The 72089-nt window shown below is 39.7% G+C and overlaps 1 protein-coding gene, 1 long non-coding RNA gene, 1 other non-coding gene and 1 pseudogene across 4 annotated transcripts in view; all 4 read right to left on the minus strand.

Annotated features, from left to right (window-relative positions):
* Nucleotides 1–7917: 7917 nt before the first annotated feature.
* LOC117701933 (small nucleolar RNA U3) lies at nucleotides 7918–8123 on the minus strand. The gene has a single exon (XR_004605900.1). It is a non-coding gene; the product is annotated as a small nucleolar RNA U3 (small nucleolar RNA).
* Nucleotides 8124–27308: 19185 nt separating this feature from the next.
* Nucleotides 27309–27458, minus strand: LOC117701931 (U1 spliceosomal RNA; annotated as a pseudogene).
* A 4431-nt stretch (nucleotides 27459–31889) lies between these two features.
* On the minus strand, nucleotides 31890–33846 carry LOC117701930 (uncharacterized). Its single transcript, XR_004605899.2, has 3 exons — nucleotides 33412–33846; nucleotides 33150–33210; nucleotides 31890–32015 (listed from the first exon to the last, which is right to left on the minus strand). It is a non-coding gene; the product is annotated as an uncharacterized LOC117701930 (long non-coding RNA).
* Nucleotides 33847–56683: 22837 nt separating this feature from the next.
* LOC143433954 (uncharacterized) overlaps nucleotides 56684–72089 on the minus strand; it is an 18380-nt gene continuing 2974 nt past the window's right edge. Inside the window, exons 1-4 of one of the 2 annotated variants that reach the window (XM_076928181.1) lie at nucleotides 66023–68008; nucleotides 61735–61861; nucleotides 61474–61534; nucleotides 56684–60333 (exon numbers count right to left, since the gene is read on the minus strand). In XM_076928181.1, coding sequence (XP_076784296.1) covers nucleotides 59670–60333; nucleotides 61474–61534; nucleotides 61735–61861; nucleotides 66023–66037 — 867 coding nt within the window. In that variant the 5' untranslated portion in view covers nucleotides 66038–68008 and the 3' untranslated portion in view covers nucleotides 56684–59669. Of the gene's footprint in view, nucleotides 60334–61473; nucleotides 61535–61734; nucleotides 61862–66022; nucleotides 68009–72089 lie in introns of those variants that run through there. The other variant, XM_076706333.1, reaches the window with a different exon arrangement.

A 72089-nucleotide genomic window follows, 5' to 3' on the forward strand; every position in this document is an offset into this window, starting at 1 on the left:
TGGGCAGACCTGCTCAAACCTCTGAGGTCCATGAACTCCTTCTGGAGGCAGCGAAGACACAGCATCAGAGGATTGTCAATTTGCTCTCCCCCCCACTCCTCTTCTAATATCTCAATGCCCATAATCAGCTTGAAGAAGCTAATGATGAGTCAGCGCCCCTATTCCCTGGGCATGGGGACTAAGGTGGTAAATGTCGGGCTGTCTCTCTAGGGAAAAGTAGTGGTTTTGTCGGAATAGAGAGGATTAGCTAGGGTTTATTGCATAGCCATAACCTATTAGTAGAAATCTGTATAATTAATATCAAGATGAAGATATAAATTCTTAAATGGCACCAATTTACTTTGTTTACAAATTTTAAGGTTTTCATTGGCATGAGCTTCTTAGTGATATAAGAGTGAGATGAATATTGTTACTCTCATAGGCATTGTACCAGTATAACACACTTAGGAATACAAAGCTTAGACCCAGTCCTTCTTCAACTTTTTTAACTGATTTGAGATGGTCAGCCTGTGAGTTAAGGGACTATAGCAATTCATGACTTGGAGTTTATTATAAGGGTGTTCTCTATGTTTTATTTAGAAATAGCTGAGTGGAGTTACAGGCAACAGTCCAGATTACCTTACATGGATAGCTGGTTTTCAAAACATCAGAAATCCTTAGAATTGACATGACAAACATTTCAGTATTAATGTTCATTTTGATTAGAGACCTGTCTGCTCCGGACAGCTTCCTATGTTAAATTCTAAGAAGAAATTGAGCATCCTTGGAGTTACTCCAGTTGTGGTGAGACAGCCACTAGGCAAGAATTGCCACTTTCCTTCTACAGACAAATTACTGTCCAGAAAAGGACACACTTGCAGAATAGTCGACTGATTATATCTGCCTAGACAGAGTAATCAGCCCTTAATAATTCTGCAGCACTAAGGTCTGTCAGATGATCCTGGGCCAGAAGGCAGAAGAACAGATGCTCCAACGTTTGAAGTAGAGCGAGTGTCCAGGTGTTCAGAGGTCTCTATAAATTGGCTAAGTTTTAGAAGCTATGCTTTGTGCTTCCCACAATTATAGTCAACTCAGTCATTCTGGATTTCTGATGGGGTTGAAAACTTATAGCTATTTACTTTGAGAGAAAAGATCTGAGTGTATGGTCATCAGCTGACATTCATCCTAAAGCCAAGGAAAAAGCCAGGTTCAGAACTAAGTGTTTTAGTTAGGATAGATGACAGAGGTGCTGGTTAGTCAACAAAAGGATGGACTGGGTATTAGGACTATCTTGTACCTCACTGGTACAAATAGGCATAATTACGCTCTAATTGTATTTTGAGAGAAAAGTTTCCTTTTAACAGGAAGGGTGATGTGTAGGAGGAGCTAAGGTGGAAGGAGTACTGAGAGGAAGAAAAGGAGTAAGAAGAGGAGAAGAAGAAGGAGAGGAGAAGCTAGGTGATGAAAGAGAGATAGAGGGGGGAGACAGGGAAGCAGATGTTCATGTATCTCCACCAGTCAAAGATAGTTGATATATCTAGGTTGGGTAGTGCGTTACACCTCTGATTGAACAATACCAAACTTATAAAGCCTATGATTAACATTTCTTTAAAAAATGTATAAATGCAAAAAGGAAAAGGGGGAATGGGATAGGGGTTTTCTAAGGGGGGGGGAATGGGGAAACGGGATGGTATCTGAAGTGTAAATGAAAGATCTAATAAAAAAAATCATTAAAAAAATAAATAAAAATAGAAAGCTTGAAATGGAAAAAAAAATCCTGGAAAAGCAAAGGTGTTTGAGGAAAGTTTAGTCTTGGAAGGTATCTTTGAGTCTGTTTTTGGATGGCTGAGGGAGAAAAACAATATTAATTTTGTATCTGGGATTGGCAGCAACAGTTTGCCTGTAAAAGAAATTAGTTGTTAATTAAGACTTAAGAAATGGTGATCAGCACGTTCAGTTAAACTGTGGAAGGAAATTAGATGGCTTTTAAACCTTAAAGAAATTATAAAGGTTGAAAAAAAATAATGTTGGACATATATCACGAATATTAGAGAGAAAAGGCAGCATTAAAATAGAAAAAATAACAAGCACAAGCATTGTTGTTTCTAGGTGTTCCTGTTAGGAAGAAAAAGGAAGGTTTAAAAATTTTTGTTTGAAAACCAGGAACGTTTGTTGCAGGTCCTCCTGTTGGGGAGAAGCAGTAATGGCGGGTTTAGAAGCAGTGGGGGGAGGGGCCTAGCTCTGCCATGTGGCGTCTGGGTGCTCTGGCAGAGAGGTTCTGCATTTCTGCTTTTCTTTTTCTTAGCTGGTAAATTTTAAATGTAGATAAAAGTAAAGGCCAACTTTGAAGAAAAGTTTAAGGCAAGCAAGAAGTAAGGAGGAGGGCTAAGAGTCAGAAAGAGTGAGGAGTCTGTGTCTATGGGAAAGACACGTGGAAGCTAGATTGGATTATCCAGACAAAGTCAGGCAGAGAAATGGAAGCCCTGCTGATAAAGGGAGTCCTGCATTTTGAACTGAGTTCCACTGAGACTTGTGGCCTGAGACCTTCACACAGGTTTTCCAAAACCTTAATTCCTGAAATTATGGATCTTGGCTGTGAGAGAAACTGGATCAAATACTGAAATCTGATTCAAAACACATACAGCCTAGGACCCTGCCCAGCTCTCCAGGTGGCTGTCCCATAATTGGCTTGTAAAAGTATCTTCTATAGGTCATTCTATTTTACTATCAGGTCAGCACTTTTATGGTAACAAGGAATATGGTATTAATGGTAAATAATGTCATTAGAATCCATGACAATTGGCCCACTGTCTCACTTCTCTGCTGTGAAATGAGTTCCTTGGTCAGAAGCAATACTGTGTGGAATGCCATTGTGGTGAATGAGGCACTCAGTGTGTCCATGGATCATGGATTTGGCAAAAGCAATATGTGCATGAAAGTCAAAATCATAAGCAGAATATGTATCTATTCCAGGAAGGAGAAAGCTTTGTCCTTTGCCCAAGAGAAATGATCCGATGTAGTCAACCTGCCACCAAGTCACTGGCTGGTCAGCCCAGGATATAGTTCCATATCTAGGGCTCAGTGTTGGTCTCTACTGCTGGTAGATCTGGAACTCACCAGCAGATGTGGCCATGTCAGGCTTGGTGAGAGGACGACTCTACTGTTGTATCCATGAATAAACCCCACTGTGTCCACCATGGCCACTATGTTCATGGTCACATTGGAAAATGACAGATACAGCTGAGGACACGGCTGACTTCCCACAGAATAGATCACCCTAACTACTTGGTTACTGAATGTTTGCTCAGCTGAATTTACATTTTAATCAGTATTTATATGGGACATAAGTATCTTTACATCCTTAGACCATTTTGAGAGGTCTATCCACATACTTCTTCCTTTTATATCTTTCTCAACAGTATTCTTTTTTTTTCATTTTTTGAGACAGGGTTTCTCTGAGTAGCCCTGGCTGTCCTGGAACTCACTCTGTAGACCAGGCTGACCTCAAACTCAGAAATCCACCTGCCTCTGCCTCCCAAGTGCTGGGATTAAAGGTGTGGGACCACTGCCTGGCTGTTTTTTTTATTTTTTCTCAACAATATTCTAATTGTTCTGTTTCCAAGTCTCTAACAGTTAAGCCATCCCACTGTTTATAGCTGATGATTCAATGAATAATCACACATTTCCAAACAAATGCATAAAGCTCTGAACTGTGGTGATTTCCTTTTACTGGTGTCTTTCAGGATTGTCCCAGAAACATGTTTTCATGCTGCAGTTGTTCACTTCTTGATGGGGCTTGCATAACAGGCAGAACCCTTAGTAAAGCATGGCCTAGTTATTTCTTCCTTAGTCACTTGATAATAGGGCCTGCACCAGGAAGTCCTAGGTGCATATATAATACCAGGGGCATTGTACAGGAATAGAAACTAAGCTTCTAGGCAAGTCAGGTACTTAGCATTATTTTCCAAGTTGGCCTCTCCCTAGCAAAACCCAAGCCTATCTCCACTCTCAAGGCTAATACCAAACAAGACTAGAATTTTCAAGTTGCACCCTCAACAATAACAGGGTCTCCAGGTTATTCCCCCAACAAACCTGCACCTCGGGTTACAAGTCCATGCCTAACAAACACTAATGCAGAGGGGAGGTTAAGTTAACTTTATGATGTGACTCCCAGCACCAGCCAATTATGTTCAAGGTCACAGCAACTTTCCAATTAGATGCTTGCACACATCCTCCCTATTGTAAGAGACATTTAAAATGACAGCATTCAATCTTGTTTTTCTTAATCAGCCACCATGTTCATGACTAGCCTAGGCCTGCAGTCAGGAGCTACTGTATCTATGATGCTCAGCTCGAGCCATCTGCTCAGATAGTGAGATACACCAAACGTGCCACCCACAAGTCCCCAGCGTGGGAGATGGCTCTGCCAACCTCCCATGCAGTCTTCACAATGCTTGGCTAAACCCAGACCATCCCACAATCCACATGGGCTTGGTACAATTGAGCCTCTAATGCTTAGGTTATCCAAAGGCTTTATATGTTTGGTAATCATCAAAACAAGATGTCCATACAATCACCAATATAGATACCCAATACTCAATCTAGATATACCAACTACCTTTGACTGCTAGAGACACACCCACATCAACACCCATGTTCTCCTCTTTCTCATCCCTCCCCCAGCTCCTCTTTCTTCTCTTTCTCTCCTTACTCCTCTCACCTTAGCTCCTCCTACAGCTCCCCACTTGCTGCTTACAATAAAGCCTTTCCCCAATAAACATTTGGGGCTCCACCATCACCAAAACATTCTTGGCTGATGCTGGTGCATTGGGGATGGGGACAAGCTAGCTCAAATAGAATAAAGATCCTGCTGGGAGTTGCATCATATCAGCTCCTGTGTGTGTCTTTTTGGGGATCACTAACATTTCCCTGGAACGACATGTTCAATTTCTACTAAAATTTAATAGCAGGCCAAAATATTTCTTTTCAAGGGAAGATAGATGGATAGAGTTGATGGTAGAGCCTTGCTCCAATATTCAAAATTTATGATTCTCATTAAACACCTGCCAAAGGCTCCAAACAACATTCTTTGCAGCAATGAGCAGCAGAGATAGGATTGGGTGCTCAAAGCGATTTTAAATCACATACAGAGGCAAGCCTCAGCTACAGGCAACATTCCTATGAACAGAAATAAATAATAATCAGGAATTTAAAAAATTAAAAAATTCTTTTAAACAAAGGTTTATTTAGTTTATGTATAAGTACACTTGTGCTGTCTTCTGACACACCAGAAGAGGGCATTGGATCCCATCACAGATGGTTGTGAGCCACCATGTGGTTGCTGGGAATTGAACTCAGGACCTATGGAAGAGCAGTCAGTTCTCTCTTTTTTGAAATATTTTTTAAACTAAATTTCAAATGTTATTCCCTTTCCCAGTCCCCCCCCCCCAATATTCATTATCCCATCCCTCCTGCCCCTGCTTCTATGAGGGTGTTCCCCCACCCACCCAATCACTCATCCACTCACTCCCGGAGTTGGAATCTTGATGTAATTTTAATTTCTCCTGATGACTAAGCATAACACATTGCTCATGTGTTATGTATGGTACACACGTGAAAATCAGAAGACAACTTGTAGAAGTCAATTCTCCTTCCACCCTGTGGGACCCATGTGCTATAAGTTCAGGTCTTCAGACATGTTGGCAAATACTTTTATCCACTGAGACATCTCATCTTTTTCACATATTTATTGGCCATATGAATTTCATTTTTTAAAACTTGTATGTGTATGTGTATTTTTCCTGCATGTATGAATGTGTGCCATGTGTGTGCCTGGTACCAGTGTAGGTCAGAAGACAGCTTCATTCAGACCTCCCTGCCATGTTGGTGCTGGAAACTGATCCAGAGTTCTCCAAAAGAGTAGTAAGCAATAAGCACTCTTTACTGCTGAGCCAGCACCCCAGTACCCATATTTCGTCTTTTGAGATCTGTTTATTTTTTTTTTTCAATTCATTTGGTTATTCAATGACTGGGACATTTGGGTACTTTTGGAGTTCTTTAAAGATTAATCTTCTCAAAGATAATATAACTAACAAAAGCCCTTTTCTTCCAGACTCTTTCTTCACTCTGCAGATTATTGCCCTTGCTATACAAAGCCTTTTAATTGCTTTCTGTCCAGCTTGCCAATTTCCCTCCTTCCTCCTCCAGCATTATTGGAATGATTTTAAATTACATTTTTCTATTTCTAGGATTTCTGTTGCTTTTTACAGTTGACTTTTAAAAATTTATCACCACAGCCAGGCAGTGGTGACACATGCCGTTAATCCTATCACCTAGGAGGCAAAGGCAAGTGGATGCCTGTGGGATCCAGGACAACCTGGACTACAGATAGGGTTCCAGGGCAGCTGAGGATAAACAAAATCTGTATCAAGAAAAAGAAAGGAAGGAAGGAAGGAAGAAAGAAAGAAAGAACAAACTTATCTCCACAAATAACACATAGTTGTCAAAGTGATATAGTATACAAAAAAAATGATTTCTGTGAAAATACATTTCTCTGCAATTCCTGGCTAGCTCCAAACTGTGCTGACCTTGAGCATCAGTGTTTATTTTGTGTTTTAGATTTAATCTTTGAAAAGAATGTGCTGTGTGTACATCTTTGTTACTGCTGTCTGTATGTCCAGCATCAGCACTGGGATGAAGCTGCTCCTGTTAGGCATTTATCCCTACTTCCCTGGCACAGCCAGCATCGTTTGTCTTCTCAGCTTTATGTTATAGGAGAGCCTGGTGCAGATGTCACAGTTGCTATTTAACAGCTACCACAAGATCATCATTATGCTAAAAATTGAAGTTATACATTGTTGGGCCTTGGACGAGGTAACTCCATTTAACCTGTTACCTTCAGTCATGTAGGACACAGGTAGAGGGCATGATTAACAAGTCTCTACCTCCAGAGATTTAAATATTAATTAATTATCAAAAGGCCAGGGGCATAGCTAATTAAGTTATTCCTTCCCCTTTTTCCTTCCCTGTAAAATGAGACTCCCCTGGCCTTTGGTGGGGGAATCACGTGCCACCTACATCCATTTACCATGCCATGAACAATTAAGCTTTGGAAAACCGGACTCCACGTGTCGCATGGTCTCTCCACCAGACTCCCAGCTTTTGGAACCCTGGAACTTGGCCGATGCAGCTGCTGGCCCGCCCACCGACAGCTGCGTGAATGTGGGACCTTCTGGACAGGGTGGGAAGCCCACTGCCAAGACCCCGTTGCTGGACTCCCTCCCCCCACCCACGAGATTTTTCCCCCACAATACATGGAAGAAGCTCAGACACTTCCAGAATTGGGTGTGTCTCCTACATGGGAACACACTCATACCCTGAAGGGCACACTGGTCTTATCTGTATCAATAGATCTGTCCCATCTACTGATCTCTAATTCACCAGTGGCACAGAAACACCTCTGTCAAACTAAACAAACGTTTTGGGTTGTTTACTTGTTTTGGTAGCTAAATGCACCATCACTCCTCATGCCTTCCCTCTTTCCACATTACAAGGAAAGCTCACAACTTTCCTCTACCAACCTCTGCCCAGTGAAGGATTCAGAGAAAACAACTGGGCTGTACTGTGCTTTTGTGGGCAAGACGCCCTGACTGACTCACCGCCCTGACTGACTCACCGAAGCAGCAATGATTGACTTCACTTATAGTCAATAAGCTATGCAATAATGGATATGCTAAGGTCAGTTTGCCCAGCCTACAGCAGCACTTCACTTTGGTACAGCCAGTTTGGATGTGTCCAAGTTTACCTAAAAAAGAACTGTCCATCTGACTGGTCACAATCACAGCCCAATGGTCAGCCTTTACCACATAGAGACACCTTTCCAAAAAAGACTAAAAACATACACCAACTATCTTTTTCACCACTAAAATTAAACTGAGATCCACTCAGACTGTGTTCCCTCCCTCTTGTCCTCCCGAAGGACAGAAGAAAGATCATCAATGGGTGAAGGCAGCTGCACTGAAGCAACACATAGAGCTGGCTTCACGCCCAGGAGGGGACATTACAGATCTACATTACAGCTCTACACAGTCAGAGAAACTTCTCTAGTAAAGAACTATAGAAATGATTCCTGAGAGTATAGTCTTAAACACACATTCCCACCATCACCCAACGGTACCAAGTGCCCTCACATCTTACACATGGCGATTTCCGCCGAGATGCCCCACGCTATCCCTGTTGGCACCCCCATTGCACAACACATCTGCCCACGCGGGGACACGCACTCTGGCCTCTCCATACCCAGTCCACCAGACATTTGGAGTCGCTACAGTTTCCCTGCACTGCCACTGCGATTAGCATACGGTTGCCGAGCAGCCAATCGCCTCACAGTTCTCTCCTGCCTCGTCCCACCTCCGCCTGCGGTGGGTCACGAGTCACTGACGGCCACACACCGGTCCGCCCCTGTTCCCCAGGACCACGCTTCCTCTCTGCCACAGCGCCCGCCTTCAGCCCCCACGCTGCCCTAAGCGGGAAGTGCTGCAGAGCCACACAGGAGTTCGCAGGAGCGTGCCGGTTTGGATCTGGCTCAAGCCTGAGGCCTTGCATGAGAAACAAAATGAAAAACAACGTCGGGACAAATGGCAATTCAAGGACTACGTGCACTATTTAATAAATTCTGTGGGTAAAGGGCATGGTAGTTTACTGCTGGAATCCTAGCACTTGGGAGATGAAGGCAAGGGGTCAGTAATTTGAAGCCGGTTTTAAGATTTTGAAGCCAGCCACACCTACATGAAATCCAGTCTAAAATGATCAAAAAACAAATCTGTGTTTAGAGAAAAGTGAAAATAGACAAAGCGAACTGGCCACATTGTTAATTACTGGCTCAATTACTGGATATGTGTAGGAAGCCACGGTTAGCGCCATTCTAAGATGGCGCGGACATCGTGTCCTCTCCACTAGTAAACAACTAAGTGCGGCAGGTTCAAAAAGGCAAAAGCGCGCCAAAGTCACTGCCCATCCCGGGGCGTATTATGGGTAATGAGTGAACAGCCAATCAGAAGTGAATACGTCACTCTAGGGTGTATTTAAGCTGTGCCTCTTCCTGACTTTTCATCTTTCCACTTCTGTTGTTACAAGTAAAGCCTCGTCTGTGGTACCCACCCGAATACTGCCTCATGTGTCTCTCTTCCATGGGTGAAAGGGGACACGGGAGGCGCACGGAACATCTGTTGTCGAAAACCTGGGAATTTCAAGGTGCTGTGGAAGGCCCCCCGAGACTTGGGGTGGGTTAAAAGACTACAGGATCGAGGTACATCTTTGGAAGGTATGTTTGGGGTGGAGGCCTTCATTGCGAGTGGATATTCACCCATTGCCTCCGCTGCAGTAGTTGGCCTCTTGCTTGTGCTTTTGCTGTTAGCTTATTTGTGTTGTGAGGATTCAGCCGGCAGCACAGCTATTAGGGCAAGTCAAGAGGTTTCAAGACTGGTCCACTCCAGGCTATCAGAACCAGAGTGTGTTAGATGGCATCAGGCCAAAGGGCCTGGGGATCAGGCCAAAGTGCCTGGAGAAACAGATAAGGCCAAAGAGCCTGGGGAGACAGAGTACTCAAAAGGAACAAGGGCTACTGCAGAGCTAGTTAAGCTTAAGGGCCCTTCACCAGCTGGTGAAGAGAGAGTGGAGTTCGAGAGGACCCCCCTGTACCCCATTAAGGAGCATGCGCCCACAGATCTTAGCAGCTTCAAAGAAGATTTGACGCAAGGAGAGGAAAAAGGGCCAGGAGATTGGAGACAGCTACAGCTGGCATTTCTGGTCTTTGAAGTGGCAGAAGGCGCCCGTGTTCATGCCCCAGTAGACTATAGGCAGGTCAAAAAATTAGCTGAGGCTGTATGTGCATATGGAGTTGGGGCTGATTTTGCTGTATCCCAGGTGGAGAGATTGAGTGCCACTGTTGTGGCGCCGGGGGACTGGCGGGACACAGTGAAGGCGGTGCTTGGCAGTGTGGGCCAATGCCTAGAGTGGAAGGCCTTGTGGTGCGGGGCACTGAAGGCACAGGCCAAGATTGATACAGGCACTGAGGGACAGCAATTGTGGACTCTTGACATGCTGGTTGGATTTGGTGTGCACGCGAACGACCAGACTGCTCGTCCCTGGCAGGTCTATGCACAGGTGGCGACAGCTGCTGTTGAGGCCTGGGGGTCTCTCCCCAGGCAAGAAAGGAGTGATCTTTGTTTGTCCAGGGTGACTCAGGGGACCAGTGGGTCCTTCTCTGAGTTTGTGGCCCGCTTGACTGAGGCCACTGACAGAATCTTTGGGGAACCAGAGCAAGCAATGCCAGTGATAGAACAGATGATCTTTGAAAATGCCACAGCTGAATGCCATGCAGCCATTGTCCCTCGAAGGAACAGGAGGCTACAAGATTGGCTGAGGGCCTGTTGTGGCCCAGTAAGGGGAGCTGTTTGTGCTTATTCCACAGGTGAAAACAATTCAATTTGGGCCCCTACGCGGCTGGTTTTGATCGTGAAGAAGGAAGCCAGATTGTAAGATGACGACCCTGATTCTTCTGATACTGATGTTCGATTTGGAGATAAGTATACCACTGTGGGCCATAGTTAGATCTTGGCCTGTTCCCTTGCCAGTACATTCAAATGCTGCAGCGCTGCCTTTGTTTACAGCTATTGAGTGTTACTTGGTTGCCCTGGCCTCAGGCGCATCCGCCAACAGCCTGAGTCATAAATGCTACAAATTTTTCATTAAATTTTACACTTTGTTTTGTGGCAGCAAAACTTTACAGCATAAAGGTAATCTACTTGGTGTTGATTTTAGATAGAGAAAAGATATAACACGTGTCTTTTAAGGTTTACAGTTTAAATTTAAGGTTCAAAGTTAAAGTTAAAGCCAAAATGCACAATTCGGCCTAGCCAAGCCTCAGAGAACAGGCTGGAGGGAGGTTACATTTACATTTGAATTAAGACAATACAGACTGAGCTACAGAAGCCCAGGTGCTAAAAGCTCCTTTTGTTCTGGGTCTTCAGACCAGGTCCTAGAAATGTGCTTACTGGAATTTGTCTCTTGTCTTCATTGTTTCTTGTGAGAAGAGGGATAAATCTAAAATCCAAAGACTTTACAACAGTCTGTGGGCTAAAAGTTATGATTATGCTGGAGAAATTAAAATTATGTCTACTTCCCTCCATGAGTATAACTGTACCTGCTGATAAAATACTGTTCAAATTATTTTAATTCCTTTTTATTCAAAGTTGTTAAAAATGAGATGCCTTGGATTCCTCTAATGTATGTAACAATTATTAGAGAATAAGGTTGGCTTTTATCCGATATTCTCTTTTAATATATATTATTCATTGTGTGATACTTTATTAGTGGATTTCTCTAAAGAAGTTTTTTCTGCAAGCCATTGCTCCAATACAACAAGCTTTAAAATATTTTTTGGACTACTTGTTGCTCCAAAAAGGATTCAAAGACAGTGTCTTTTTAATATTTGAGACAAGTTGGGCTAGAGAGAAGGCTAGATTTACAATTTAAAATATAAAGGCTGAACTCCTAGCAACCACATGGTGGCTCACAACCATTTGTGGTGGGGATCTAACGCCATCTTCTGGCTTGTGAGTGTACATGCAAAAAGAAAATGGTTTACTTTTAATCTTGATTTATTCTTAGTGATTTTTAAAAGTTGTTAAGAGATATTATTTGGCTAAAACCTCATCTTAAGCTTACCATAGGAGGATTTAAACCTCTGTTTGATGTTTTCAAAGGGATGCAAGTCCTAAATTAAAGCATATGTGTATTTTCCTGAGTTTATCCTGCTTCAACACAATTAAATTATGTGTTGTAGCCACTGTTTAGAATGTTAAAAAGAATGTATCTGCCTTTGTCTTGTTGAATGGTATATTTCATGAAGTACAAAATGTTTCAGCTACATGATCTAATATCTCTAGCCATTTGGATAACATTAAAATTAGTAAGGTGTTTAGGAATGCATCTGCACAACCGGTGTCGGTGTGTGTGGACCCCCCCCCATTTTTCTTTAAATACCAACTTTCAGAATAATTCTGATATCTTGGATTGTAAGAATGTTACATGCTTTTTGGCACAATGCTGGAATGGATCACTAGACCTAGACATGGTTAATCAAGTTACAGCAGCTACTGTTGAATCAAATTTCAGAAAAGACCTCTAAGGCTTTGACCATTTTACAGAAAGTGGATGCATATCAGGCATCCTGTTGGTCAATCAGAGTTGATTTGCTCCAGGTCCATATGGAGCAGCTCACAGATGTGGTTCAAATGAGCTGCGTGTCAGCAACCCCACATCTAGGTATTACACCTCTGAGATTTGTGAATGATACATTTATTCAAAGCCATAATCTTTCTGCTTATTTAAAAGAGAATTGGACTGGGGAGTTAGACCAGGTGCAGTAGCAAATGCAGATCTGGATCTTGAGCCTTGATGGAGTGTAGATGGACCCTGTTTCCCCTGGTGATTTTACTTCTTGAATTTCTTCTGCTTTTTCTTTCTTTCTTAAAGGGTGGGGATAGGCCTGTTTGATGCAGCCCTATGTTGTGGATTGGTGTTCATGATGGTTGGTCTGTAAGCTCAGAGCCCAGCAAAAACGTGACAAGGCCGCTAGCGCCCAAGCACTCGCAGCCTTGGAGCAAGGATCTCCCCCTGAAATTTGACTATCTAGGCTAAGAAAGTAGCCGATGACTGAGACCCTCAGTCGATGCACCCCAAGGGTTCAGCCCATTGTACTGGGTCAATGAGAGGTCTAAGTCCAGCCAGCCCTTGCCTAAATAGCTGTGGTACCTGAATAGTAGGTTGACAGCCCTTGCACTCCTGGGAACTATATTCCATTGCACAGGGACAGGTGTCAATTCCTCTTTACATCCCCTTAGCCCTTGCACCCAGAGGACTTGTTTCCATTGCACCTGGTAGGGTAAGGGAGAATCTTCGGGCTGTAAGCTCTTGATCGCTTATTCCCCCAAGATGGAGTTTGCTTGATCGGGCTTGAGTTTGAATCTTGATTAGTGATGCGCTTCATAGGCAAAAGGCTGTTCCATATTAATAATTTAAACAGTGGGAGATGTAGGAAGCCGCGGTTAGCGCCATTCCAAGATGGCGCGGACATCATGTCCTCTCCACTAGTAAACAACTAACTGCGCAGGTGCAAAAGGGCAAAAGCGCGCCAAAGTCACTGCCCATCCCGGGGCGTATTATGGGTAATGAGTGAATAGCCAATCAGAAGTGAATACGTCACTCTAGGGTGTATTTAAGCTGTGCCTCTTCCTGTCTTTTCGTCTTTCCACTTCTGTTGTTACAAGTAAAGCCTCGTCTGTGGTACCCACCCGAATACTGCCTCATGTGTCTCTCTTCCATGGGCGAAAGGGGACACGGGAGGCACGTGGAACAGATATGTACTTGATGATCACTATTTTAATCTCTCATCCCATTTTAGCATTTTACCTGTAGGAGAAGCGTTATTTCCTTTTCTTATAGATGTTTCATTGCCTGATATCTGTTTAACGAGAGATGGAAAAAAAAGTTGGGTCTCTTTTCTCTCTGGTACAAAGAGCAGTGTCTGACTTATGGGAGTGAGGAAAGCTCTGAGTGAAATCAGTCCTGAATGAATGTGTGTTATTAACATGAGCACATCCCTATCAAGAACCACTCAAACTCCTATGAAAAGAGATGGCAATACCTTCCTCTGGTTTGTGTGCATGTGTTGACAGTATGTGGAGAAAATATCCACCATACCTTTGCTTCTTCCCATATATTTTACACCTGAAGATGGCTCCCATACAAACTCTGGTCTCTCTGGTCATGGCCTTTCAATATTTAAGACTTCTCCATTCTTCATTCCCCCTTTTGTTTTCTTTGCTTTTGGGATAGGGTCTCACTCTAGCAGGACTAACCTCCCTTTGTATAGCAGGCTGGCCTTGAACTCACAGAGATCCCTCTAGCTGTGGCTCCCAACTGTTGGATTAAAGGCTGTACCATCATACCCCACTTACTTTCCACCTTCGGAGACATCTCTGTCCCTTCACTACGCATGCTATACCTTGGGCTTTGAGTAGATGCTCCAACAGCACATGAGTCTGAACATTTCTCTAACATGTTCTAAGATTTAACTTGCTAGACATGTTGGGTCATGCTATAATCCTGACACTAAGGAGGCTGAAAACAGGGTTTACCACAAGTTTGAGGCCAGACTAGGCTACACACTAAGTTCCATATCAACTGGGTAAAAAAGAGGACCATCTCCCAAAATAAAGATCGGAAGAGCTAGTTCAGTAGGTAGAGTATTTGCTTTCTATCAGAGGGCTGGATCCTAGCACCTAGAACAGGCAGGTCACAAATGCCTTTACCTAAACTATAAAGGATCCGATATCCCTTTCTGACTTCCATGGATACTTACACACATACATGTGCATACATATACACACATAAATCCTCTTAAGAGATAATTATAGGGCTGCATTCCTCCCTTGGAGCCCTTCCCACTCTTCGGAATTTTTCTCCCCTTTCCTTAATAAATCGGGGCCTATGGGTGGTACTTTCTACCAATACTGAAAACCTGAGTTTGATTCCCAGAAAACACTTTGCTAGCATTTCTTCTAGGCTCCACCCCAGTTACCTGGCAACAGCCAGGAATGCCAGACTCCCTATAAAAGGGGTTACTTGCCCTCCTCTCTCTCTCTTACTCTCTTACCCTCTTCCCTCTGTCCCTTTTCTCCCCATTCCCCTCCCCGCCTCTCTCTCTCTCTCTCTCTCTCTCTCTCTCTCTCTCTCTCTCTCCCCCTTCCTCCCTCTCCCTTTCTCCTCTCTCCTCTCTCCCCCCCAACTTCCCCTCCCCATGCCCTAATAATAAACTCTATTCCATACTCTACCCATTGTGTGGCTGGTATCCCAGAGGGAAGGGATGCCTCAGCAACACACTGCACCTCTACCAACCATATCCCTGACTTCTCTTTCTTTTTTTTTTATAAAACACAACACACATGGTGGAAGGTAAGAACGAATTCCCACAAGTTGACCTCTGTGTAACAACACACACACACAATAAATAAATGTAAAAATTTTAAAAATAAATGTACATTCATTCTGCAATGATAATTAAGCAAGTCAATAAAACAATACTATTTAAGATACTACTTCTCTGTAAGCCTTCCTTGACCTTTTCAGATAATAATGACCACATTGTATTTTTTGTTTGTTTTTCAGACAGATCTCAATAAGGAGCCATGACTGTCTTGGAATTCACTATGTAGACCAAGTTGAACTTGAACTCACAGAAATCTACATGCCTCTGCCTCTGAGTACTGCAATTAAAGGCATGCACCACTCTGGCAACCCACAATGTATTTTGAGACCCCAATTCTCTTTCTATGTGCATGCGCACAGATCAATTAATTGCAAATATATTTACTTACTTTACTAAAGTAAGTGTATTTAAATTTTGGTTTTGGCTTTTTGTGTGTGGTAGTTTGAATCAGAATGGCCCCCAATAGGCTCACGTTTCAATTCTTGGTTCCTTGTGAGTGGGAAAGATTAAGAAGTGTGGCCTTGTTGGAGATACTGTGTCACTTGTGGTGGGTAGCCATTCCCAGTAAGCTCTCTCTTTGTAAATGTAAACACCCAGCTACTGTCCCCATGGTCATGCATGCCTGGCATCCTACTCCCCTCCATGATGGTCACGACTCTGAAACTGCATGCTCTAATTAGACTTTTTTTTTTAATAAATTACTTTGGGCCTGACATCTCTTCCAAACAGAAACTAAGAGTGTACAAGCAAATGTCCCACTTGGGTGTAGCCCTCCCTCACAATCTACCTTGTTTGAAACTGGTTCTTGTCTTGCTACCAACCGAAGTCAGCTAGCCAGTGTAAACTTATCAGCCTTGAGCAGGCCAAGCAGACCTTGAACATTTGTCAAGACAGGTCTTAATAACCTGTACAGAGACATCTGCCTTGCCTGTAGTTACAGGTTTCCATCGAGACTTAGCTCTTTTGGCTGATGTGCTGACCTTGCTCTACAACATACTCAAGCTGAATCAGAAGATGGATTTTGTAGTTTTTCCCTTTATAAACACAGTGCTTATTATTAATCTTTGAGCCTTGATCAAAACCTTCTTGTCTTGGCTTCATTCTTCTCTCGCCCCCTGCCCTTTTCATTTCCAGCCCTCCATTCAGGTGAACCCTATTTGTCCTTTAGCCACCGGATGGCTACAAGCCAGTCTGCAAGCCTCCAGGGATTCTTTTCTCCCTAGTACACCTCTCATGGTAGGAGCACTGACAGTACCTATTCGTGATACTGGAAGCAAACTGGGTTCTGAGGATTCCAACTTCAATCCTCACATAATCAGGCTAAATGTGCTACCCACTGACCTACCCTCACTGCCCACTGTAGAGGTCTGGTTCTTCATGTGTGAAGAGAATGAGCTGTGCAGCTCATCTCCTCACAGGCACAAGTGATTATCTCATTTCAGTTCCTACTTAGTCGCTAGGACAGGAATGTGACAGTGAGTATGTTTTTCAAGACAGGGTTTCTCTATGTAGCCCTGGAAATCCTTCTCTAGACCAGGCAGAAACACACCTGTCTCTGCCTCTCCAGTGCTGGAATTAAAGGAGTGTGGCACCATGGTCTGACTATGACACTGACTATGACTATGACACTGTATTATGATTGGAAGACATTACTGGTTTTTGGCGTTAGGGTGTAGCTGAGGCTGGGTCTCACTCTTTACCTAGACAGTCCTTGAATTTATGGTGATCTGTCTGCCTAACCCTCTCACATGCTGGGATTACAGACATGAGGCATCACACTAGGTTTAGGTCTTTCTGTTTTCCTTTTTCCTTTGTTTGGACACAGGCGTCTTTTATGTAGCCCAGGGTGATCTACAACTCAAGGCCCTCATCCTCTAATACCCCAGTGCTGTGACTGGAGACATGCAGTATTTCAAAAACCAGAGGCAGAATAAACATAAAGAGAACTATCAAGAAACACAACTCAGGATTGTCACGCTCAACAGGAGAGCTCTGTATGGACCCATAAATACTCATGTGTGTGTATCTTTGTCATAATGTGAATATTGCTACTGTATTATGCTTTAATCTCATAAATATGAATGTTGTTATTGTATTGTGTTTTAATTGTTAATTGATTTGAGTGTCACTCCAGTAAATACTGAATTACTTGATGGTTTAAAAAAAAGAAAAAGATATAGGGGACTGGGAGGGAGTCAGTCAGTCAGTCACTGCATGTGATGTAGGCCAGGTACTAGGTACTCAGGAGGAAAAAAAAGAAAAATCCAAAGTTCAAGAGCAAGAGAGCTGGAACATGTCCACAATCCTCGTACTCAGGACGTTATAGCAAGAGGAATGCACTAAGTTTGAGGGCAACCCGGACTAAAAGTAAGAACAGACCACCCTGGGCTGCACAATGAAAAACTCTCAAGAGGGAAAATACAGATAGTGACATACCTGAGCAATTAAGAGCACTGGCTGCTCTTCCAGAGGACCTAGGTTTGATTCCCAGCACCCACATAACAGCCACAACCATCAGTAATTCCACTTTCAGGGTATCTTCTATTCCTCTAGCACCAGTCATACAGACAAACACCCATACACTATGAAGCACAGCTTAGAAGAAACATTGGAGAAACCAGAATTGTCAATTACACATGCCTATTTTCTTCAAAGCAAGGGAATGAATGGTGACTCATCACCTGGAGTGCTGAAGTGACTAACAACCTTATGACCCTCTGTTTGTCAGTTAGGAGGCAGCCTCCACCTGACTCCCCAATGTCCTGAGCTCTGCCTCTCAGTGAATAAAATACACCCCTATGAAAAAGGCCCCATGTACTGTGCATTCTCCACCAACAGAATCTATCCTTATGCTTCCCACAGACCCTTCCTCACAGCCAGCAGTTCTCAAACTGTAGGTCATATAATCAGATATCCTTCCTATCAGATATTTACATTTCAATTCATAACAGTAGCAAAAATACAGTTATGAAGTAGCAACAAAATTTCATGCCAGGGTTACCACATGAAAAACTGTAGTTAAAGGGTTGCACCATCTGGAAGGTTGAGGACACTGGAGTAACCCTAGTCTTGAGCACTGTTATCAGCCAAAAGAATCTCTCTTATTGTACAAGGTCACAGGTGCTTGGATACTTTGCAAAGAAATTTCAGTGTAGCCATCCCTGAAGCTTTGTTATAAGAACTGTCACATGGAGACTTTTCCCTCAAAGCTTTACTATGTTTAAATGTGTAAGGAAAGCAAATCAGTCCCTGAAGGGTATAATCCAGTCCTGCAAAGATGGTACTGTCTCCAGTCTCATTCTTCACCAATTGAGGACTGTGTTAACACCTCCCAGGAGGCTTGTAAGAAAGATATTCATGGCATTAAAATATGTATCTTTGAAAGAGGGATGTCTGGCCTGGCATTGGTGGTGCATACCTTTAATCCCAGCACTTGGGAGGCAGAGGCAGGTGGATTTCTGAGTTCTGAGTTCTGAGGTCTAACGAGTGAGTTCCAGGACAGCCAGGGCTACACAGAGAAACACTGTCTCGAAAAACCAAAAAAGAAAGAAAGAAAGAAAGAAAGAAAGAAAGAAAGAAAGAAAGAAAAAAAGAAAAAAAAGAAAGAAAGAGGGATGTCTATATTGATGGTTCAGCATTTAAAAGAGCTTGCTGTAAAACAAGAGGACCAAATGTAGCAGAATTTTAGCAAAGCATAAATGAATTATGGCATGATAGCACCCAGGCTTTGAAGTAGTCAGTGATTGTTATCTGAGGTTTTATGGATTGTTCCTAAGGAGTCTCAGAGCCTTTGCCTAGTTGAGTCCAGAGACACACCAGGCAAACTAGGAAGTCTCATCAGGCTGAGAACTCCTTAGATAATGATTCCTTAGATAAGAGGTTTTAGTATTTAGACCAACTTGCTAAAGCTCCTTTTGTGAAACAATAAAAAGGCATCTGCTAAGCTGCCAGTGTTCAGGTGTCAGAGCTGGCCCCCTGCTGCCAGCAAGGCCCTAATGCACCCTGCAGTATCCCTCTTTCCTGGAACACTGACAGCCAGAGGGTTTTGGTTTCTTTTTCTGCCACTGTTGTTCCTCAATCCTTCTGAAACCAATGACCTCTTTTTTTTTGTATTATCATTGCAAAGATCAGAGACTGCAGCACTCAGCACAAGGCAGGCACTATCCCACAAACACCCGTGACCCCTGCAGGAGTGCTGGCATCCTGCCTAGACAAAAGCAAGGCATACTCCAAGTTCAGGGAGAGAGCCTGTCTCAAAGGAGGAAAACAGATAGAGAACACCTGCTGCCTCTGCCGGTGCCTGTGCACCCTCACACACTACACACAAATATACCTCCCCATACATTTGAAAAAGAAAACTGAAGGACTTGAATGTTGGTACAGAGGCTTGGGTCGGTACAGAGAAGAAGACATGGGAAAGAAGAAAATTAGGAAAACCACTAGGGGTGGGACGGAACTCTGAAGAAATCTAAAGAAAAGCAAAATATTAGAGGTTGGAGAGATGATTTTCTGAAAGACCAGCATTTGTTACCCAGCACCCACATCAGGAGGCTCAAATCCACTTGTAATTCCAACTCCACAGAGTCTGTCATCTCTTGCGTCTGATGTGCATGTATAATTTAAAATACACGTACAAAATGAAAAACTTAGTATTACATGGAGGGGAACACTGATTCAACTATTGGGAACTACAGATGCCAACAGTCAGGCATAGTGGCACACACAGCACCCAATTTTATTTTTTATTTTCTTTTTAGCTTGGCTTGGCTCTGGTTTTATTTTTATTACTTTGTTTTGTTTTGTTTTGTTTCAAGACAGGATTTCTCTGCATGGCCCTCGCTGTCCTCAACATTTGACGTGTAGATCAGGTTGGCTTCAAGCTTACAGAGATCCGCTTACCTGTGCTTCCCAAGTGCTGGAATTAAAGGTGTGAGCCAAGGAGCCCAGATACCCATGTCAGAGCCCCGGGAGTTACTGTTACAAGCTATCATAAGCTTTCTAATGTGGGTCTTCTGAAATAGTATGTACTCTTAACTACAGGAACTGGGTTTTTGAGACAAGGCTAGCCTCAATTCACTAGATAACTGGGGATGAGATGGATTCCTGATTCTGGTTATTCTACCTCCTCAGTGCCAGGATCAGAGGAAGGTGCTGACACATCTGGTTTTCTATGTGGTGCTGAGGATGGAACTGAGGGCTCCATTGATGCTAAGCAAACACTGTTCCTGCTAAGCTGAACCCCAACCCCATTTGTTTGTTCTGAAAAAGAACTTTGTTGGGAGCTGGAGAAATGGCTCAGTGGTTACGAGCACTGACTGCTCTTCCAGAGGTCCTGAGTTCAATTCCAAGCAACCACATGGTGGCTCACAACCATCTATAATAGAATCTAACACCCTCTTCTGGTGTGTCTGGAGACAGTGTACTTCTATACATAAAATAAACCAATAGTTCTTTAAGAAGAAAAAGGAGAAAAGAAAAAAGAAAAAAACTTTGTTGGCATTTGTTTGTTTTTGTTTTTTAGATAGGATTTCATTGTATAGATTGGCTAGTCTCCAACTCCACTTTTTGAAGAAGCTGGCCTTGAACTCACAGAGGGATATGTCTGACTCTGCCTCCTGAGTGCCAATTTTAAAAGTGTGGGCCATCAAATCTAGCCTTGGCATTGTTTTAACCAAACACTATTCAGAAATACGTTGCCTCTGCCACCTTAACACTGTATTTACCTTTCTTAAGAATTTTCTTGACTTTCACATAGTTCCCTTGCTTGGCATATTCATGAAGCTGCACTTCCAAGGAGTCATCTGTTAAGGTGCCAAGCAGCACTGGACAAGGGACTGGAAAATGAACAGCCCGAGACATTCTGTTGAAAAGAGAACAAACACATTATTCTTACACCTCACAAATGCAAAGAAGCAAGTGCTTTCTTTCTCCTCTCTCCTTTCCAGATACAGACAAGCCTGCTCTCACCATGGAGATCAAACTGAATTTCCATTCTTTTATTTCCCTCTGCCAGTTTAATTCTTGCATTTTTTCTTACACTCCTGGAGTTGTTTGAATAAAAATGCCCACCATAAGCATCCCAGCAATTGAGAGGCAGAGCCAGACATATCTTTATTAAGTTTGAGGCCAGCATGGTCTACAGAGTAAGTTCCAGGACAGCCAGGGATACACAGAGAAACCCTCTCTTGAAAAACAAAAACAAAACAAAACAAAAAGGCAAGACCTGATCCCCCATAGACTCATATATTTGAATACTTAATCACAAGACAATGGAACTGTTCAAAAAAATAAGATGGATTGGAACATGTAGCCTTATTGGAAGAAGTCTGTGTGTCACTGGGTGTGGGGTGTCACTGGGTGGACCACTTCCTTCTTGATGGTGCAGGGAACTGAGCCCAACCCCTTACACATGCTTAGCAGTGCTCTACAACTGAGCTAGATTCTAGTCCCACACTTTTCTTTTGCTATTTGATGTTTTAAGACAGATCTTAAAAGTTGCTTAGGCTAGGTCTGACCTCTGTAACTCAGGTAAGCCTTCAACATTCAATTCTTCTGCTTCAGTCTCCAGAAAGAGCTAGGATTATAGATATGTACCATCAGACCCAGTTTTAGATTCTTTCGTACTTAGAAAACTGTCTTGGGGCTGGAGAGATGGCTCAGTGGTTAAGAGCACTGACTGCTCTTCCAGAGGTCCTGAGTTCAATTCCCAGCAAACACATGGTGGCTCACAACCATCTGTAATGGGATCTGATGCCCCCTTCTGGTGTGTCTGAAGTCAGATAAATCATACTCACAAATAAACATATATTTACAAAGAAAAAAGAAAACTGTCTTCATTAACATAGTTGACACTTGCCGGGCAGTGGTGGCACATGCCTTTAATCTCAGCACTTGGGAGGCAGAGGCAGGTGGATTTCTGAGTTCATAGGCCAGCCTGGTCTACAGAGTGAGTTTCAGGACAGCCAGGGCTACACAGAGAAACCCTGTCTCGAAAAACCAAAAAAAGAAAAAAAGCAAAAAACAAACAAACAAAAAAAAGTTGACCCTCAATATCTGAGGAGGAATGGCTCCAGGACTTCTCACAGATGGCAACTTAAAGTCATGGATGCTCAAGTCTCTTATAGAAAATGGAATAGTATTTGCATGCAGCCTACACATACATTCCCAATGAACTTACAATGCTGCCAGAATTACTTGCAATACTGAGGATGAGTCCTATACAAACAGTTGCTAGGCTGCACTGTTTACAGAATAAGGCCTAGAAAAAAAAGCTTGTCCATTTTTACTACAGGTGAAGCAGTGTGATAAATAGTGTAACTATATTAACTGTTGACCTAACAGAAACTAGAATGACCTCAGAGATGCACACCTGTGGCAGATCATTTTGATTAGGTTAATTGAGATTGGAAGACCCACCCATGGCAGAGAGTGCTGTTTCCCTGGACTGGGATGCTGGGCTGAATAAAAAGGAGAAAGTGAGGCAAGCACAGGCATTTGCTGCTCCGTTTATTGACTGTAGCATCAAGAAATCCTCCTCCTCAAGCACCTCCCAGGGATTTCTCTGCACTGACAGGTCAGAACCCCAAACTAGAAGCCACAGTAAACCCCCGCTCTTTAAGTTACTTTTGACAAGGTATTTTAATCATCGCAACAGAAAAAACAAAACTAAAAACCAAGACAGGTAAGTTGAGCCAGGATCCCACTTTCTAACACAGGGTATCCTAAAAGATGCTAGACAACTCAGACATGGCTTCAAACTTCAATCCTTCTGCCTCAGCCCTTTAAGTGCTTGGATAACAGGTGTGACTTACATAGGTAATTTTTTTGTTGCTGTTGTTTTGAGGGTTTTATTTAGAAAAGGTTCAATGTAGCTCAAGTTGGCCTACAACTCACTATGAAGCCGCAGATACTCTGAACTCCAGATCCTCTTGCTTTTACCTCCCAAAATCTGGAATTACAAGGCAAGCACAACCATGCCAGGCTTATTGTTTATTTGACAAGGCAGGGAAGGGATCTCATACTGTAGCCCAGGCTGGCCACAAACACAAAGCAATCTGTCTGCTTTAGCCTCTTAATACTGGGATTTTGGGCATTAGCCATGTAGGAAATCAGATGCAATTAAAAACTATTTTTTCCAGTTCTAGCAATTAAGAACATTTACTATTCTCACAGAGGACCCACATGGTAACACACAAACCAGTCACAATTCCAGTTCCAGGAGGTTCACTGCCTCTTTCTGACCTCCTATGACAATAAACACACACACTACACAGACACATATGCAAGCAAAACAGCCATATACATAAAATAACAGTATTTTTAGACTCAGAAAATTCTAAAGTAAGTCTCCTGAGACTCAGAAAGTAAACAACTCATAAATCTCAGGAAACTTGGCAGATGCATAAAGCCCCTCCTTCCTCAAGGTTATATAAGCAGCAAGGTCTGCTAATACAGAGAAGACTCTTATAACTGTCCAACTGCATTTAAGGTATATAGAGAACTCCAGGGTTCCAGCTTTTGGGAGGATCACATACAATGGGGTAGACTTTTGGTGATGAAGCCGGCTTTGAGTCTTCTATGCTCCTGTACATAACCCCTCACCCATAGTTCTATAAGTAACCCAATAAACTCATTGGTTCACCAAGTTAAACTTCGGTGATATCATTATTCTAGTGTTTCATCAGTTCTCTAGTTAGTGTGAGTAGACATTTTCTCATGTCTCCCAGAAACATTATCACACTACAGATGGAAATAGTGGTATGTGCCTATAATCCCAGCATTTGGGAAATGGAGGCAGAAGAATCAGAAATTCAGCAAATTTGAGGCCAATCTGGGCTACAATGAGATTCTCTCTCTCTCTCTCTCTCTCTCTCTCTCTCTCTCTCTCTCTCTAAAATAATTAGAAGAATATAAGCTCTGACACATTAAGATACAAAAGGAACTGTTCCATTGCTGGGTAAATAAATGACAGCCTATGTTCCCAGTTTATTCTAAGATCTTGGCCTAACTTTGTTACCTTCCCATGGAACTGGTAAGAACAGGATAGGAAGCAGCCAGGTGGTTTTAGAGCAGAGGGCTACTAAAGTTTCCCTTGACTAAAAGCACTGGCCTTGTGAGAAATTCTGTCCTTGCCTAATTCTAGAAATATTTAAGCCAAGATGTCTTTGGTTCTGCTCTGGCCAGAAGTAAAGATATCACAAGGGAAGTCTGTTCTCTGTTCATCTCTCTCTTTCACATGAGCATCTTTCTTAGAACTGTATATGAAGACATGACAAAAACTGTGAGTGACACCTGGACATTTCATGGTTGAGCCATCTCCCTTCCCATTTTTCACCCCAGTTTCTGTTCTGGACAAAACCGCTCTATTGGAAGGTCAGTGGTATTCCACTTCTGAGATCCATTCTGCTACACAGCAGCTCTGCCCACTTCCTCTCAAGCTCCTACCTATCAGTCTATACCAAAACATTTTTTCTAAATCCATTCTTCTATTATCCATGAACTTCAACATAAGAGTCTGGGGGCTGTTGGGAGCTGACTCCTAGCAGAAAGCAGCTACTACCTTTGCAGCCATCTCAGGCCATATATTTCCAGGTTGATACTTTCTTCCCCTGATAAGAGACTTGTTTTTTCTAGCATAGTATTTCTACAAACAGCCCACAAAAGTTGAGCACACTCTGATAATCATCTTGTTTTTCTCAGACATACCCGGGACTTGTTGTTTAGTGTCCCAAGCTGCACTCCCCTGCTTGTGCTTATATATCTATAATTGCCTTTCAATAAACAAGACTTGATCAGACACCCTGTCTTGTCTCCATTCTTCGCATCTCTTGTCCCTCCATCCCCACTCTCCTTGCAGACCCTGTTGACTGACCTGCAGGCTAGGTCAGGGGACCACTGACTATGTTTCTGTGTGACTATGAGCTTCTGGAACCCTAACTCCCCACCTGCAGAAGAGGAAAAGTCTCTATCAAACTAAAACCACTTTCTCCATGTTACAACCTGAGAGCAATGATTCAGCACAGATGAAAATGCTCAACTTCTCCATCCACTAAGGATGATAACAATAACCAGAGAGTTGTTGAGAGGTTTAAATGAGCTAATAGGTGCTAAATACCTAGAACTGTCCCTGGTACCCAGTAAGTTCTCTATAGCTGTTAATGTGCCTGAAAGCATGTGGTGGTTTGAATACGAATGGACCTATAAGGATTACTCATGTTTGCATGCACAGTCCCCAGTAGATAAAATGAAATCTCAGTTTTTGGAAACTAGATCTCCAAGGTAGAGGTGTTGGGAGATAACTTTTAGAGATGTTTGGGTCAAGGGGCACCACACCTATGAATAAATTAAGGCCTTTTTTTCACAAAGAGGTTTTTTAGCAAGAGAGTGGGATGTACAGTTATAAACAATAGCATCCAATTTCTCTCTTTCTCCCTTCCTCCTCTTTTCTGTATGCCTTTTTTCATGGAATAAGGCAAGAAAACCCTCAACTAGATGCAGCTGCTCTAGACTTTTAACTTCCTGACCTGTGAGAAATAAATCTCCTCTGGGTATGGCCATTCACACCTGTAATAACTCCCGCACTTGGGAGGCAGAAGTATGAAGAGCACTGTGAATGTTGATGCCAGCCTGGGATACATACACAGTTCCAGACCAATTTGGGTTATATGAGAGCTTGTGCCAAAAACAAATGGTGGGGCATGGTGTTGCACTCCTGCATTTCATCACTTGGAAAGTAGAGGCAGGACCAGGAGCTCAAGGTCACAAGCCTGGTGGCAGGAGACTCATCTGCTACACATGTCCAAGACCAGCCTAGGCTGTAAGAAACTCTATCCTCCTCTGACCCCCAAATAGCAGAGTGTTGCTGTTTATGTTGTAATTATAATACTCAAGAGACTGAGGCAGAAGAATCAGCAGGTATGTGAGGTTACATTGTCTTAGTTACTTGTTTTGTTTGTTTGTAGACATGTTCTCATTACGTAGCTCTAGCTGTCATGGAATTTACCATGGCCTCGAACACAGACCTGCCTGTCTCTGCCTCGCAAGTGCTGGGATTAAAGGTGTGCACCACTATGCCCAGCTGTCTTATTTTTATATTGTTGTGACAAAACACTGTGACCAAGACAGTTTATAAAAGAAAGCATTAACTGGGCTTCTGGTTTCAGAGGGTTAGAGTTTATGGTGGCAGCACAAAGGCATGGCAGCAGAACTACCTAACAACTCACATCTCGATTTCATGTAGGAGGCAGACAGAATACTGGGAACGGCACTAGTCTCTTGGAATATCAAAACCCACCCCAGTCACAAATGGTCCTCCAACCAGAACACCTTTTAATCTTTTCCAAACAGTTCCACCAGTGGAGAACAAACAGTCAAACATAATGAGTCTAAGGAGGCCATTCTCACTTAAATCACCACACACAAAGAATTTTCTTTTTAATATGTTATATATTTATTATAAATTATAAAGCTATACAAAAAACATAAGTTGCTCAATGTTGTCTTAACTGACAGCATGAGACTGTTAAAACTACACCATTCTCATTTACAATGCTCAGTTTAAGGAGGACAAGTGGCAACCCGTCTTCAAAAACAAAACAAAACCCATGAATTAACAAGCACAAACATCAAGGGCAAGACAACTATGGACTACTATTTGATGAGGAATTAATAACAATTTAAATATAATAATCCTTCAGTCAGGAGGCTTGAGATTGTAGGTCACTTCTGAGAACTATCATACATCCTTTGACTAAATGTGAAAAGTGATTTTTAAAAAATCCTAGTGCATCAAATGTCTCTATATATGTAAGCTTTTTTTTTTTTTAAACAAAGTGTCACTCCCCTCTCTACTTTCTTATATTCCAAGATACTAGGAGGAAAAAAGAGTTATTTTCAGTATAATTTGAATGTGTAAATACAGATAGATGCTTCCACCCTTTTGGGTGTTAAAATATTACCTCTGGTATTTCAAAATGTGCACAGTAGCCATATGTATTTAGAGATTAAAACCATCAAGGTGGAAGAAAGGGAGAGAGGCTGCTAAAAAAGATGCTTAGTCACCCAATAAGTAGGGCATCTACTAAGCAGTATGCCACAAACTAGGATACTTCAGCCAAACACAAACATAAGGCTGACTCACAAGAGACTACAGGGAGATGAATATGAAGGAAGGCATACAAAAAAAAGTTCTAGAACACCAAAGACCATAGAGGAACTTTTATGCATCTGTTCATCAAAAATAAGCAAACATTACAAGAAGCTACTATGCTGAATGGCACACAAACACTAATTCTTTTATTTAATCAAAGATCAGGGGAGAGTGCACTTCGGGATACCACAGGGGTAGCACATCTGGAGTGCAATGGACGAGCCTCGCCCTGGGAAAACAACCTTTGTGATCATGGTATCTCCCCTGCCAGGTAAGTATGAGTTGGGCAGGCCACAGTATTACCTCACCCTGATCATCGACACACTGTACAGTTACGGTCAATTATACTACACAGTCTTTTGGCCTTGTTTTCGAGACTACACAGGTTTTATCTTACACAGATGAGAGTAGAAACTTCTAAATACTTGATGAAAATACTCCGTCCAACCCCCTCCCCCCCAAAAAAAAATTAAAAAGAAAAAAAACCAGGGACCTGATTTTTGTCTCTTTGCATATCCCCACCACTTTTAGTGATGTCTCAAAGGTTTTTTTTTTCTCTTTTCCCTTTTTCTTCCAGATGTATTAACTCTTAAACCACTCCTTGCTGCTATTACAATGCTAAGGCGATTTTACGTTTTTCGTTGAATCTTTTGCTAGTAACAGAAGTTTTAGCTTGGATCTGTCATGAGCCGTCTGAATAAGGCAGCACAATAGGCTGTTTCAAGGCAATTGCTACTGCATTTAAGAGAATCGATTAAATTCCTCGCTTCTACTTCTCAAAATTGCAAAGAGAATTCGGTCAACAAAATTCTGGGAGGACTACGTATTTATTTGTAAAACGCTGTCTGGGTTTAAGTTAGCAGTCAGTGCTCTTAAACACTGAGCCATCTCTCCAGCCCAGAAAGAAATTCTAAATGACTTGGGATTGAAGGGGAATGAGAACCGACAAGAGAGTATAGCACTGTTGCATTTGAAATCAATAATTGACTTTTAAAACAAATATACATAGAATGGATTTGTGTCCTGAGTCACAGAGGGTGTGTTTAAGTCTCAGGAGGTGTGTCCTGAGACAAAAGGGGATGTGCTTAAAACTCAGTGGGCATGTCCTGAGACACAGGGTGCATGTTTAGCATTCATGGGGCATATCCAGAGTCACAGGCAGCATGCTTAAGACTAAGCAGGCATGTCCTAAGACACAGAAAGCCTGTTTAGGACTCTGGGGGCAAATTTAAGACTCAGGGGGTGTGTCCTGAGTCACAGGAAGTGTGCTTAGACTGTAGCATTATTCTTTCATGATAATGAAGAGTAGACAATTGTTCAAAGGCTTGACTGTATTAAATACACTCACAGGGTTTCTGTCTTCATGTTTCCATTGTTATGAAGAGAAATCATGAACAAGACAACTCATATAAAACCAACAGTTTAATTGGGACTGGCTTACAGTTTCAGAGATTTAGTCCTTTTTCATCATACAGGAAGCATGGCAGGCATGAAAGAAAACATGATGCTATCGAAGAAGCTTCTTGATCCAAAGGCAGCCAGGAACAGACTATCTTCCAGGGAGCTAATAGGAGGGCCCATTCTGCACTGGGTGGAACTTCAAAGGCCACCCCCACAGTGATTCACTTCTTCCAAAAAAGCCACATCTCATAATAACTTCCTCCCACTCCCTGAGCCAAGCATATTTCTACTACCACATTCCACTGCCTGGCCCCCATATGATTGTGCAAACACATGAGTGTATGGGGACCATATTTAAAAATAGCATAATACAAAATATGTGAGGTTCAAATTAAAAAGTCCTCATCATCTACAGAAGTCTAATAAATGTTAAAAGTCGAAAGATCAAAGTCTCTTCTGAGATCATTCCAATCATGTAACTATAATCCGCTATGCTTTCAAAAATATAGCACATAATATCCATCCAAATTCACAGGATATAGGTCACCATTCCTAATCACCATTGTGAGGAAATACTGGGCAAAAAGAAGACCAAAGCCAGCAAGGAAATCTCCAAACTCTGCATCTCCATTTCTGATGTCAAAGTGTTCTTCAGATCTCCAACTGTTTCTACCCTGCTCACTGCAACACAATTCTTTCTCTTTGGCTGATTATATTTCCTGAAAGTAGTTTGCCTGAGAAGGTATCCCACAGCTCAGGAATCTAAAACTCTTGGGGTCTCCAAAGTAATTTCAAAATTACAGCTTCTTGTTCCAGTATTTGGGATCCACAGATGATCTTCTGTGCTCCTCAAAAGAAGCTGGGTCTCTCTCCAGCTCTGCCCTCTACAGTACACTAGGTTCTGCTTGACTCCACTCAACTGCTGCTGCTGTTCTTTCTGCTCATTCCATGGGACTGACATCTTCAACAAGCTGGGTTCTTCTGTGACAAACAGTCTTCACTGCATTCCTCTCATGCTCCCTTCATGGTGCCAAGCCTCAGCTGCGCTACATGAAACATTCATGCCTTAAAACTAGTGCCACCTGGGTGAGTCTTACCCAGAACTGAGTCAAGCTTCATCACAAGCGACAACCTTGGCTACCTCTGGAATACAACTTCTTTCTCCTCTCAGAAAACACCAGAAGATGTCACCTCAGTGGTGCTGGTTTCTTCTTCATCACCACTAATTTTTTAACTACAGCTAACCAGCATCAATTGTCTCAGTCGTTCCTTCTATTCTTTCCTTGAAAAACAGAGCCACATGGACAAAGCTCCCGAGTTCCTCTGCTTTCTGGAGCTGGAACTTGGCCCCTTCTGCTACTTCATCACCAGTTTTCTAGTTTTCAACAACTTCACTGCCTAAGCTCGGCTGTCCTTGTACTTGCTCTGTAGATAAACCTTGAACTCAGATCTGCATGGCTCTGTATTCTGAATCTTGGGTAATACATGTGTAACACTTTGCCCATACCTAAGCTTTTCCTTACTTTAAACATGTTCTGGGCCAGGAAGACTTGATTCAGAGATGTGCTTGATGTTTATCTGGGATTTACGGAATATACCTCCATGTCTGTACTTAAGTATTTTATTTTAGATCTTAAAATGATAACCCAGGATAGTAATCACAATTCATTAATTGTCAACTTCACACATAGTGGTAACTCTTGTGTCCACATGAAAACAACAACTAGGTAATAATAATGCCTAACATGATACAGTTTTCCTTCATACAACTTCAAATCCATAAGATTAGGTGGAAGGAATCTTGCCCTAATGTCACCATTCCTTTAATTCCATTTAATATCATTGATCACAGAATTTAGCTTCATTCAACTTCCTGGTTAGATTTTCTCTTTTGACCTAAAATTTTATATTTATTTTCTTTCTAAGATTACTATCTTGCTCAAATCATCATGAGAATAAACATAGGTCAAAGGATTTGCTGGCTTCACTGAGACTTCCTTTGTCAATGCAATGAACATCAACCTCTTTACCTTATCTTCAAGGACACTCTACAGACAAAGGCAAAAGGCAGCAACATTCTTCTGCAAAACATCATAAAAACTATATACAAAGTTCAAATCACACTCAGTACATATGTGTTTCATATTCCTACTAGGTTGGCACAGTAAGTTCCACTTAATGTATATACAGATCCAAAGTCTAAACATCCACATTGCTCCATAAAACAAAACAAAAAACCACGGTCAGGTCTATCATAGCAATGCTTAAATCTGGGGTAGTAACTTCTGTCTTAGATAGAATTTCCATTGCTAAGAAGAGACATTGAAACTAAGGCAACTGTGTTAAAGGAAAATATTTAATTGTGCCTGGCTTACAGTTTCAAATGTTTAGTCCATTGCCATCATAGCAGGAATGTCAGCATGCAGGCAGCCATGATGCAGGAGAAGGAACTGAGAGTTCTGCATCCTCATGTGAAGGAAGTCAGGAAGAGACTGTCTTCCAGCCAAGTCATAGGAGGGTCTGTTTTGTACTGGCCTGAGTTGGAAAGATCACCACCATAGTGATGCAATCCCTTCAAAAAGGTAACATCTCCCACAAGGCACATCTCTTAATATTGCCACTTTGTAGTGTCAAACATATTTAGATCACCACAGTTTATACCTACTATAAATTCTTTCATGCTTTTAAGAATGATTAGGACATGCAGAGTCTTTAATATTTTGATTACTTTCAGATGGCTTCTCTCTCATATGTGTTCATTTCTGTATTCAGAAACCACTGTGGCACGTAAATGATTTCCCAACTTTAGTACAATCAAAAGATTTCTGCTCAGTTTGTGTTCTTTTATGTCTTTGGAGAGTACAGAGATATGTACAGGCTTTACCACATTCATTACATCTGTAAGGTTTCTCTGAAGTGTGTGTTCTTTTATGATACTGGAGACCACTCTGACATGAAAAGGCTTTACCACATTGATTACATTCATAAGGTTTCTCTCCAGTATTTGTTCTTTTATGTCTTTGGAGATGGCTGTGACATGAAAATGCTTTACAACATTGATTACATTCATAAGGTTTTTCTCCAGTATGTGTTCTTTTATGATATCGGAGACCACTGTTAGATGGAAAGGCTTTACCACATTGATTACATTCATAAGGTTTCTCTCCAGTATGTGTTCTGTTATGATATTGGAGACTACTGTGACATGAAAAGGCTTTATCACATTGATTACATTCATGTTTTTCTCCAGTATGTGTTCCTTTATGTCTTTGGAGACGACTGTGACACAAAAAGGCTTTACCACATTGATTAAATTCATAAGGTTTCTCTCCAGTATGTGTTCCTTTATTATATTGGAGACCACAGTGACATGAAAAGGCTTTACCACATTGGTTACTTTCGTACAGTTTCTATCCAGTATAACTTCTTTCATGCCTGCAACAGTAATGGGCACATGTGAAAGCTTTAACATATTCATTAGCCTGATCAATCATTTTACCAATATGAATCAATTTTACAGTTGGTCTAATAGTAAAGAACACTCAGATCATAAGGTTTTATCCCTTTGATGTTCATGGTTGTACTTGCTCACTGTGGATTGCTTTACCTCAGTGAAAATGCCTGTGATGGTAAGGGCATTTACTACATGGCTCACATTTATAGCTTCCTTTTCTATATGAGATTTCTATATGATGTATTTCACATGTCTGAAGAAATACAAAACAATTCAGAGCATTAAAATGCTGATAACATTCTTAGTTTTCCTGTAGTGTGAATCAAACCACAGGAGCACTGTGAACCAGGATGAACAGAAGAATTTCCAAACTTCTAGTACCTATAGAGATTTTCTGCAATGTGACATTGGGGCTGTTCCCAGTAAAGTCAGAAAATGAATTAACTGAAAACACTATCAAATTCAGAAAGTCTACCAAAGGCAGAATACTACATATCTTCTCATTGTTCTGAAATAGATAAAGGTACATTCTTTTTAAATATCCCTATGCTCCCACGGTTGCATACATTCTGACAATTGAAACACCCATTAAAACAGCAGAACAAATGAAAGGTTTCTACATTGAATGCACACACATTGACTTTTTGTTCATTGTAGACATTATTAATGTTTCTCCATGACAACATTCTTGACTCTCATAAAATGACCTCACAATAAACTTAAAAATTTCACCACAAGAATATGAGTATCACCAACTTTATCATGGAGTAATTGCTTATTAGGTTATGGATACATGTTTATCAATATTCAATGTGCAACATCTAAATATTATGAGACTATACAAATTGGTAGTTACACAATATGGTTTTAATGGAGATACATATCAAATAAAGGAATCACTGAAGGCATTGTTTCCTTCTCTTCTTTCTTACAGAAATGCCTTGCAAACACCAATCAGATAACTGACATTGAGGTACACAGTTTTGGAAGAATATTATAATTATAGCTACAATAAAATGACTGATATTTTACACACTTGCTTTCTTTTAGAACTTCCAGATCATATTAAAATTTTCTCACAGGCATATTTGTATCAGTTTAGACAATAAAATTACCTTTCATGACTTCTAGAAGTTTGATGTTGTTCTTCAATATAATGGTCTTCCAAATAATAGCCTAAAACATGGTACCAGAAAATGAATGATATGGTATTGGAATTAAGCAAAATTCAACTTACTCTGAATTTTCACAGCAATGAACCTGATTTATTCAACTCAATATTACTTGTTCTCTATTGAAATAAGAGATGATCATCAGTAACACAGAAACATTTTTTTTCTTTTATATTGAAAAGCAAAAGGAAATTCACAGACTTACCTATAGCAGTGAGGTTCCAGTAGGTCTCAAGCATCGCATCTTTGTAGAGATTCTTCTGGGAAGGATCCAGCAAATTCCACTCTTCTTCAGTGAAGTTCACATGCACATCATCGAAACTCACTGCTTCCTAAAATATTCCATACATGTGTACAACACAAAGCCAGATACTGACATCACTACAAAGTAAAGTTATGCTTCCTAGACAATATATTCTTATAATTCACATGATTCCTCCACTTATTTTCTGACACACGAATTATAAGATAATCACCATGTCAGTTTAGAAGAAACTTGAAATACTGACATTTGGACCCTTGACACAGGGTTCACCTGTGTCACCCCTGAACCCTTAGAATAGGATATAGCCTTGCAACAAAAATGGCAATTGAGAGAGATATGCAGGAGGAAACAGATCAACTGTACTGAGCACACATCTGAAAAGCTGTATGAACAATTACTAACTACAAAGGTGACAGGCAAGCTGCCTGTATTTGCTCATGTCTTTAATCAGACAGGCAGGTGTATGTCATTGAGCTGGATGCCAGCAAAGTCTATGCAATGAGTTTCAGGACAGCAAAAGTTACATGTTAAGAACCTCACTCTGCTACAAAAATAAACCAGGAAACAAAAATGATAGGATGAACTAACAGTTCTTTACTGAAATTCCTGCAAAGAATTATACATTCACTGCAGTTTTGTATTCATCTTGCATAAACATAAAGTGAACCAGTTTAAACAGCAACATTAATTAAATTTTACTAAAAAGGAATGCATGTTTAAACAGTTAAAATTTGACAGATGAAAATATTAGTAATATATATGTTTTTGCTTTTTGTTTTTTCTTTCTTTCTTTCTTTCTTTCTTTCTTTTTTTTTTTTTTTTTTTTTTGAGGTAGGGTTTCTGTGTATATCCCTGGCTGTCCTGGAACTCACTCTGTAGACCAGGCTGGCCTTGAACTCAGAAATCCTGTCTCTGCCTCCCAAGTGCTGGGATTAAAGGCATATACCACCACCACCAGCAATAATGTATATGTTGATCAGAAATAAAGAATGCAGTTCAGGAGATATAGCTCAGGAGTTGAAAGATCTTGCTAGTCTTCCACATAATGGTGGTCAATGTCTAGCATACACATGTGGACCAACACCTGTTATTTCTTCAAGATCAGGAGGTCTGAGGCCATCTTCTGACAACAGTAAATGTGAGGCACACATTCATATTCATGCACACACGTATAATACACGTATTTATTCAAAATTTCAGAACAAACACAAGAGTCAGCCAGAACATCATACACCTACAATTCAATGACTCTGAAGCATCAGATAATATTGACGACATGAGCATAAGCCATCCAGAGAAATAGAATATAATCTATATATTTTGCCGAATTCCAAAATCAAAGATGTGGACAAAGAGCAGCACAAAACCATGTGCTTATTGAACAAAAACATGTCAGGTGGCTTATGTGGTTTCTGTATCTACAATCAGAACAGGAAGTGCTTAACAGAGAATTTTGTTCTAGAAAACCAAAAACAGAATGAATAAAGTTAAAATATAAAACCACCATGTTTGCAAAATAGCATAGCATTGAACAGCAAATGTGTGCACAGTATCTTATGTGATTGAGGGACAGAGTCCAAATGGGGAATGTATGGGAGCATGAGAAGACAGATAAAGGATCAGGTTCAACCACAACACTGGAGACACTCAGAACAAAATTTATCCTGTCTAAAAGAAATAACACAGTAACACATCTGTTACTTTTTTCATTTTTGTTTTTTTTTCTTTTTGAGACTGGGTTTCTCTTTGTAGCCCTGGCTATCCCAAAACTCACTCTGTAGACCAGGCTGGTGTCAAACTCAGAAATGCACCTGCCTCTGCCTCCCAAGTGCTGGGATTAAAGGTGTGCGCCACCACCACCTGGCAACAATGACACATCTTAACAGGCAGCCTTTCAATCCTTCAGCTGGTATTTTTGAGTGTTTTGGGGTTCCAGTCCATGCACCAAGATGTTGTGCCCAAGTCACTGGGACCCCAGAGACCACCAAGAACCTACTGCAATGCAAATACACAAAGTTGTATTCCAGAAGTTGCCAAGGTTGTTCCTTGTTGTGCACCTGGAGTCAATCATGTGTGAGAATCAACCAGGTGGTATTGGTTTCAAAGGCATAAATGAACCTGTCATGCAGAGCAGCTAAGGCATGGCACGGTGAAGGGAGTGCATGACAGAAACGCAGTTAATCCTAGTCGCAGGGGAAGAACCCAGCATATGGACGATGTAACAACACTTCAGAGAATATGTCACCTCAGTGGTGCTGGTTTCTACTTCATCCCCACTAATTTTTTAACTACAGCCAACCAGCATCAATTGTCTCAGTCGTCTCTTCTAGTCTTTCCTCCCAGAGCCACATGGACAAAGCTGCTGAGTTCCTCTGCTTGCTGGGGCTGGAACACGGCCCCTTCTAATAACATCGTTTCCAATCACTAACCCTGGAGTCACCATTACAAAAAAAGACCGTGACCTGATGGTGACAGGGTAATAATTTTTTAAGCTGACTCTATCATGGAGCCTATGGTTGGTCCCACAATAAATTTCATTATTATGTGGACACAAATTATAGTATATCAAGTACATTGACATAAAATAGACCTTTTTACTTCCAGTTATAGCCACATTAGATTCCATGACGTTGGTACTTGATTCTGTAATAAGGACTAACATGGCCTTGGATGGCAGCATCCGCCGGGGCCTCAGGGCCTCACCCTGGTTCCTTGTGGATTTGTCTCCGCGTTGTGTCGGCTGGGAAATAAATCATCGGAAAATCGATAGAGATGATGAAGCTGCGTCTTCTAATTCATCAATCAGATGCATCAACTATAAAACATAAAACATGAAATATAAAAATTACGTACAAAATACATCGAATATAACTTCTAAAATATAAAATTAAAAATTAAGTTAAAATAGAATGGAAAAAACATTAAATATAAAACATCAATATAAATTATAAGATAAATGTAAATATAAATATAAAATAAAACAAAATGACACATTAAATACGGTAATATAAAATTTTTAAAAATTAAAATGGAAAATAATATAAAATATAAAATAAAATGTACAATATGATATAAATATTTTACTATGAAATAAAGAATATAAAATATAAAATTTAAAATTAAAATATGTAATAAATACAAAATGTAATGTACAAAACATAAATATAAAATATAATATATAATATAAATATAATAAAATAAATTAAAAAGTAAATAAAATATAAAATATATAAAATATAAAATTAAAAAGTAAAATAGAAAATAATACAAAATATGAACATAAAAATAAAATATAAAACACAATATATAAAATATAAAATAAAATTTAAATATATAATAAAATGTAAAATATAAAATATAAATATGTAAATGTAAATAAAAATAAAATAAAATATAAAACATAAAGAATAGAAAATAGAAAATAAAAAACTAACAGTAAAGTAAAATATAAAATAATATAAAATATAACATTAAATATTAAAAACAATATATAATAATATATAGGATATAACATGAAAATAAGTACAAATAATAAAATTAAATAAAACATAAAATATACTAAAATTTAAAATATACAATAAACTATAAAATGTAAAATATAAAACATATGTATAAAATATCAAATAAAACTAAAATAATATACATCAAATATAAAATATAAATTATAAAATTAAAAAATAAAAGTAAAGTAAAATATAAAATTAAATATAATATAAAATATAATGAAAACATAAAACATAAAATAAAAATAAATATAAAATAAAATATAAAATATAAAATAAAATGAAATAAATTTAAACTTCAAAATATATATAAAATATAAAATATAAAATGTAAAATATAAAACATAAGTATAAAGCATACTGTGAATATGAATTATAATATTAAAATAAAACATAAAATACATTAAATATAAATTATAAAACAGAAAAATAAGAGTAAATCAAATTGTAAAATAACATAAAATATGAAATCAAATATGAATAAAAACTGAAATAAATTATAAATATAAAGCATGATGTAAATATCAGTAAAAATACATAAAATTTAAAAAAATAGTTTAAGAAATGAATTTTAAAGACTTGAAAATAAAAATCTGCTAGGACTTTCAATTTTACACCTGGCTGTGTGAGGGAAATAAAATTGTTAAATATCACACTGCACGTGTTACTTCCTCTCGGACGCTGTTTGACCAATTGTGCTTCAACATATGGCGAAATATGGAAAACAGTAATAATCATGATTTGTCTATAGCATGTTTCATATTTTATATTTTATTTTATTTATTTTATGTTACATTTATATTTTATTTTATATTATTCTATATTTTTATTTTATATTTTTATTTCCTTAATTTTATATTATAATAATAATGATTTGTCTATAGCATGTTTCATATTTTCATGTTTTATATTTCCTTTTTATATTTTATTTTATTCATTTTACGTTACATTTATATCTTATTTTCTATTTTTATATACTTAATTTTATATTTGTGCCTTATTTTATCCTATTTTTTATTTACTATATTTTATTATATTTTATATTTTTATCTTATTTAGGTTTTTTCGTATTTTACATTTTATTTTAAATTTTTATTCGTTTTATTTTGTTTTATATTTTATCTTTTATTTCATTAGAATTTTATTTTCATATTTCGTTGCACATTTTATATTTGTATTTTTATTTATATTTATTAGGATCCTCGCAAGATGATTATTGATTTGCACTTTGCACTGACTGCTGTCACCAACTATGGATGAGTATTGCTTGATTATCGGTTATTGATTATCGATTATTGATCGGTATTGGTTACTGATCGGCAAAAACTGCTGATTATCGATCGTTGATTATCATCGTTATTGATTATTTTTAGTTACTGACCGGCATCGATTATTCGTCATTGACTAGCATTGATTATCGGTTACCATGAGTATTGATCTTCATCGGCATCCCATCACCATCATGCCCCTGCCGCTGACTCCCGAGTGCTGGGAACAAAGGCCTGCGCCACGATTTACTGATTAGCTCGATTATTGATAATTGATTAGTATCGATTAGTATCGACGGGTTCGGGGCCGCAGCGGGGAATCACGGGATCGCCGCCACCCCCGAAGAAAACCCAGGAGACGCCACCGTGCGCCTGCGCGAGTTCCCATCGCCGGCTGTGACGTAACAGGGAGCGCGACGGTGTCGGCGGGAAGCATGGAGAATCACGGGATCGATCGCGGCCGCCGCCGCCGAGGAAACCCAGGATCGTCACCGTGCGCCTACACGAGTCCCCGTCGCCGGCTGTGACGTCACGCAGAGCGCGACGGGTCCCGGGCCCGCGGCGACGGCGGCGATCCCGGTAGGGCCGCTGGCGGGACGCGATCGGGCTCGCGGTGCTCAGTCGCGCTCCCTGTGACGTCAGAAGCCCGCGACGGGGACGGCGGGCGCCGCGGGGTTTCATGGGATCGCGCACAGCCGCAGGCCACTGACCTGGGGAATCGCGCGGCCGCCGCCGTGCGCCTACGCGGGTCCCCGTCGCCGGCTGTGACGTCACGGACAGCGCGACGGGGTAGGCGGGAGCCGCGGCGGGCGCGGGGATTCCGGTGCGGCCGCCGAGCGGTCGCGGTGTCGTCACACGCCAGCGCCGGGGTCGCGGGGTGACGGCCGCGGGTCTCCGACGCCCCCAGTCACCGGGAACCGCTTCCGGTGGGAACCGCGTCTGCTTCTGCCCCGCAGGGTCAGAGGTGAGCTTGACCGGAAGTGCCCTCGCGACCGCCCGGGAACCGGAAGCGGCAACGCGTCTCCAGGCGGAAAGGCCTTCGCCGCTTTTTTTGGAGACAAAGCCCGGCCCTCTCGGGAAGCGGAAGTGCGTCACAGAAACCCTCGGTGGCGGCGGCGGCGTTGGAGACACAGCGATGGTTAGTGACTGGAAGTGATGTCATTAAAACCATCATCTCAACAAAGTAACTTATTTAAAAAGTGCATCAGTTGCCTCCCTGTCCAATTTAATGAGAAAAAAACATGTTGTTAATCAAACATTGGGTTAAATGTAAGCTGAGTACTTCACGGAATCTATCATAGAGCCTATGGTGTGTCCCACCATAAATTTCATTGTGTGGACACAAACTATTGTATATCAAGTACATTGACATAAAATAGACCGTTTCAGTTCCAGAAGTTATAGCCACATTCCATTCCATGATGTTGGTACTTGATTCTGTACTAAGGAGTAACATTTATCACCCTCTGGTTAATGAGTGTGAGCTCATTTATATTGCCAAAGAGGGTCTTAAATATTCCAACATAGCTGAAGTACAAGAAAAAGGCTTTGAAACCAACTGTATGAAGATAATAGAAGTCCTTAAAGTGGAAATGACTAAATCTCTTAAAGAAATCGAGGAAGGCACAAACAATTGGAGGAAACCAATAAACACCTCAAAGACAGCCAGGAAAACACAAACAAAAACATGGAGGAAACCAACAAATCTTATAAATAAAGCCAAGAGCTGGGCAGTGGTGGTGCACACCTTTAATCCCAGCACTTGGGAGGCAGTGGCAGTGGATTTCTGAGTTTCAGGCCAGTCTGGTCTAAAGAGTGAGCTCCAGGACTACCAGGCCTACACAGAGAAACCCTGTCTAAAAAAAATAAAGCCAAGAAAAACAAATGAAGATTACAAGGAAAATAGAAACAATAACAAAATCACAAACTGAGGGAATAATGGAAACAAAACTTCAAGACTGCAAAGAGGAACTACGGAGGCAAGATTCACAAACAGAACACAGAGATGAATGACAAATCTCAAGCACTGAAGATACAATGGAAGGAATGGATATATTAAGCAAAGAAAATGTTAAATCTAAAACTTCCTGACATAAAATATACAGAATATCTAGGACACTGTGAAAGGATAAAATGTAAGGATACTAGGACTAGAGGAAAAACAATATTAGATCAAATTCTCAGAAAATATTGATAACAAAATCTTAGAAGAAAATCTTCCAAAATAAGGATGGTGGTGCCTATCAAAGTAAAAGAATCATGAAAACACCTAACAGAATGGACCGTAAAATGAAGTCTCTTTCCTGTATAATAATCAAAACATCCAGTACAAAGAAAGAATACCAAAAGCTACAAAGATCAAAAGCCAATAAACATATAAATGAAGATTTTATACAATTGCAGATGACCTTCAAGGAAGTTACCAATACAAATGAAAATTCAGGTTGTAAATAATCTTGTATTATCTGCAAAAGAAAGGAAAGCACACAAATACCCCAACACCAGCACCAGCAGCACCACCAGCAGCAGCAATAACAAAATACAAGGAGTTAACAATCACTGTTTATTGACTCTCCCAGTATCAATGACCACAGTTCACCAGTAAAAAGACAAAGGGTAACAGAATAGATGCTAATAAAATTTATCCTTCAATTGCATACAAAAAATGTAGCTCCACATCGAGAATAGGCAGTAATTCCAGGTAAAGGAATGTAAAAATATTTTCCAAGCAGATGGACCAATGGAGCAAGCTGATGTAGTCATTTAAAAATGTAGCAAAACAGATATTTAACAAAATTAATCAAAAGAATTGGAGAAAGACACAACAAATTCCTCAAGTTCAAAGTCTCTTTTGAGTTTTATACAATCATGTAACTGTAATCCCCTATATCTTCAAAAACAAACAGGATATCATATCCATCCAAATTTGCAGAATGTACTTCGCCAGTTCTAAATGCCATTGTGAGGAAATACTGGGCCAAAAGAAGACCAAAAGCCAGCAAGGCAATCTCCAAACTCTGTATCTCCATGTCTGATGTCAAAGTGTTCTTCATATCTCCAACTCCTTCCTGCTTTGCTCACTGCAGCAGAATTCTTTCGCCTTGGCTGGTTTTATTCCCTGCAACAGTTTTCCAGAGCAGGTATCCCACAGCTCTGGAGTCTCAAAATATTAGGGTTTCAAAGGTAACTTCAATATTACAGCTTCTTGTTCCAGTATCTGGGATCCACACATGATCAGCTGCGCTCCTCAAAAGAGATTTGGTCTCTTCTCCAGCTCTTCCCTCTGTAGCACTCTAGGTTCTGCTTGACTCCACTCAACTGCAGCTGCTGTTCTCTCTGCTCATCCCATGGGACTGACATCTTCAATATGCTGGGTTCTTCTGCTGTTAGTAAGATTCACTGTGTTCCTCTCATACATTCCCTTCACAGAGCTAAGCCTTAGCTGCTCTGCATGACAGATTCATTTATGCCTAAATACCAATACCACCTCGGTGATTCTCACATATGATCAACTCCAGGTGCACAGGAAGGTACAACCTTGGCTATCTCTGGAGCACAGCTTCTTTGTCCTCTCAGAAAACACTCACCACAAGATTTTACCTCACTGATGCTAGTTTCTTCTTCATTCCCACTAACTTTCTAACTACAGCCAACCAGCATCAATTGTCTCAGTCGTCCCTTCCATTCTTTCCCCTAAAAGCAGAGCCACATAAATTTCCAGAGTTCCTCTGCCTGCTGGGGCCCAAACATCACTTCTTATATTACATCATCACCAGCTTTCTATTTTTGAACAACTTCACTGCCTAAGTTCAGCTGTGCTTAAACTTGCTCTGTAGATGAACCTTGAACTCAGAGATCTGCATGGCTCTGTCTTCTGAATGTTGAGTAATACGTGTGTAACACTTTGCCCATACCTAAGCTTTTCATTTCCAAAAACTTGTTCTGTACCAAGATGACTTGAATCAGAGATCTGCTTGATGTTCATCTCCTGGGATTTAAGGTATGCATCACCATGTCTGGACCTAAGTATATCCTATATCCTTTTAGATTTTAAATTGAAAACCCAGTATAGTAATGACAATCCATCAATTTACACTTTGACACATACTTGTATCTTCTTATGTCCACATAAAAACAATAACCAGTTAATAATAATGCCTAACATTATACAGTTCTCATCCATACAATTTCACATCCATATGTTTAAGTAGGTGGAATTTTGTCATAATACCACCATTTCTTTAATACCATTGTGTACCTTTGATCACAGGATTTAGCTTCATTCAACTTCCTGGTGAGATTTTCTCTTTGAAGCTAACATTTTATATTTTTCCTTTCTAAGACTACTAAGCATGATCAAAACAATCACCGTGAGAGTAAACACAGGACAAAGGCTATGCTTGGCTTTCCTGAGACTTCCTTTGTCAATGCAATTAACAAAATAAACCTCTTTACCTTCAGATGAGAGCAAAACAGAGCAACATTCTTCAGCAAAACATTATAAAAACTATATAAAAAGTTCAAACCACCCTTAGTACATATGTGTTCTACCAGGATGGCACATGAAGTTCCACTTAATACATGTACAAATCCAAAGTCTAAAAACCCATATTGCTTCCAACAAAAGCATGGTCAGGCCTACCAATAAGAATACTTAAGTCTGGGGTACCAACTTCTGTCTCAGATAGAATTTCCATTGCTAAGAAGAGACACTGTCACCAAACCAACTGTTTTAAAGGCAAATAGTTAATTGGGTTTGTCTTACACTTTCAAGTGTTTAGTTCATGACCAACATAACAGGAAGAATGTCAGCATGAGGCAGCCATGATGCTGGAGAAGGAGCTGAGAGTTTTGCATCCTCATTAGAAGGCATTCAGGAAGAGACTGTCTTCCAGCTGAGTGTTAGCAGAGTCTGTTTTTTACTGGCCAGAGCTCCAAAGACCACCACAATAGGCGTTCACTTCCTTCAAAACAGTAAAATCTATTCCCACAAGGCCAAACATACTAACATTGTCACTTCTTAGGGACAAACATATTCAAATCACCACAGTTTATTCCTACTATAAATTCTTTCATGCATTTAAATAGGATTAGGACATACAGAGGCTTTACCACATTGATTACTCTCAGGTTTCTCTCGAGTATGTGTTGATGTTTGTATTCAGAGAATATTGTGGCATGTAAAGGATTTTCCAACTTGAGGACATTCACAAGATTTCTGTCCAATTTGTGGTCTTTTATGTCTTTGGAGACGACAGTGATAGGCACAGTCTTCTCCACATTTGTTACATTCGTAAGGTTTCTCTAAAATGTGTGTCACTTGATGTATTTGGAGAGTACATTGTCATGCAAAGACTTTACCTCATTCATGAAATTCATGCAGTTTCTCTACAGTATGCGTTCTTTTATGGATCTGGCGATGCCTGTGACATGCAAGACCTTAGCACCTTGATGACACTGAGTCACTCTCTTGAATGTGTTCTATGATGTAGTCTCAGATAAAACTGAATTGTCAGTTTTTCCACAGAGATTACATTAATGAGGCTTCTCTCCAGTGTGATTTCTTTGTGTGTGTGTAAAGAACTCTGACATGCAAAGGCTTTATTACCACATTGTTAATATTCAAGCAGGTTTCTCTCTGGTATGTGATCTCTCCTGTCACTGCAGATGACTGTGACTTGCAAATGCTTTATAACACTGATTATATTCATAAGGTTTCTCTCTTGTACTTGTTCTTTTATAATAATGGAGATGCTAAAGTTGTGAAAACTCTTTACCACATTGATCACATTCATGAGGTTTCTTCCAATATGGTATCTTTTATGTTTTCGAGACTAGTGGGGCATACAAAGGCTTTAGCACAATGATTACATTCATAGTTCTGTCCAATATGGGTTCTTTTATGTTTTTAGGAAAAATCCTTATGGAAAGGCTTTCACCACAATGATCACATTCATTGGTTTCTTTCCAATATAGGTTCTCTTATGCTTTTGGAAACAAAAACTTTGTGAAAAGGCTTTTACTATCTGAATTACATTCAATCAGTTTCCCTCCAGTATGTGATCATTTATGTCTTTGGAACCTTTTCACTTATAAAATGGTTTTTTTCCACATTGACTGCATAACTAAGGTTTCTCTCTGGTATGTTTTCTTTTATGTCTTTGGAGATGAACTTGTTGTGTAAAGCCTTTACCACATTGATTACATTGATAATGTTTCTCTCCAGCATGTGTTCTTAAATGTATTTTGAGAAGACTATGACTTGAAAGGGCTTTAGCACATTGATTACATTCACAATGTTTCTCTCTGGTATGTGTTCTTTTATGACTTTGGAGATGACTATGACGTGAAAAGACTTTACCACATTGATTACATTCATAAGGTTTCTCTCCAGTATGTGTCCTTTTATGCATTTGGAGATGACTTTGTTGTTTAAAGCCTTTACCACATTGATTACATTCGTAAGGTTTCTCTCCAGTATGTGTTCTTTCATGTTTTTGGAGACTTCTGTTACATGAAAAGGCTTTACCACATTGATTACATTCATAAGGTTTCTCTCCAGTATGTGTCCTTTTATGCATTTGGAGATGACTTTGTTGTGTAAAGGCTTTACCACATTGATTACATTCATAAGTTTTCTCTCAGTATGTGTTCTTTTATGACTTTGGAGATTACTGTGACGTGAAAAGGCTTTACCACATTGATTACATTCATGAGGTTTCTCTCCAGTATGTGTCCTTGTCGGGAGCCATAATGGGACAAGCTAATAATGAGCAGATGATCATCCTGAAATGCTTGCCTCGGATTATTATATAATCTGCGACGAGTGTGCCCCATTAGCAAGGCTGTGGTGGACGTGATTTTAGGAAAGATTCCTGCTATTAATATGCTTTTCCCATTATTACTATTATTAAACATATGTAACAATCACTAAGCAATAACACACCCCTTTGTAGCAGATCTCTGCAGATCCACGAAGATGTACTGTCTTGTAGTGATACTATATAGACAAATAGATGACTTCTTAAGTCTTAATGATGATCCTATAAGAATTCCTAAAATTATATCAGTGATTATTAAGTTCTTTTATATCGGGACTGCTATTAAGTCCCTTAGGCATAGTCAAACTGCAATGAGAACTCTGCCAGTCTCCTGAGTGTTATCAGTTAATTGCCCCAAGAGTGATAGTAACTGGACCTTCTCCTGCTCAGAGCACATTCCAAGAGGTCATAAAACCATTAGCCTAGGTTACTAGAGGGAATCCACAATTTATTATAGGTACCAGGACAGAAGAGAAAATATTGCCTGGGTTTATCTATACAAAACTTCACTAATTTCTTAAGTTATAGTTTCAAACTTTCTGCGAACCTGTAGAGCTAGACAGGTGATGAATGTCTAGTTAGATAATTACTCCTAATGGGTATTCATGTAAACATTCTGTGTTGTAAACTTCTATTTCAATTTATGACTTGAATTTTGGTGTGAACTTGTGATGAACTTTGTAACATGTGATCATGTACTCTGAATGGCATATAAATACTGAAGACAAAGAGTTGGGCGAGGCGCGCGAATTAGGAATTAGTTAGTTAGACCCCATCGCCCTTTCCTTTCCCCCTGCCTAGAATTTTTCTCCCTTAGAATTTTACTTTGTTAGAATCTTTTCTTCTTCCCCACTCAGGACCTTTCCACGTTTCCCCTCAGATAGCTTTCATAGGATACTTTTTACACTTAATAAACTCTATAGTAACTTTTCTAAAGTGTCTTTTCTTCCTGCAAGTTAGAGCCCAGCAGTTCCTGCTGAGATAGAACAAAGGCCACGTTGCCTAATCCTCTGCTGTTAGGCTACAGGTGTTAATCACCCTAGCCTGCAGTCCCATTATCCTCAGAAGAAGTTTTTAGGATAGCACAAGGCTATTTACTTAACACCTTACTGGTCTTAGGGCCAGGATGCTGACTGCAGGTCAGCTACAGTAGCATAGGGGCTGCCTCGGAGAAGAACCGGACGGTGGGAGGAGGAGAAGAAAGAAGAAGCAGCTGCATCTCTCCCTCCCCTTCTCTCACCCCCAAGCCGGGGGCGAGGGGGTCGGCTCCCGGCTCCCGGCATGTCCTTTTATGCATTTGGAGATGACTTTGTTGTGTAAAGCCTTTACCACATTGACTACATTCATAAGGTTTTTCTCTAGTATGTGTTCTTTCATGTCTTTGGAGATGTCTGTGACTTGAAAAGGCTTTACCACATTGATTACATTCATGAGGTTTTTCTCCAGTATGTGTTCTTTTATGTCTTTGGAGATTACTGTGACTTGAAAAGGCTTTACTACTTTGGTTACATTCATAAGGTTTCTCTCCAGCATAACTTTTTTCATGCCTGCAACAGTAATGGGCACATGTGAAAGCTTTACCACATTCTTTAGCCTGATCAATCATTTTACCAATATGAATAAATTTTACAGTTGGTCTAATAATAAAGAACACTCAAATCTTAAGGTTTTATCACTTCAATGTTCATGGTTGTACTTGCTCATTGTGGGTTGCTTTACCTCTTTGAAAATACCTGTGATGGTAAGAATATTTATTACCTGGCTCACATTTACAGAATCCTTTTTCTATATGAGATTTCTATATGATGTTTTTTACATGTCATAAGAAATATGGGATAACTCAGAGCATTAAAACACTGATTGCATTCTTAGTTTTTGCTGTAGTGTGCATCACACCACAACAGCACTGTGAACCAAGGTTTAACAAAAGAATTTACATATTTCCAGTACCAACAGAGATTTTCTGCAATGTGACTTTGGGGATATCCCCAGTAAAGTCAGAAAACCAATTAATTACAAACATTTATCAATTCAAAAATTCTACCAAAGGCAGAATACTACATATCTTTTCATTGTTCTGAAGTAGATAGATGTATGTTGTTTCTTTTAGTATCTCTATGCTCACATGGTTTCATCCATTCTGACAATTGATATACCCATTAAAAAAGAAGAACAAATGAAAAGTTTTCACATTGAATTCACACACATTGACTTTTTGTTCATTGTAGACATAATTAATGTTTTTCCAGGACAGCATTCTTGACTCTGATAAAATGACCTCACCATAAACTTAGAAATTTCACTACAAGTATATGAGTATCACGAACTTTATTATGGACTGTTTGCTTATTAGAAGGTTATGGATACATGTTTATCATTATTCAATGTGCAACATTTAAATATTATGAGACTATACAAATTGGTATTTCCACAATATAGTTCTAATGGAGATACATATAAAATAAAGGAATCTCTTAAGGCATTGTTTCCTTCTTTTCTTTCTTATGCAATTGTCTTGCAAACACCAATCACATAACTGACATTGAGGTACACAGTTTTGAGAGAATATTATAATCATAGCCACAATAAAAGGACTGATATTTTACACACTTGCTTTCCTTTAGAGCCTCCTGATAATATTAAAATTTTCTCAGAGGCATATTTGTATTAGCTTAAACATTAATATTACCTTTCATGACTTCTAGAAGTTTGATGTTGTTCTTCAGTATGACGGACTTCCAAATTATAGTCTGAAACCAAGGTACCAAAAAATGAATGATATGGTATTGGAATTAGGCAAAATTCAAGTTACTCTGAATTTTCACAGCAATGAACCTGATTTATTCAACTCAATATTTCTTGTTCTCTATTGAAATAAGAGACGATCATCAGTAACCAAGAAACAATTTTCCCTTATTTGGAGACGCAAAAAAAAAAAAAAAAAATCATAGTCTTACCTAAAGCAGTGAGGTTCCAGTAGGTCTCAAGCATCACATCTTTGTAGAGATTCTTCTGGGAAGGATCCAGCAAATTCCACTCTTCTGTAGTGAAGTTCACATGCACATCATCATAAGTCACTGTGTCCTAAAACATCCGATATATATGTACAACAGAAAGCCTGATACTGACATCACTACAAAGTAAAGTTATGCTTCCTAGACAATATATTCTTATAATTCAGGTGATTCCTCCACTTATTTTCTGACACACGAATTATAATATAATCACCATGTCAGTTTCGAAGAAACTTGAAATATTGACACTTGAACCCTTGACACAGGGTTCAGCTGTTTCACTTCTGAGCCCTTTGAATAGGATATAGCCTTGCAACACAAATGGCAATTGAGAGGGATATGCAGAGGAAACAGATCAACTGTACTGAGCACACATCTGAAAAACTGTGTGAACAATTACTAACTACAAACGTGATGGGCAAGCTGCATATATTTGCTCATGTCTTTAATCACAGAGGTACAGGCAGATGTATGTCATTGAGCTGGATGCCAGCTCAGTCTATGTAATGAGTTTCAGGACAGCAAAAGTTACATGTTAAGAACCTCACTCTGCTAAAAAAACAAACCAGGAAACAAAAATGATACAATATATATATATATATATATATATATATATATATATATATATATATATCCTGTCAAGCAGGATATTAAACAGGGGTCTGAGGCGATCACCTGAAAGAGAGCAGCGGGTAGCAGGCAAAGACACAAAGAATGGTGACCTGTTTATAGCCTGATCAGAATGCAAATTTTACTTTTTCACACAGGCGATATATACACAAAAAGGCAGGATGTAGTGAAGGGGATGACACAGGAGCTCAGGTGTTCAGGGGGAGAACGGATATCTTCCAGAACAGTGTGTCAGCTGTGTGAAGGTTCAGGGGACAGGACCATATGATTCTGCCTGACTCACTTGTCCTTATCTAAGTTGGTACTATCCACCAAGGCTGCCCAAGGTCTATGACTACTCAGGCTTCAACCAAAGATGCTTGTTTACAATAGCTTCTAGTCATCTGTTTCAGTGCTTTTCCACAGAGAACGAAGGCTTTGTGCTATCAGGCATGCATGTTAGGCCTACCACTGCCTTCAGGCCTATGGCTTATTTCAGGCCTTTAGTGTATAGACAGAGATTCCCCTGACATATATGTATGTATACATTGTATGTCTCCCTTTTGATTTCTGATTTTGGTAATTAGCATATTGCCTCTGTTCTTTCATTAGTTTTTCTAAAATTTTCTATATTGTTGATTCTCTCTCTTATATATATTATATATTATATATTATATATTATATATTATATATTATATATTATATATTATATATTATATATTATATATTATATATTATATATTATATATTATATATTATATTATATATTATATTATATATTATATATTATTATATAATTATATATATTATATATTATTATATAATTATATATATTATATATTAGTATATATAATTATATTATATATATTATATATACATATATATATATTTATTTGTAGGGTGAAATGTTCCATATGGAAGAGTCTGAAGAAGGATTTAAGGAGGTGAAGCAGATGGCAACCCCTTGGGAAGAACAACAGGGTCAACTAACCTGGACACTTTAAGGCATCCAGAGTCTAAGCCAAAAACCAAGGAGCATACAGGGGATAATTCATGGTCCTGGGCATGTGTGCAGCAGAGGACTGCCTTGTCTGGCCAAAATGGGAGAGGATGCACTTAATCCTGTAGAAACTTGATGCCCCAGGTAAAAGGGAAGCTGGTGGAGGTGAGGTCCTGGTGGGTGGGCAGGTGGGAGAGAAACCTCTCAGAGGCAACAGGGAGGAAGATGGGGAGAAGACCTCAGGTAAGATGGACCAGGAAAGGGGGCACATTTGGAATGTAAATAATTTTTTTTAATTTAATTAAAAAAGAAAAAAAGAAATATAATTGAAAAGGAATATATCTATATTGACTTTGATTAAGTGTAGGCAGTTTTCTGGTGGAGAAAATGGCATTAATACAGTACTCTTTGACCTGGCTGCTATGTGCAATGTTAGATTCTGTGATCTGTAACACGACACACACAGTTATAGTTAATGGCCTGTGTCTCAATCATCTGACCTGACCTAATATTAAAAGTGCATTGGACATATCTACAAATTAGATATACAATATTCCTTGGATTATCCTAAAGTTATTAAATTGTATACCTATCAATCTAGTTTGTCTTCATTTACCTGATGTGAATAAATACACGCTGGTAAATTAGAAAGCTATTACCCCATCACCATCAGTTTTATTTTTATGTATTTAATTTTTTTTGATAATGTTGACTCTGGTGTTAGTGATTGGAAGTGAGGTTATTAAAACCATCATCACAACAAAAGTAACTTATTTTAAAAAGTGCTTCACTTGCCTCTCTGCCCAATTTAAGGAGAAAAAACAACCGTGACATTAATCTAACATTGGGTTAAATGTAAGCTGAATACTTCACAGAATCTGTCATGGAGCCTATGGTGGATCCCACCATAAATTTCATTGTGTGGACACAAACTATTGTATATCAAGTTCATTGACCTAAAATGGACCTTTTTACTTTCAGAAGTTATAGCCAAATTCCATTCCATGATGTTGGTACTTGATTATGTAATAAGGAGTAAAATTTATCACCCTCTGGTTAATGAGTATGAGCCCATTTATATTGCCAAAGAAGGTCTTAAATATTCCAACATAGCTGAAGTAAAAGAAAAAGCCTTTGAAACCAACTGTGTGAAGATAATACAGGTCCTTGAAGTGAAAATGATGAAATCGCTTAAAGAAATGGAGGAAAGCACTAACAGTTGGAGGAAATCAATAAATACCTCAAAGACAGCCAGGAAATCACAAACAAAAAAAGTGGAGGAAACCAACAAATCTTAAAAATAAAGCCAAGAAAAACAAACCAAGAGTAAAAGAAACAAAACTGTTGAACACCTAAAAGTGGAAATAGAAACAATAACAAAAGCACAAACTGAGGGAATAATAGAAACAAAACTTTAGGACTGCAAAAAGAAACTATGGAGGAAAAATTCACAAACAGAATACAGAGATGGAAGACAAATCTCAAGCATTGAAGATACAATAGAAGGGATGGAAATATCACACAAAGAAAATATGAAATCTAAACCTTCCTGACATAAAATATCTAGAAAATATAGGACAGTGTGGAAGGATAAAACATAAGGATACTAGGACTAGAGGAAGGATATTAAATCAAATTCTCAGAAAATATTGATGACAAAATCTTAGAAGAAAAATTTCCTAATATGAAGAGGGAGGCACCTATCAAAGTAAAAGAATCATCAAAACACCAAACAGAATGGACCTTAAAATGAAGTCTCCTGTATAATAATCAGAACATTCAGTACAAGTAAAGAATACTAAACGCTACAAAGATCAAAATCCAAGAAACATATCAATAAGGATCTATTAAAACTGCAGATGACCTCTCACTGGATTCTATAAACATCAGAAGGCCTTGGACATAGATGCTGAGGAAACTACAGATGCCCAGATTATTATATGTAGAAAAAAAGCTGGCCAAGCAGTGGTGGTGCACACCTTTAATCCCAGCACTTAGGAGGCAGAGGCAGCCAGATTTCTGAGTTTGAGGCCAGCCTGGTCTACAGAGTGAGTTCCAGGACAGCCAGGGCTACATAGAGAAACCCTGGCTCAAAAAAACAAAAAACAAAAAAAGCTTAATTGCTATTAATGGGAAAATTAGATAGTCCATGCTAAAGTCAAATTTAAACTATATCTATCTACACATACAAACTTACACAAAGTTATATACAAAAAATCGAACATAAAAAAGTTAACAATACACCTGAAAACACAGGTAGTAAATAATCTTGTATTATGTGCAAAAGAAAGGAAAGCACACAAATACCCCAACACCACCACCACCACCAGCAGCAGCAGCAGCAGCAGCAGCAGCAGCAGCAGCAGCAGCAGCAGCAGCAGCAACAACAACAACAACAACAAAATACAAGGAGTTAACCATCACTGTTCATTGACTCTGTCAGTATCAATGATCACAGTTCACCAATCAAAAGACAAAGGCTAAACATATAGATGCTAATAAAAATCTATCCTTCAATCGCAGAAAAGAAATATATTGAGTTATTCTCAACATTGAGAATAACCATTAATTCAAGGTATAGGAATGTACAAATATATTCCAGGCATTAATTCAAGGTAAAGGAATGTAAAAACACATTTCAAGCAAATGGACCAAAGGAGCAAGCTGGTGTGTTCATTTTAAAATGTAGCAAATAGATATTAAACAAAATTAATCAAAAGAATTGGAGAAAGACATTACAAATTACTTAAAGAAAAAAAAATAATCACCAAAGATGCCATTTTAAGTTATTACATGTATGCCTTAAACTCATGGTCACCAACCTTTGCTAAGGAAAGTGTTTTAAACTTAAAATCACATAACACTCATTCACTTATATTCCAATATTTCAATACCACATTCTCACCAGTGGACAAATTCTCCAGACACCCCCTCAAAAAAACAGAGAAATATTCCAGCTCACTGGCAACTTGAACAAGAGTCCAGCTGATACCTAGAGAACATTCTACTGAAATATAGGAGAATATGCCTTCTGCTCAGCACCTCATGAAACTTACTTGTAAACTGAACACATATTCAGCCACACTGCCAGCCTCAATATATACAGGAAAATTGAAATAACACCATGAATCCTATCAGACCACCGTGGATTACAGCTGGATATCAACAAAACCAGAAAGAACACAAAGCTTAAAACCTCATGGAACCTGAACACCTCACTACTGAATGAAAAATAGCTTAAGACAAACATAGAGGAAGACATTAGAGACTTTCTAGAATTCAATACAAATGAATATGAAATGTGCACAATTTTACAGAATACAAGAAACATGAAAATGTTTCTAAGATGAAGGTTCATAGCACAATATCCCTACATGAAAAATCTGGAGAGCTCTCATACTGGCAATTCAGCAGCAGCCTCTAAATTCTAGAACAGAAACAAGTGAGCAATGGAAAAAAGATTAGACAGCAGTAAATTATCAAGTTGGGGGCTGAAATCAACAAAATAGAAAGAGAAGAATGCAAAGAATTAATGAAACATAGAGTTGGTCCTTTGAGCCTTTTATTAGATAAGATAGTCAAACCCTTATTAAAAGATAGAGAATATCCAAATTAATGAAATCTAAAATGAAAATGGGGACAAAATAACAGACAATGAAGAAATCTAAAGAATGGTAATGACATAGTTTTTAAAAGCCTCAACTCCATCTAACAGGAATAACTAAAAATAATGGAAATTTTTCTCAATAGGTTCCTCTTACCAAAGTAAAATCTAACTTAGGGAAACAACTCAAACTGCCTAAAGATCTAGAAAAAGAGAAGTCATTACAAGTCTGCAACCAAAAACAGCCCACGGCCATGAATTTTAGGGTAGAATCCTAACAGATTTTCAAAGAGGAGTTCATGAGAATACTCCTCAAAGTATTCAACAATATAGGAAAAGAAGAAACCTTAGCCAATTTGTTTTGTGAACACATGGTTACTCAAATATCCAGTCAATATAAAGACTCAGTAACAAATGAGAATTTTAGTCTAATTTTCCTTGAAGCCAAGTATGTAAAAATATTTAATAAAATGAAAAATGAAATAGAAACCACATCAAAAGATCATTCACCATGATCAATGAGGTAGGCTTTGTTCAAGAGGTGCAGACATGGTTCAACACAATGTGATTAAAGTGTAAGAAAAAAGTTGTAATCTCTTAGATGATGAAAAATTCTCTGACAATATTTAACCCCACTATATGATAGAGTTCTTGGAGTGATTAAGGATACAAGAAACGTGCCTAAACATAATAATGTCACTTTACTGCAAATCTATAGCAGATGTTAAATTATGGAGAGAAATTCTAATTAATGCCATTAATTCACAAAGAAGAGAATGTGATCTATTCTCTCCATATCTATTCAAAATACTATCTAAAAATTTTTTAAAGAGATTTATTTATTTTATTTACATGACTACACTATAGCTGACAGAACACCATTGGATCCCATTACAGATGGTCGTGAGCCACCATGTGGTTGCTGGGAATTGAACTCAGGACCTCTGGAGGAATAGTCAATGCTCTTAACCATTGACCCATCTCTCCAGCCCTAAAATTTTAATATTAACTAGTCCTATATTGAAATTACAATTTAATGTTAACTAGTCCTTTACTGCAATTTAATATATGTTAACTACTCCTATATTGCAATTCACAATATAATACTAACTAGCACTGCATGGCAATTTACAGTTTAATGTTAACTAGTCCTATATTCCAAGTCCTACATTGCAATTTACAAGTGAATGTTAAATAAGTAAACATTCTATTGTAAATTTTAGGAGGAAGTAAAATTATCTTTATCTGCAGATGATATGATAGTAAGCACAAGTGAACTAAAACTTCCCAAAGGCAATTCCAAGAGATGATAAACACTATCAGCAAAGTTGTTGGATACACGATTAACTAAAAACGAAAAAGAAAAACCAGTGGTCTTTGTATGTACAAATGAGTTTACCAGTGTAAACAAAATGGAGAGATATAGGAAAGTTTGAACTGATGGTTGACACTTGTCAAATTTTGTTTCTACATAAAGAATAACCTTGAAGAACTCAATGTGTGCTGGGTAAGATAATAGAAATTATTTGTAGTCAAAGATTACTTTTGATATTATTGAAGATGCTCAAAGACTATTGTAAAATACAAAGTCTTTAATGGATTGATTACCTACTATAGAGTTTAGTCATCTATAAAGATATCAGAAAGTAGAAGACTTTAACACATTGACCACGTTTATAGGGTTTCTCTGCATTATGACTTTTTCTCACAGTTTCTAGGATGACTACCACATGCAAAGGCTTTACCACATTGCTTTTTCATAGTGTTTCTCTCCAGGATGTATTCTTCTATGTTCATAGATGACTGTGTTGTGAAAAGGTTTTATCTCATTGATTACATTTGTAAGATATATCTTCAATATGAGTTCTGCTATGTATTCAAATATGTCTATAATATATAAATGTTGGGAAGAAGCAAAAGAAACTTACCCCGAGGACTGGCTTTTGTTACCAACATCCATTTAATCATAAATTCAAACTAAGTTTAAGTTCCAGGTAATAAGCCGGGCGGTGGTGGCGCACGCCTTTAATCCCAGCACTTGGGAGGCAGAGGCAGGCAGATTTCTGAGTTCGAGGCCAGCCTGGTCTACAAAGTGAGTTCCAGGACAGCCAGGACTACACAGAGAAACCCTGTCTCCAAAAAACCAAAAAAAAAAAAAAAGTTCCAGGTAATAGGGCACCTGTGTATTAAATAACATCTGACCAGTTTTTATTATTCATGGTTTGTTCCCTAAACATAACAACTGTTTCTAACCATGATTTCTGTTATTCATGTTTTATTACTCAAAATATAATACATGTTCCTAACCACAAAATAACAAATGGATGTGATAATGTAGACCATACAACCTACATTCTGTATCATTTGACATAAAGTAACCATAGGGAAAAAATGATTGGGAGAAAAATGTAACTGTAACTTGGCAAAGGTCTTTGTGATTTTGATTTTTGGAAGCTATATAACTTTCTGGTTCAGGATGGAGCTGAGCCTGGTGTATTGCAGCTAAGCTTCTGAGTGTAATTTTGTGGCCCTGATTTATCATCAGTGACTTGATTACAATGAATTCTTATCATTTCCCTTGTCCTGTGTTTGAGTTGTGTTGGATCTCAGTGGAACCAGTGATATAAAGGCTTTAGCTCCATATGTAACCACTGTCCAGTATGAATAGTTTCATAATGATGAAGACTACAGAGGTGTGCAAAGGCTTCATTATACTAAACATGTCCATTAGGAATCTGTGGGTGTGTCCTGAGTCACAGAGACTCAGGGTGTTTAAGACTCAGGGGTGTGTCTTGAAACACAGGGGGATGTGTGTAAAACTCAGTGGGTGTGTCCTGAGACACAGGGTGCATGTTTAGGACTCGGAAGGCCAGTCCAGAGTCACAGGGGGCATGTTTAAGATTGAGGGGACATGTCCTGAGTAACAGTGGGTAAGCTTAAGACTGAGGGGGCATGTCCTGAGACACAGGGTGCATGTTTAGCACTCAGAAGGCGAGTCCAGAGTCACAGGGGGCATGTTTAAGATTGAGGGGGCATGTCCTGAGTCACAGGGGCAAGCTTAAGAATCAGGGGGCGTGTCCAGAGACACAGAGAATTTGCTTAAGACTCAGGGGGACATGTCCTGTGACACAGGGAGCCTGTTTAGAACTCTGTCCAGAGTCACAGGGGGTTTGTTTAGGACTCAGGGGGCCTGTTTAAGACACAGGAGGCATGTCCTGAGACACAGGGGCATGTCCTGAGTCACAAGGAGCATGCTTAGACTCTAGCATGTATTCTTTCATGATAATGAAGACTAGAGAATTGTGGAAAGGCTTGACTGTATTAAATACACTCACAGGATTTCTGTCTTAGTGTTTTCATTGCTATGAAGAGAAATCATGAACAAGGCAACTTCTATAAAAGCAACAGTTTAATTGGGACAGGCTTACGGTGTCAGAGATTTAGTCCTTTTTCATAATAGCAGAAAGCAAGGCAGGCATGCAAGAAAACATGATGCTGGTGAAGAAGCTGAGAGTTCTGCATCTTGATCCAAAGGCAGCCAGAAAGAGACTGTCTGCCAGGGAGCTAGTAGGAGGGCCCATTCTGCACTGGGTGGAACTTCAAAGCCTTCAGTGATGCACTTCCTCCAAGGCCACATCTCATAATAACTTCCTCCTACTCCCTGAGCCAAGCATATTTTATACTACCACATTCCACTGCCTGGCCCGCATATGGAGACCACATTTAAAAATAGCATAATACAAAATATGTGAGGTTCAAATTAAAAAGTCCCATCATCTATAGAAGTCTCATAAATGTTAAAAGTCTAAAGTTAAAAGTCTCTTCTGAGATCATTCCAATCATGTAACTATAATCCCCTATATTTTAAAAAATACCACATAATATCCATCCAAATTCACAGGATATAGGTCACCATTCCTAATCACCATTGTGAGAAAATACTGGGCAAAAATAAGACCAAAAGCCAGCAAGGCAATCTCCAAACTCTGCATCTCCATGTCTGATGTCAATGTGTTCTTCAGATCTCCAACTCTTTCCTGCCCTGCTCACTGCAACACTATACTTTCTCTTTGGCTGATTTTATTTCCTGAAAGTAGTTTTCCTGAGAAGATATCCCACAGCTCAGAAATAAAAAACTCTTGGGGTCTCCAAAGTAACTTTAAAATTACAGCTTCTTGTTCCAGTATCTGGGATCCACAGATGTTCTTCTGTGCTCCTCAAAAGAAGCTGGGACTCTCTCTCCAGCTCTTTCCACTATAGTATACTAGGTTCTGCTTGACTCCACTCAACTGCTGCTGCTGTTCTTTCTGCTCATCCCATGGGACTGACATCTTCAACATGCTGGGTTCTTCTGTGACAAACAGTCTTCACTGCATTCCTCTCATGCTTCCTTCATGGTGCCAAGCCTCAGCTGCACTCCATGAAACATTCATGCCTTAAAACCAGTGCCACCTGGGTGAGTCTTACATAGGACTGAATCAAGCTGCACCACAAGGGACAACCTTGGCTACCTCTGAAATACAACTTCTTTCACCTCTTAGAAAACACTTACCAGAAGATTTCACCTCAGTGGTGCTGGTTTCTTCTTCATCCCCACTAATTTTCTATCTACAGCCAACCAGCATCAATTGTCTCAGTTGTCCCTTCTATTCTTTCCTCTAAAAGCAGAGTCACATGGATAAAGCTCCTGAGTTCCTCTGCCTGCTCGGGCCCAAACTTCTATTATTTCATCACCAGCTTTCTAGTTTTCTAAAACTTCACTGTCTAAGCTCGACTCTGCTTGAACTTGCTCTGTAGATTAACCTTGAACTCAGAGATCTGCATGGCTCTTTCTTCTGAATGCTGGGTAATACATGTGTAACACTTTGCCTGTACCTAAACTTTTCCTTACTTAAAATGTGTTCTGTACCAGGAAGACTTGAAATAGAGATCTGCTTGATGTTCATCTCAGATTTAAGGAATATACCTCCATGCCTGTACTTAACTGTCTTGTTTTAGATCTTAAAATGATAACGCAGAATATTATTCACAATCCATCAATTGTCAGTTTCACACATACTGGTAACCCTTGTGTCCCCATGAAAACAATAACTAGGTAATGATAATGCCTAACATGATACAGTTCTCCTTTTTCCAACTTCACATTCATAAGTTTAGGTGGATGGAATTTTGCCCTAATGTCACCATTCCTTTAATTCCATTTAATATCACTGATTACAGAATTTAGCTTCATTCAACTTCCTGGTTAGATTTTCTCTTTTGACCTAACATTTTATATTTTTTCTAAGATTACTATGCTTGCTCAAAACAATCATCATGAGAACAAACATAGGTCAAAGGATTTGCTGGCTTCACTGAGACTTCCTTTGTCAATGCAATGAACATCAACCTCTTTACCTTATCTTCAAGGACACTCTTCAGCCAAAGGGAAAAGTCAGCAACATTCTTCCATAAAACATCATAAAAACTATACACGAAGTTCAAATCACCCTCAGTACATATGTGTTTCATAATCCGACTAGGATGGCCCATTAAGTTCCATTTAATGCATATACACATCCAAAGTCTAAAAATCCACATTGTTCCATAAAACAAAAAACACAGTCAGGCCTATCATAGCAATGCTTAAGTCTAGGGTACCAACTTCTATCTTAGATAGAATTTCCATTGCTAAGAAGAGACATTGTAACCAAGGCAACTGTGTTAAAGGCAAATATTTAATTGGGCCTGGCTTACACTTTCAAATGCTTAGTCCATTGCCATCATAGCAGGAATGTCAGCATGCCTGCAGCCATGATGCTGGAGAAGGAGCTGAGAGTTCTGCATCCTCATGTGAAGGCATTCAGGAAGAGACTGTCTTCCAGCCAAGTGGTAGGAGGGTCTGTTTTGTACTGGTCTGAGATCCAAAGATCACCACCAAAGTAATTCAATTCCTTCAAAAAGGTAACATCTCCCACAAGGCACATCTCTTAATATTGCCACTTCTTAGGGTCAAACAAACTTAAATCACCAGAGTTTACTCCTACTATAAATCTTTCATGCTTTTAAAAATGATTAGGACTTGCAGAGGCTTTGACATGTTGATTACTTTCAGATGGTTTCTCTCTCATATGTGTTCATTTCTGTATTCAGAAACCACTGTGGCATGTAAACGATTTCCCAACTTTAGAACAATCAAAAGGTTTCTGCTCAGTTTGTGTTCTTTTATGTCTTTGGACATGAAAGAGATATGCACAGGCTTTACCACGTTCATTACATCTGTAAGGTTTCTCTAAAGCATGTGTTCCTTCAAGTGTTTGGAGAGTACAGTGACATGCAAAGGCTTTATCACATTGACTACATTCATAAGGTTTCACTCTGCACATTTTCTTTTGTGTATTCAGAGATGACTGTCCTGGAAAGGCTTTACCTCATTCATGACATTCAGTTTCTCTCCAGTATGTGTTCTATTGTGATACTGAAGACCACTCTGACATGAAAAGGCTTTACCACATTGATTACATTCATAAGGTTTCTCTCCAGTATGTGTTCTTTTATGTCTTTGGAGACTACTGTGATCTGAAAAGGCTTTACCACACTGATTGCATTCATAAGGTTTCTCTCCAGTATGTGTTCTTTTATGGATTTGGAGACCATTGTGACATGAAAAGGCTTTACCACATTGATCACATTCATATGGTTTCTCCCCAGTATGTGTACTTTTATGTCTTTGGAGATGACTGTGACATGAAAAGGCTTTACCACACTGATTACATTCATAAGGTTTCTCTCCAGTATGTGTTCTTTTATGTCTTTGGAGATGACTGTGACATAAAAAGGCTTTACCACACTGATTACATTCATAAGGTTTCTCTCCAGTATGTGTTCTATTATGATACTGGAGACCACTCTGACATGAAAAGGCTTTACCACATAGATTACATTCATAAGGTTTTTCTCCAGTATGTGTTCTTTTATGTCTTTGGAGACTACGGTGACATGAAAAGGCTTTACCACATTGGTTGCATTCATAAGGTTTCTGTCCAGTATGACTTCTTTCGTGCCTGCAACAATAATGGGTACATGTGAAAGCTTTACCACATTCATTACCCTGATCAATCATTTTAATCTACTATGAATAAATTTTGCAGATGGTCTAAAAAGAAAGAACACTTAGATTGTAAGGTTTTATCACTTTGATGTTCCTGGTTGTACTTGCTCACTGTGGGTTGCTTTACCTCTTTTAAAATACCTGTGATGGTAAGAGCATTTACTACATGGCTCACATTTATAACATCCTTTCTCTATATGAGATTTCTATATCATGTATTTCACATGTCTGAAGATATCAGGATATTAGAACACTGATTGCTTTCTTAGTTTTTCCTGTAGTGTGAATCACACCACAGCAGCACTATGAGCCAGGACAAACAGAAAAATTTCCAAACTTCTAGTACCCATAGAGATTTTCTGCAGTGCGACTTTGGGGATGTTCCCAGTAATGTCAGAAAACCAATTAATTGCAAATGTCTATCATATTCAGAAAGTCTACCAAAGGCAGAATATAATATATGTTCTCATTTTTCTGGAGTAGAAAGAGGTACGTTGCTTCTTTCAACATCCCTATGCGCACAAGGTTTTATCCATTCTGACAATTGATATACCCATTAAAAGAAGAACAAGTGAAAGGTTTCCATATTGAATTCATACAATTTGACATTTTGTTCTTTGTAGACATGTGGTATATGGATTAATGTTTCTCCATGACTTTTTTCACTCTCATTAACTGACCACTCAATAAACCTAAAAATGTCAGTACAAGAATATGAGTATCACCAAATTTACCATGGACTATTTGCTTATTGGATGGCTTTGGATATATATTTATCACTATTCAATGTGCATCATCTAAATATGATGAGGCTACTCAGATTGGTAGTTCCACAGCAAAGCTCTAATGGAGCTACAAATCAATTAAAGGTATGTCTTAAGGCATTGTTTTCTTGTCTTCTTCCTTAGAGGAATGCCTTACAAACATACATCAGATAGCTGACATTGAGGAACATGGCTTTGTGAGAATATTATAATCATAGCTAGACTTAAAGGACTGATTTTTTTTACACACTTGCTTTTCTTTATAGCTTCCAGAACACATTAAATTTTCCTCACATGCATATTTGTATCAGCTTGCACATGAAAACTACCTTTCACATCTTCTAGGACTTTGATGTTGTTCTTCAATATGATGATCTTCCCAACTGTAACCTAAAACACAGTACCAGAAAGTGAATGATATACTATTGGAAATTAGGTAAAGTTCAAGTTACTGTGAATTTTGACAGCACTGAACCTGATTTATTCAGCTCAATCTTCCTTGTTCTCAATTGAAATAACAGAGGATCATCAATAACCAAGAATCACTTGTTCTATTATTTTGAAAAGCAAAACAAAATTCACAGTATTACCTATAGCATTGAGATTCTGGTAGGTCTCCAGCATCACATCTTTGTAGAGATTCTTCTGGGAAGGATCCAGCAAATTCCACTCTTCTGCAGTGAAGTTCACATGCACGTCATCATAAGTCACTGCATTCTAAAATATCACACACATGTGTACACCAGAAAGCATGATTGTGAAATCACTTTAAATAAATGGATACATTCTAGACAATGTAATATTGTAATTCTGGTACTTTCTCCATTTATTTCCTAAAACCGAAGTTATAATATAATTATTCTGTCATTTTAGAAAAAAGATTGAATTATGTTTCACCCGTGTTGCTTCTGATCCCTTTGAATAGGATATAGCCTTGCAACACAAATGGCAACTGAGAGGGATATGCAGGGGGAAACAGATCAACTGTACTGAGCACACATCTGAAAAGCTGTATGAACAATTACTAACTACAAAGGTGATGGGCAAGCTGCGAGTATTTGCTCATGTTTTAATAACAGAGGTACAGGCAGGTGTATGTCATTGAGTTGGATGCCAGCTCGGTCTATGCAATGAGTTTCAGGACAGCAAAAGTTACATGTTAAGAACCTCACTCTGCTACAAAAATAAACAAGGAAACAAAAATGATAGAATGAACTCACAGTTTTCTACTGAAGTTCCTGCAAAGAATTATACATTCATGGAAGTTCTGTATTCATCTTGCATAAACATAAAGTGAACCAGTTTAAACAGCAACATTAATTAAATTTTACTAAAAGGGAATGCATGTTTAAACAGTTAAAAATTGACAGATAAAAATATTAGTAAAGTATAGGTTTTGTTTTATTGGTTGTTTTGTTTTGTTTTGTTTTGTTTCAAGACAGGGTTTGTCTGTGTAGCCCTGCCTGTCCTGGAACCCACTATGTAGACCAGTCTGGCTTTCAACTCAGAAATCTCCCTGCCTCTACTTCCCAAGTGCTAGGATTAAAAGCATGTGCCACCACCATGTGGCAGTAATGTATATGTTGATCAGAAATAAAGAATGTAGTTCAGGAGATATAGCTCAGCTGTTGAAAGATCTTGCTGGTCTTCCACATAATGGTGGTCAATTTCTAGCACACACAAATGGACCCATGCCTGTCCATTTCTTCAAGATCAGGAGTTCTGAGGCTATCTTCATACAACAGTAAAGATGAGGCACACATGATATTCATATTCATGCACCCAGCCACAATACACTTATTTCTTCAAAAATTTCATGACAAACAGAAGAGTTAGGCAGAACATCATACACCTGCAATTCAATGAATCTGAAGTATCAAATAATATTGATGACATGAGCATAAGCCATCCAGAGAAATAGAACATAATCTATGCATTTGGCTGAATTTCAAAATTGAAGATGTGGATGAAGAGCAGCACAGAAGCATGTGCTTATTGAACAAAAGCATGTCAGGAGGCTTATGTGGTTTCTCTATCTACTGTCAGCACATGAAGGGCTTCACAAAAAAAATTTATTCTAGAAAACCAAAAACAGAATGAATGAGGTTAAAAATATAAAACCACCAGGTTTGCAAAATAGCATAGCATTGAACAGCAAATGTTTGCACAGTATTTTATGTGATTGAGGGACAGAGTCCAAATGGGGAATGTATGCGAGCATGAGAGAAAAGCTGAAAAATCAGATTCAACAACAACACTTGAGACACCCAGAACAAAATTTATCCTGTCTAAAAAAATGCAGAAGGAAAGCTGGAGCAGAGACTGAAGAAATGGCCAATAAAAACTCATTCAATTGGAGACACACATGGACAAGCTCGAATCCATGTCATTAAGGATACTCTGTTATGATTCCACACAAGAGTCTTGCATAATTGTCCATTGAGAGGCTCCACCCAGCAGCTGACTGAAGCAGAAGCAGAGATCCACAGTCAAACATTGCATGCACCATGGTAACTGATAGAAGAGTTGGGGAAAGGATTGAGGGTCCTGAAGAGGATAGGAACTCTACAGGAAAACCAACAGACTCAACTAACCTTGACCCTTGGGGACATTAAGAAAATGAGACACAAAGAATAACACACACAGGCTGGACAAAGGACCCTGGTCCATAAGTAGCAGATGTCCAGCTCAGTCTACATGATGGTCCTCCAACACCTGTAGCAGGAGCTGTCCCTAAAGCTGCTGTCTATCTTTGGAATCTGTTCCATTAACTGGGCTGCCACATCTGGCCTCAGTGGAGAGGAGCACCTAACCCAATAGAGACTTGTTACACTATCATGGATACCCAGGGGCCCATACCCTCTCAAAGGACAAACAGAAGATACAGCAGGAACTCTGTGAGGGCAGCTGACCTAGAGTAGGGACTCCACTAAGTTCATGGCCATTTTAATTATAACAAGTTAAAACTGGAAAGAATACAGATGCTGCTCAACCAAAATATGGATATAGAAAATGTGGTTCATTTACAAAAGGAAAAACTATTTAGCTATTAAATACAAGGACATCATGAATTTTGCAGGCAAATGCATACACCTAGAAACTATCATCCCAAGTTAGGAAACCCAGACCTAAAAGCACTTGCATGTGTGTACTCACATACAAATGTATAGTAACCACAAAGCACAGGAAACACACACTACACTTCATAGACCCAAAGAAGCTATACAAGCAAAAAGGCCCAAATGAGCATGGTTGAATTTTACTCAGAAGGGGAAATAAAGCAATCATAGGAGGCAGATGGAAGAGAGAGAACTGGATGGGAGAGCAGATAAGAAAGGGGAATCGAGGAGAACCAGCAACAGGTGTGGCAAGAGACAAGAGAGGGCCCAGAGGGGGAAAAATGAATCAAAATCTGCAGCTGGCTGGGGGAAGGGGTTACATTTAGGATGTGCCAGAGACCAAAAATTGGAGGGCACCTAGGAGTCTATGTGGTCGATCTTAGCTGAGATGCATAGCAGTTAGATATGGACACAGAAGAGGCCACATCTGCAGTCAGGCAGGACCCCCAGTGGAGAGTTAGAGACAAAAGAAACTAAAAACCTTTCTATGCAAAATTTGTCCTGTACACAAGAATACAATCTACAACATAGATTATGTACAGCAGCAAAATAACGCTTTAATACCATTTTGTTGTTGTTCTAACTTGCTACTCAGCTGCTGTGATTGAATCCTTTAAGCAAAAGCATCTCAGGTAAAAACTGTTTGTTGTACATAGTTCTGTCTTGGAAGCTTAGATTAGAAACTGAAGGAAAAAAACATGGGCAAATACTGTCTCCTGGCCTTCTCTCTTGCTTGGTCACTGTTTCATGCTCAGCCTGCTCTCTCATCCAGCCCAGGACCACTTGCTTAGGGATATTGCCACCCTCAGTGGAAGAGCCTTCCTAATAAATCATTAACACTATCTTTCACAGACATAACTACCAGCCATTCTGATGAGGGCACACCCTCGATTGAGGCTCCTAGCTCTAAAATGTTTCGAACTGAAAACTATGAGAGACATAATAATAAATGAGCAAGTTATTACAACACAAAACCAATAATTTAACCATATTAATACAAGAGCTCCTGCCACCCCATGAGGATCTTGGAGTTGTGGCTGAGCCAGGACAAAATAGGGAGGGCACCTGACTCAGAGGAGGGATGGATACACTGGAATGGGGAGCTCAGAGGCTGTGCTGACCTGTGGTGAGGCATCTTTAACCCTGGGTTTCCAGGACAGTGCTACCAAAGATGTGGCTAAAACAGCTGGAAGGTGGACAGAAAAGCAGATTGTCCCACACAACTCAAATGACCACCACAAAGGACAGGATCTCTGACCCAAGGAAGATATGCTAAATTTGTTAGAATTCATGAAGAATGACTTTCCATCTTATGATAGCTCTGAGTTCAAAACTACAGAGTCACATATGAACTGGGCAGAGTGTAGTTCAGGAGGTGGGAAATGAGGTCTTTGTCTTTCTACCCTGTAAAACAAAGTAGGCAGAGCCTGGTTTTGCCCTGGATGCTGTTGTGAAGAGCTCTCTGTCATGGACTAGTCAATGGGTCTAGATCCTGTTGTTAAGAAGGATTTAACCCAAGGTGTGGGGCTAGTAACTAAATTGATTAGGGTGGAATCTGTCTCATTTCCTCAGTGAGAGAATGAAAGTTCCAAACCCAAAATAGACACCCACAAGGGGGCAGTAAAGGCTACCCAGCAGATTCCTCCACTTTGACAAAGGAGAAAATGAAGACAGGATGGCAACTGTGAGCCTTGTCAGGGTTCCAAGTCTGCTCTAACCATCCCAGAAATTAAGACCAGAGAAACACCGTCCACTATACCAGGCTCTGGAACATCTTCAAAGCACTTCGGGGCTATGACTCTCCAGCGTATCCACAGTAGCAGGATTACATGTTCAATTTAGTCATCTCCCTCCACATATACTCAAGAAAAATCTGAAAACCAAGGCACACAGACACAAATCTGGCAGATAAGACACTGACATAGAAACAATGGTTCATCTTAACAACCAGCCTTTCAATCCTTTAGTTGGGAGTCCTGAGGGTCTTGGGGTTCCAGTCAATGCATTAAGATGTTATGTCCAAGTCACAGAGACCCCAACGACAAACATGGGGGCTATTGTAATGCAAACGCATGGAGGTCTTTATTATGAGCTCTGTAATAAGGATTCTCACCAGTCAGCCTCAAGTGAGATCGAATCTGAGAGACCAAGTCTAGGGGTGCTGGGTATTTATTGCAGTTACAGCAAGATTGTGACATTAACATACAGGTCAGCAACTTAATATTTTAAAAACTCCATGTCTGGCATAATCTGCAGGAACCAACCAAGGGGGTAAAATCATCTGACAACCATGATGGGTAGGCTAACTTTGTCTTTGTAGGGTGTATTAGTTATTGATATGTAGCTTAACCCTGCAGTTGTGCCTTGACTGGCTGTTGACAAGGGAGGTTTGTCATAGGATGTTTGCTCAAGTGACTTTGTGCAATCTCAGAAACAGAATTGATTTGGCTTTACAAACTCATCTTTGTGCCTGAGGTCCTTATTATTGAAAGATGCTCCTGTTCAAGCAAAAGCCATGCATGGCAGTAGAAAAGGTACTTCATCCAAAGACCTATATCCCTATCTGTTACTGCACTGTCTAAAACTGTTTTCCTGAGCAGGTACCCCACAGCTCTGGAATCTCAAAATAGTAGAGTTTCAAAGGTAACTTCAATATTACAGCTTCTTGTTCCAGTATCTGGGATTAACACATCTGTGTTCCTCAAAAGAGATTGGGTCACTTCTCCAGCTCTTCCCTCTATAGCACTCTAGGTTCTGCTTGACTCCACTTTACTGCTGCTGCTGTTCTCTCTGCTCATCCCATGGGACTGACATCTTCAATATACTGGGTTCTTCCCCTGCGACTAGGATTCACTGCGTTCCTCTCATACACTCCCTTCACTGGGCCAAGCCTTAGCTGCTCTGCATGACAGGTTCATTCATGCCTAAAAACCAATACTGCTTGGGTGATTCTCACACGTGATCAACTCCAGGTTCACAACAAGGGACAACCTTGGCTATCTCTGGAACACAGCTTCTTTGTCCTCTCAGAAAACACTTACCAGAAGATATCACCTCAGTGATGCTGGTTACTTCTTCATCCCCACTAATTTTTTTAACTACAGCTAACCAGCATCAATTGTCTCAGTCATTCCTTCTATTCTTTCCTGCCAAAGCCACATGGACAAAGATGCTGAGTTCCTCTGCTTGCTGGGGCTGGAACATGGCCCCTTCTATTACTTTATCACCAGCTTCCTATTTTTCAACAAATTCACTGCCTAATCTCAGCTGTCCTTGAACTTGCTCTGTAGATGAACCTTGCACTCAGATCTACAGGGCTCTGTCTCCTGAATGCTGGGTAATACATGTGTAACACTTTGCCTATACCTAAGCTTTTCTTTACCTAAAACATGTACTGTACCAGGATGATTGAATCAGAGATCTGCTTGGCGCTCATCTCCTGGGAATTAAGGCATGTTCCACCATGTGTGTACTTAAGTATTTTATTTTAGATCTTAAAATGAAAGCCCAGAATAGTAATCACAGTCCATCCATGGTCAGTTTCACACACACTGGTGACCCTTGTGTCCTCATGAAAACGATGACCAGGTGACAATTGAAAGATATAAAAAATTTATAAAGGTTATGGGAAGTTTGTATGACCCCTAGAACTGAGCCAAGAATGTAGGCCAACCGGTTCACTAGCTCCAGGTTCCAGGAACTGGCTGACCACAAAGAAAGCAGAACTAAAAATACAGGTCAGCTGGGTCATTCCGGGAACTGGCTGACCACAAAGTAGATGGTTGAGCAAGATTCAATTCCTGCGAAAAACATGTACAAGATGTTTCCCACATGACTGACTGAATAATGGGCTGGAACTTTCCACTATTTTTATAATACCCTTCCTTGGTTTCCCCCTCACCCCCGTGGTTTGTGGTTTTTTTCCTTTAAATACCTTTCTCTCCCTGGCCTCGGAGTAGACACTCCTCATTATGAGTCTCAACCTCAGCCCGGCTGATTCCTGAAATCAACCCTCTTGTGTCTTGTGAGTTACTGAGTGATTGTGATATCCCGAGACTAGAGTGAGGGTCTCCCCTCCTTGGGGTCTTTCAATAATAACACCCAACACGATACATTTCTCTTTTGTACAAGTCTGGGGGTGTGTCCATAGGTCCGCCAGCCAGTACTTGTAAGCAACTCCAGTCATGCCCCTGCCTCAGATTCGTGGGCAACCTGGGGCCTCTGCTTCCACCCGCATGCCAAGGTACCTGGAGGCTCCAGTCATCGCCCCAATCTGTAGCGGCCTGGCGGTGGGCAATCGGATTGCGTCGCTCGGTCTGTGACATCACAAGGAACCCTCCGATGTCACCAGGACTGTGGTGCTCCTCCCAGATCGCAGTGATTGTGGCGGCAGCAGCAGCAGCGGCAGCAGAGGTCTCCAGGCACAGTCTCTTGGCTCTCAGTGAAGTCAATCTGCTCTGGCGGGGATCTCCAAGCACCATGCATATGAGCTAGACCCAAGCCTTCATGGGAAATGTAGTCTCTGGCCAGCTGCTATCTTACTTTTCCTCGCAAGCATCATGGGATATGAGTTTGTACGAGACAGCCGCCATCTTGGCATGCGTCCTTATGGGAAACTGTAGTCTCGGGCTGTCCACCATTTCTGCATAGCCCTGGCTATCCTCACTCTGTATACTAAGCTGGCCTCGAACTCAGAAATCTGGGTGCCTCTGCTCCCAAGTTGCTGGGATTAAAGGCGTGCGCCATCCAATTATTGTATCATCATGACTATTGATTAATATTGGTGTATTGATTATTGGATCAGCATTTGACATGTCGGTTATTGATTATTGATTATCATGATTATTGATCACTTTTGGTTATTGACTAGTATTGATTATTGGTCATTGATTAGTATTGGTTATTGATTAGCATGATTATTGATCATTATTCCATCACTGTCATCCCCCTTCCTCTCCTTTCCAAGTGGCAGGATTAAAGGCATGTGCCACCACTGCCTGGCTATGCCTGTCTTCTTAATGTATACTATAAAAGACAAAATGGTTTGGACACATGTGCTGCAGAGTCAGAAAAACCACCTGTGTTTCTATAGGAAAGCAACTGGTCCAAATGTTTTATGCAGACTCAGAATCAGTCATGATAGTGAAGTTACTCAGAGGTCACCTCCTGATTTAACATGTGAGGAGCATCACCAGGGACCTCACAGGGTTCCCTGAAGGACAAGCCTGACTGCATAGGGGTTGATGTCAAAAGTATCCCCTCTGCAGGAAAAAGACATCGGGATGGGTATGGCCCTCATGCCTCACTGAATAACGACAGGAGGACTAGAGCCATTACAAGGTTCCCTTTAATTACTGGAGGTCAGGCCTCTATACCCGCCTTAGCAAGATTAGAATCGTCATAGCCCTTCTATACTTGGAGAAGGGAGGAGATGTCAGGGGCAGACCTGCTTATATACTGAAGGCCTAAAACCAGCCATAAGCCTAAAATCAGATAATCCTGACTTACATGCCTGCTAACACAAAGTCTTGGGTCTCTATGGAAAAAACACTGAAACAGAGGGCTATAAACTATTGTAAACAGGCAGCTTTTGTGGAAATCTACCAGCCTGAGTAGTCATAGACCTGGTAAATAGGCAGCCTTTGACAGATAGTACCAAATTAGATAAGGACAAGTGAATCATAGGCAGAGTCATAGTGACCTGACCTCTGAACCTTCCCCCTGCTGATACCCTGTTCTGAAAGATATCTGTACTCCCCCTGAACACCTATGCTCCTGTGTCATCCCCTTTCCCACATCTTGTATTTTTGTGTTTATAACCCCCATGTTAAAAAGTAAAAATTATGATTTGATAAACACACACACACACACACACACACACACACACACACACACACACACACACACAGAGTGTTCCCTGGTTGTGCTGACTTAGCTCCTGACAATCTATTTTCTTGTTCTCAGAAATACTTTGAATTATAGAACGTTATTGTGGTTTTTGATAGTATGCTGGGTCTAAAATAATCTTTATTGATCTCATTTTAAACATCAAAGTTTTGTAGTGAGTTAAAATGTCCTCTAACATAATCTATAGGTCATATTTATTTTCATATTGTAAAATGTTAGTTAATCTGTTGAACATTTAAAAAACTAGATTCCTTTTGAGAATTTCATATATGAACACTGTATTTACATAATTTTCTCTTACTCTCCTTCCTCCCACTTTTCCCAACCCCCCATATTTTTGAATACATCTTATTGTTTAATTTTGGTTATATATGTATGCATATATATGTATATATGTTTATACAAATATTGATAAATAAAGCGTTTTGGGAAAAAAAAAGAATACTTAACTCTGGGGTACCAAGTTCTGTCTCAGATAGAATTTTCATTGGTAAGAAGAGACACTGTGACCAAGCCAACTGTTTTAAAGGCAAATAGTTAATTAGGCCTGTCTTACACTTTCAAGTGTTTAGTTCATGACCAACATAGACAAGGAAGAATGTCAGCATGCAGGCAGCCATGATGCTCAAGGAGGAGCTGAGAGTTTCACATTAACATGAGAAGGCATCAGGAGAGACTGTCATCCAGCTGAGTGGTTAGAAGAGGTCTGTTTTTTTTTTTTTTTTTTTTTTTTTTTTTGGTGTTTTTCGCGACAGGGTTCTCTGTGTAGCCCTGATGTCCTGGAGCTCACTCTGGTAAACCAAGGTGGCCTTGAACTCAGAAATCCACCTGCTCTGCCTCCCAAGTTCTGGGATTAAAGGCGTGCGCCCACCACCGCCTGGTGCAGAGTCTGTTATTTACTGGCTTGCAACTCAAAAGGACCAACACTCTAGGAGTTCACTTCCTTCAAAACAGTAATATCTACTCCACAAGGCCAAACATAACTAAAATTATCACTCTTAGGACAAACATGTTCAAATTACCACAGTTTATTCCTACTATAAATTATTTCATGCATTTAAATACGATTACATCATGCAGACGCTTTACCACATTGATTACTTTCAGAAGGTTTCTCTCTAGTATGTGTTGATTTTTGTATTCAGAGAATACTGTGGCATGTAAAGGACTATCCAACTTGAGGGCATTCACAATATTTCTGCCCAATTTCTGGTCTTTAATGTCTTTGGAGACTATAGTGATAGGCACAGGCTTCTCCACATTTGTTACATTCATAAGGTTTCTCTAAAAAGTGTGTTACTTGAAGTATTTGGAGAGTACATTGTCATGCAAAGACTTTACCTGATTCATAGCATTCATGCAGTTTCTCTACAGTATGTATTATTTTATGTATCGGGCGATGCCTGTGACATGCAAGACCTTAGCACCTTGATGACACTGAGTCACTCTCTTGAATGTGCTCTATTATGTAGTCGCAGATAAAGTGAATTGTCGTTTTTCTACAGTGATTACATTAATGAGGCTTCTCTCCAGTGTGATTTCTTTGGGTATGTGTAAAGAACTCTGACATGTAAAGGCTTTCCCACATTGTCAATACTCAAGCAGGTTTCTCTCTTGTGTGTGATCTCTCCTGTCACTGCAGATGACTGTGACTTGCAAATGCTTTACAACACTGATTACATTCATGAGGTTTCTCTCATGTAACCTAGTTCTTTTATAAAAATGAAGCTGTAAAGTGTGGGGAGCCTACAGAATGTGGCTATCATACTTGCCAGCCATCTTGAGCCATATACCCTGAGAAGAGACTTGTGTTTCAACAGCCTACAACAGCTTGAACACACTCTGATAACATCTTGTTTTAGATACCCAGGATTTTCCCTGGTGAGTGTGAGACTTAAAGGTGTGACTTAAGAAGTGAG

The sequence above is a fragment of the Arvicanthis niloticus genome, unplaced genomic scaffold, assembly GCF_011762505.2.
Source record: "Arvicanthis niloticus isolate mArvNil1 unplaced genomic scaffold, mArvNil1.pat.X pat_scaffold_338_arrow_ctg1, whole genome shotgun sequence".
Classification (NCBI taxonomy): domain Eukaryota; kingdom Metazoa; phylum Chordata; class Mammalia; order Rodentia; family Muridae; genus Arvicanthis; species Arvicanthis niloticus.